The sequence below is a fragment of the Oncorhynchus masou genome, unplaced genomic scaffold (genome assembly GCF_036934945.1).
Source record: "Oncorhynchus masou masou isolate Uvic2021 unplaced genomic scaffold, UVic_Omas_1.1 unplaced_scaffold_1353, whole genome shotgun sequence".
Lineage (NCBI taxonomy): Eukaryota > Metazoa > Chordata > Actinopteri > Salmoniformes > Salmonidae > Oncorhynchus > Oncorhynchus masou.
Genome location: NW_027003422.1, coordinates 105107 through 166198, shown reverse-complemented (window position 1 = coordinate 166198; position 61092 = coordinate 105107). Strand labels below are relative to the sequence as shown.

Below are 61092 nucleotides of genomic sequence, written 5' to 3'. Positions count from 1 at the left end.
CCGTTTCAACGGATGTGTTGACTTGTCCAACGGATGTGCTGACTTGTCCCGGTTTGTTTTTGACTCTCTCTCTCAATCTATGAATGCTCTGCTATAAAAAGCCAACTGACATTTGCTCCTGAGGCGTTGAACTGCTGCACCTCTATAGTTATTATTTTGATGTAAAATACATTTGATTGGTTGTGTGCTGTGCTGGATGCTGTGTATTCACTAACAGTCTGAGTGATGGGACAGTTGTATAGTATCTGTAGCATATTTTGGTATGTTTTTAATCTGCATCTTTAAATCTCTTAAAGTGTCTATCAGTAGTAGAAACAATACAGTGTCACCTTGTTTCTCTTTCGATAAAAAGCTGAGGGCTGGAGAAATACAATCACTCTCAAATTCATAGACAGAGCTATAGAGGCAAGTGTAACGGATGTGAAACGGCTAGCTTAGTTTGCGGTGTGCGCTAAATAGTGTTTCAATCGGTGACGTCACTTGCTCTGAGACCTTGAAGTAGTGGTTCCCCTTGCTCTGCATGGGCCGTGGCGTTTGTGGAGCGATGGTAACGACGCTTCGAAGGTGACTGTTGTTGATGTGCAGAAGGTCGTGCCCGGGTATGGGCGAGGGGACGGTTTAAAATTATACTGTTACACAAGGACTGACCAATAGAGGCAAGAACTGACCAATAGAGGCAAGGACTGACCAATAGAGGCAAGGACTGACCAATAGAGGCAAGGACTGACCAATAGAGGCAAGGACTGACCAATAGAGGCAAGGACTGACCAATAGAGGCAAGGACTGACCAATAGAGGCAAGGACTGACCAATAGAGGCAAGGACTGACCAATAGAGGCAAGGACTGACCAATAAGAGGCAAGGACTGACCAATAAGAGGCAAGGACTGACCAATAGAGGCAAGAACTGACCAATAAGAGGCAAGGACTGACCAATAAGAGGCAAGGACTGATCATCCATGAGATCAACATTCTAATCCTGTTTCTAGGAGGATCTGTTTCCACAACCATGTAGCCAGTTCGCTTTGGATAAAAGGCATCTGCTCAATGGCATATATTATTAAAAGCCGACTTTGACAACGAGCTGTCCAGTGTAGGTACCATTCATTTCCACTAGATGGCAGCCAAAGTTAGTTGAAGTCACTACTCTAAGCGACAGAGACACGGGATTAGTGCGCGTTGAAAGTAGTTTGGTCTCCAAAGCTTGAACCTGTTGTTATAGTAGACAAGCTAACTAATACTATTTTTTACATAAGGCGCAGGCATTAGGTCTATGTCTTGAAAAAAATACAGCAGGCTAGATTTACTAAATTAACTGTTTTTTATTCAAACTCAAACCCACTATGTTAAAAATTCCTTTGATTATGGGTATTGAGATGAGACGATACGCAGGGATGACGCGCCGTATACCCCTTCTCGGATAAACTGCCAGCCGGTACGCTCTGCAAACAAAATCACAACACAAAAGTTAGTCTGATACCGAAACTAAATCACATTGTATTTATAATGAGCACGTCCCATTATTTGGTTAGAATGAGATTTTATTAATCTTGATGCTGTCTGCGATTCCAACTCCCGGTCGTCGAATCAAAAAGACTGACTGTGTTACCAGGACGACAATCAGCACTGGTGACAATGTTTTTGCGGTTGTAGTGAAATACTTGTGAAAAACAACTTCCTATTTCTGTATTAAAATATGTAGCCCTTTGGAACCAGAGGACGATGCCCATCCATCAACGTAGAAATAGAAACAGAACAGATTTACCTCTTTTTAGACTAGCTTTCAATGAGAATGACATATATATAACACATATTTCTATGTGAATTTAGTTGTTGCGACCAAAAAAAAGTGCCATTCCAGCTTTGTCTTTCCTAAACTGCGTTTTCCCCACTCCAGTCAGCAGCAGAGATAGCGGATGTGCGTCTGTGACGTATAATCTAGTGGACGAGGTGTTTCTCCGCCGTCATCAACAACAGCCAGTCAGACACCTCGGGAGTTTTCTTGCCGAAACAGAACCGAAACATTAGAGCTCTTGAGACGCTTTCAGTGTATATTATTCACTGTGTTTCAAAACAAATTTCGGTCGTATAGATAGTTACCCCCCCTCCATTTAATTTAATATGTACGATACTAATCAGCAAGCTGAATAGCTAAAATAGCCTAGCACTAGGCTAGTCGCACATGTTAACTCGCTATTTTATTTATTTCACCAGGTAGTTAGCTAACATCCCCGAACATGAGCTCACTAAACTTCTCTCCTCCTGTTAAAGACGAGGAGGATGTCTGCTGGACGGAGAAAGAGGGTCTGTGGCTGAACCATGTCGTGAAAGAGGAGGAGGAAGAGGAGGCTGTTACAATACAAAAACAGGTAGAGGGTGAGACTGTTGCCGTGAAAGAGGAAGAGAAAGACGTTTCAGTTAAAGAAGAGGAATACGAGTTCAGTGTGGAGAGGAGCATGTTGCGGTAAAAGAAGAGGAGATGGAAGTTACAGTGAAAGAAGAGGAAGACGAGTTCAGAGTGATAAAGGAGGAGGAGGAGGATGTTACTGAGGAGGAAGAGGAAGTGGAGTTCAGAGTGACAGAGGAGGAGGAGGATGTTACTGAAGAGGAAGAGGAGTTCAGAGTGACAGAGGAGGAGGAGGTTACTGAGGAGGAAGAGGAAGTGGATGCACCATTGAGAGCATCCTGTCCAGCTGTATCACAGCTTGGTACGGCAACGGCACCGCCCACAACTGCCAGAGGGTGGCGCGGTCTGCCCAACGCTTCACCGGGGGCAAACTACCTGCCCTCCAGGACACCTACACCACCCGATGTCACAGGAAGGCCAAAAATATCACCAAGGACAACAGCCACCCGAGACACTGTCTGTTCACCCCGCTATCATCCAGAACGCGAGGTCAGTACATGTGCATCAAAGCTGGGAGACTGAAATACAGCTTCTATCTCAAGGCCATTGGACTGTTCAATAGCCATCACTAGCACATTAGAGGCTGCTGCCCTATAGGCATAGACTAGGAATCACTGGCCACTTTAAGGAATGGATCACTAGTCACTTTAATAATGTCTACACATCTGGCATTACTCATCTCATATGTATATACTGTATTCTATCCTATTCTACTGTATCTCAGTCTATGCTGCTCTGACATCACCCGTCCAAATATTTATATATTCTTAATTCCATTCCTTTAGATTGTGTGTATTGTTAGATATTACTTGTTAGATATTACTGCACTGTCAGAGCTAGAAACACAAGCATTTCACTACACCCGCAATAACATCTGCTGAACACGTGTACACCCGCAATAACATTTTTTTTATTTTTTTTACCTTTATTTAACCAGGCAAGTCAGTTAAGAACAAATTCTTATTTTCAATGACGGCCTGGGAACAGTGGGTTAACTGCCTGTTCAGGGGCAGAACGACAGATTTGTACCTTGTCAGCTCGGGGGTTTGAACTTGCAACCTTCCGGTTATGAGTCCAACGCTCTAACCACTAGGCTACCCTGCCGCCCCAACATCTGCTGAACACGTGAATGTGACCAATAACATCTGCTGAACACCTGTATGTGACCAATAACATGTGATTTGATTTATAGGATGCAGTGTTTGGAGTGAAGGAGGAGGAGGGAGAGATAACTGGTACGTTGGTGTAAGAGGAGCAGACCTGAGTAACTCCAGTATGTTTTAAAACAGTTCTGGAACTAGAATAGATTCAACTCCAGGCTGACAACAGAGGAGTAGTGTTTTAAAACAGTTCTGGAACTAGAATAGATTCAACTCCAGGCTGACAACAGAGGAGGAGTGTTTTAAAACAGTTCTGGAACTAGAATAGATTCAACTCCAGGCTGACAACAGAGGAGGAGTGTTTTAATGGAGAGGAGGAGTGTTTTAGTGGGAGGAGGAGTGTTTTAGTGGGAGGAGGAGTGTTTTAGTGGGAGGAGGAGTGTTTTAGTGGGGAGGAGTGTTTTAGTGGGAGGAGGAGTGTTTTTGTTGGGGCATAGGAGTGTTTTTAGTGGGAGGAGGAGTGTTTTAGTGAGAGGAGGAGTGTTTTAGTGGAGAGGAGGAGTGTTTTAGTGGGAGGAGGAGTGTTTTAGTGGGAGGAGGAGTGTTTTTGTTGGGGCATAGGAGTGTTTTAGTGAGAGGAGTGTTTTTAGTGGGAGGAGGAGTGTTTTAGTGGAGAGGAGGAGTGTTTTAGTGGAGAGGAGGAGTGTTTTAGTGGAGAGGAGGAGTGTTTTAGTGGGAAGGAGGAGTGTTTTAGTGGGGAGGAGGAGTGTTTTAGTGGGAGGAGGAGTGTTTTAGTGGGGGGAGGAGTGTTTTAGTGGAGAGGAGGAGTGTTTTAGTGGAGAGGAGGAGTGTTTTAGTGGGGGAGGAGGAGTGTTTTAGTGGAGAGGAGGAGTGTTTTAGTGGGGAGGAGGAGTGTTTTAGTGGAGAGGAGGAGTGTTTTAGTGGAGAGGAGGAGTGTTTTAGTGGAGAGGAGGAGTGTTTTTAGTGGGAGGAGGAGTGTTTTAGTGGGGAGGAGGAGTGTTTTAGTGGAGAGGAGGAGTGTTTTAGTGGCCGGAGTGGAATGCGGGGTTAAAGATGTTCTTGAGTGAGAAGGTGTGGTCTCAGGTGTTGTTTCTAAGCAACAACTATTCAGCCTGGAGCATTCTACTTGTTGGATCACTGATTGTGTGGTGTTTTTTAAATTTTTTAAATGTTCTTTTGACTTTTTTTTTTCATACTAGAGAGAACTCCGGTGCGCTCTGCAATGCGTTCCTGTCCGCTTTGCCCTAAGGTTGTGGTCGGCTTCAGTCAGCACCTGAGGCACACGCACAATGTGAGGAACACGGAGGAGAGGATCCTCCTTTGTAATTGGCAGTCGGGCCGTGTCAATATCAGGCAGGAGCCGTGCCCAGTGACAGGATGCTCCACCCATGCCAGCCGGCTGGACCGGCACATGGACTCACACACGGAGCTCAACAGAGCATAGAGGAGACAGGCTTTAGATGCAGTTAGGAGACGGCTGACGATGGAGCGGTTGGTGACGTTGAGGGCTTCCAACCCTGTCGTCCCGCTCGCCACCCATTTGGATATTGTGGAGTGGGAAACAAAGCAGGAAGAGGAGGACGGCTCTTTAGATTCACTGCTGTCTCCTTTGGAAGAGAAGGAGAAGGACGTGAGCTGCGGAGATTATTCCTGCCACTGCCAAGCGCCCATCCTGAGGCTACGGAAAGCTTTGCAAGAGCGCGATGAGGCCCTGACCAAGAGATGTGCGGCCATCCAATCCGTTAGAGAGGACAACCTGAAGCTGACCTCAGAACTGAATAGAGCGAGGAAGATGTTTCAGCTACTGAAAAGGCAGAAGAAGACGCAGTGTCAGGACGAGGTCGGGGAAGGCGAGGTCGGGGAAGGCGAGGTCAGCGAAGAGGTCCAGGTTTCAGACCGAGCCGTCTCGTCCTGCGTCAGACACAGAACAAGAGGAGATACAGCAGGACCAAGTCGTGGGTTCAGGAGCCCAGACAGAGGAGGCCACGGCGCCCGGATCTAGCAGCCAAACTCCCTTCCCGGGCTCTGCTCTGAGTAAGTACTGGCTTTAAATAGTATTTTGTATTTGAATAGCCTAAAGGCTTTTGTTTTGCCTCACTGGTTTTTGTGTTCACGTTGTATAAAAGGGTCCAGCTAATCACAGTTATGGAGTACATTACCAGTACATTATCCACAGAGCCTTCAGAAAGTCACGTTGTAGAAAAGGGTCCAGCTAATCACAGTTATGGTGCCTTCAGAAAGTATTCAGACCCCAAAACTGTCAACTTGGCTGCTCAGGAACATTCACTGTCTTCTTGTTAAGCGACTCCAGTGTAGATTTGTCCTTGTGTTTTAGGTTATTGTCCTGCTGAAAGGTGAATTCATCTCCCAGTGTCTGGTGGAAAGCAAACTGAACCAGGTTTTCCTCTAGGATTTTGCCTGTGCTTAGTTCCATTCTATTTATTTTTATCCTGAAAATCTCTCGAGTCCTTAACAATGACAAGCATACCCATAACATGACTTAGCCACCACTCTGCTTGAAAACATGGAGGAGTGGTACTCACATTTTTTTTTTACCCATCTACCAATAGGTGCCCTTCTTTACGAGGCATTGGAAAAACCTCCCTGGTCTTTGTGGTTGAATATGTGTTTGAAATGCACTGCTCGACTGAGGGACATTACAGATGATTGTATGTGTGAGGTACAGAGATGAGGTAGTCATTCAAAAATAATTTTAAACACTATTATTAAACACACAGTGAGTCCATGCTACTTATCTTATACCTGGTAAAAGAAGGGTTAAATAAACGTAAGTGCATTTTTATTCCTCGGCGTAGCATAACATAAGGGTTTGAAAACTTATTGACTCATCACATTTCAGCTTTTCATTTTTAATTCATTTGTAAAAACAATATATGAAAAACGTAATTCCAAGTTGACATTATGGGGTATCGTGTGAAGGCCAGTGACAAACAGGTTTAATTCTTGTTTAATTCAAGCTGTGACGCGACAATAAGTGGAAAAAAATTAAGCGGTGTGAAGGTCCTGTAACTTTAGGGTCACTTGTGTAGGGCCCGTCCTCCGCTGTGTCTGGCCTGCTTCCCAAACCCCACCCGTCCATCGCTGTGTCTGGCCTGCTTCACTCTGCCCCAGACCCCACCCGTCCTCCAATGTGTCTGGCCTGCTTCACTCTGCCCCAGACCCCACCAGTCCTCCGCTGTGTCTGGCCTGCTTCCCAGACCCCACCCGTCCATCGCTGTGTCTGGCCTGCTTCACTCTGCCCCAGACCCCACCTGTCCTCCGCTGTGTCTGGCCTGCTTCACTCTGCCCCAGACCCCACCCTGAGTTCACTTTGAGTCCACTGGCCTGTCCTCCGCTGTGTCTGGCCTGCTTCACTCTGCCCCAGACCCCACCCTGAGTTCACATTGAGTCCACTGGCCTGTCCTCCGCTGTGTCTGGCCTTCTTCACTCTGCCCCAGACCCCACCCTGAGTTCACATTGAGTCCACTGGCCTGTCCTCCGCTGTGTCTGGCCTGCTTCACTCTGCCCCAGACCCCACCCTGAGTTCACTTTGAGTCCACTGGCCTGTCCTCCGCTGCGTCTGGCCTGCTTCACTCTGCCCCAGACCCCACCCTGAGTTCACATTGAGTCCACTGGCCTGTCCTCCGCTGTGTCTGGCCTGCTTCACTCTGCCCCAGACCCCACCCTGAGTTCACATTGAGTCCACTGGCCTGTCCTCCGCTGTGTCTGGCCTGCTTCACTCTGCCCCAGACCCCACCCTGAGTTCACATTGAGTCCACTGGCCTGTCCTCCGCTGTGTCTGGCCTGCTTCACTCTGCCCCAGACCCCACCCTGAGTTCACATTGAGTCCACGGCCCCGTCCTCCGCTGTGTCTGGCCTGCTTCACTCTGCCCCAGACCCCACCCTGAGTTCACTTTGAGTCCACTGGCCTGTCCTCCGCTGTGTCTGGCCTGCTTCACTCTGCCCCAGACCCCACCCTGAGTTCACATTGAGTCCACTAGCCTGTCCTCCGCTGTGTCTGGCCTGCTTCACTCTGCCCCAGACCCCACCCTGAGTTCACTTTGAGTCCACTGGCCTGTCCTCCGCTGTGTCTGGCCTGCTTCACTCTGCCCCAGACCCCACCCTGAGTTCACTTTGAGTCCACTGGCCTGTCCTCCGCTGTGTCTGGCCTGCTTCACTCTGCCCCAGACCCCACCCTGAGTTCACATTGAGTCCACTGGCATGTCCTCCGCTGTGTCTGGCCTGCTTCACTCTGCCCCAGACCCCACCCTGAGTTCACATTGAGTCCACTGGCCTGTCCTCCGCTGTGTCTGGCCTGCTTCACTCTGCCCCAGACCCCACCCTGAGTTCACTTTGAGTCCACTGGCCTGTCCTCCGCTGTGTCTGGCCTGCTTCACTCTGCCCCAGACCCCACCCTGAGTTCACATTGAGTCCACTGGCCTGTCCTCCGCTGTGTCTGGCCTGCTTCACTCTGCCCCAGACCCCACCCTGAGTTCACATTGAGTCCACTGGCCTGTCCTCCGCTGTGTCTGGCCTGCTTCACTCTGCCCCAGACCCCACCCTGAGTTCACATTGAGTCCACTGGCCTGTCCTCCGCTGTGTCTGGCCTGCTTCCCTCTGCCCCAGACCCCACCCTGAGTTCACATTGAGTCCACGGCCCCGTCCTCCGCTGTGTCTGGCCTGCTTCACTCTGCCCCAGACCCCACCCTGAGTTCACTTTGAGTCCACTGGCCTGTCCTCCGCTGTGTCTGGCCTGCTTCACTCTGCCCCAGACCCCACCCTGAGTTCACATTGAGTCCACTAGCCTGTCCTCCGCTGTGTCTGGCCTGCTTCACTCCGCCCCAGAACCCACCCTGAGTTCACTTTGAGTCCACTGGCCTGTCCTCCGCTGTGTCTGGCCTGCTTCACTCTGCCCCAGACCCCACCCTGAGTTCACTTTGAGTCCACTGGCCTGTCCTCCGCTGTGTCTGGCCTGCTCCACTCTGCCCCAGACCCCACCCGTCCTCCGCTGTGTCTGGCCTGCTTCACTCTGCCCCAGACCCCACCTGTCCTCCGCTGTGTCTGGCCTGCTTCCCAGACCCCATCCGTCCATCGCTGTGTCTGGCCTGCTTCACTCTGCCCCAGACCCCACCCTGAGTTCACATTGAGTCCACGGCCCCGTCCTCCGCTGTGTCTGGCCTGCTTCACTCCGCCCCAGACCCCACCCTGAGTTCACATTGAGTCCACTGCCCCGTCCTCCGCTGTGTCTGGCCTGCTTCACTCTGCCCCAGACCCCACCCTGAGTTCACATTGAGTCCACTGGCCTGTCCTCCGCTGTGTCTGGCCTGCTTCACTCCGCCCCAGACCCCACCCTGAGTTCACATTGAGTCCACTGGCCTGTCCTCCGCTGTGTCTGGCCTGCTTCACTCCGCCCCAGACCCCACCCTGAGTTCACATTGAGTCCACGGCCCCGTCCTCCGCTGTGTCTGGCCTGCTTCACTCTGCCCCAGACCCCACCCATCCTCCGCTGTGTCTGGCCTGCTTCACTCTGCCCCAGACCCCACCCGTCCTCCGCTGTGTCTGGCCTGCTTCACTCTGCCCCAGACCCCACCCTGAGTTCACATTGAGTCCACTGGCCTGTCCTCCGCTGTGTCTGGCCTGCTTCACTCTGCCCCAGACCCCACCCTGAGTCCACATTGAGTCCACGGCCCCGTCCTATTTGTCTGGCCTGCTTCACTCTGCCCCAGACCCCACCCTGAGTTCACATTGAGTCCACTGGCCTGTCCTATTTGTCTGGCCTGCTTCACTCTGCCCCAGACCCCACCCTGAGTCCACATTGAGTCCACGGCCCCGTCCTATTTGTCTGGCCTGCTTCACTCTGCCCCAGACCCCACCCTGAGACCACATTGAGTCCACGGCCCCGTCCTATTTGTCTGGCCTGCTTCACTCTGCCCCAGACCCCACCCTGAGTTCACATTGAGTCCACGGCCCCGTCCTATTTGTCTGTCCTGACTGTGCAGGTGACTATTCAAGTCTGATTTGATTCATCTGAGGGAATAGAATCAAATGCTTCTTTGTCTTCAAATGATTTGTGTTTGAAACATATTAGAAAAACTGCCTGTCTGAATTATGTTGTGAGATCTGTCTTAAGTCCTAAATGTTGTGTCTTTGATTAGGTGTGTTTATAGAGGGGTTCAGGAAGACCTGTGAAGGCCCCAGTCCTAAATGTTATGTGTCTTTGATTAGGTGTGTTTATAGAGGGGTTCAGGAAGATCTGTGAAGGCCCCAGTCCTAAATGTTATGTGTCTTTGATTAGGTGTGTTTATAGAGGGGTTCAGGAAGATATGTGAAGGCCCCAGTCCTAAATGTTATGTGTCTTTGATTAGGTGTGTTTATAGAGGGGTTCAGGAAGACCTGTGAAGGCCCCAGTCCTAAATGTTGTGTCTTTGATTAGGTGTGTTTATAGAGGGGTTCAGGAAGACCTGTGAAGGCCCCAGTCTAAAATGTTATGTGTCTTTGATTAGGTGTGTTTATAGAGGGGTTCAGGAAGATCTGTGAAGGCCCCAGTCCTAAATGTTATGTGTCTTTGATTAGGTGTGTTTATAGAGGGGTTCAGGAAGACCTGTGAAGGCCCCAGTCTAAAATGTTATGTGTCTTTGATTAGGTGTGTTTATAGAGGGGTTCAGGAAGACCTGTGAAGGCCCCAGTCCTAAATGTTATGTGTCTTTGATTAGGTGTGTTTATAGAGGGGTTCAGGAAGACCTGTGAAGGCCCCAGTCTAAAATGTTATGTGTCTTTGATTAGGTGTGTTTATAGAGGGGTTCAGGAAGATCTGTGAAGGCCCCAGTCCAAACAGTAAGCTGAAGCAAAATTGTGCCACGAAGCTCAAGAGGGTGCAGCAATTTTTGAAGTTCATGGCGAAGGATGAGAAATATCCATCCACTCTCACTTTCCTGGCAGACCTGGACAACATGAGGAGGTGAGCAGAGATCTGTCTTTCTCTTTAGTCTCATCAGCGGTCATTAACAACACACTAATGGATGTTGTGTGTGTGTGTCTGTGTGTGTGTGTGTGTGTGTGTTTTAGATGGTTTCAGACCCTTCAGCAGAACAAGGCCGTCGCCACGGTCAACCACTACACCTCGACTATTGGTGCATTTCTCCAATACTCCGAGGAGACCCCTCCGCCTGGCTGCCGGCTGACCAAGAACCACTGGAAGGAGATCAACCGGGCAATGAAGGAGATCAACAAGTCCGTGAAAGGAGCCACCTCCAACAAGGAAGGCAAGGGGGTGTCTACAAAGAGCCTGCTGGAGTGCCAGTCTCTTGCCAAGGACAAGATCCCCCAAGTGCTGAGTAAGTTTTCCTCAATCTGGGATGTCACTGTTACTCCACTCTTCTAGACATCAGAGATGTTCACAGGACATTATGGAAGCTGTCTGTTATTATTATAGATGTTTACAGGACATTATGGAAGCTGTCTGTTATTATTATAGATGTTCACAGGACATTATGGAAGCTGTCTGTTATTATTATAGATGTTTACAGGACATTATGGAAGCTGTCTGTTATTATTATAGATGTTCACAGGACATTGTGGAAGCTGTCTGTTATTATTATAGATGTTTACAGGACATTATGGAAGCTGTCTGTTATTATTATAGATGTTCACAGGACATTATGGAAGCTGACTGTTATTATTATAGATGTCCACAGGACATTATGGGAAGCTGTCTGTTATTATTATAGATGTTTACAGGACATTATGGAAGCTGTCTGTTATTATTATAGATGTTTACAGGACATTATGGAAGCTGTCTGTTATTATTATAGATGTTCACAGGACATTATGGAAGCTGTCTGTTATTATTATAGATGTCCACAGGACATTATGGAAGCTGTCTGTTATTATTATAGATGTCAGAGATGTTCACAGGACATTATGGGAAGCTGTCTGTTATTATTATAGATGTTCACAGGACATTATGGAAGCTGTCTGTTATTATTATAGATGTTCACAGGACATTATGGAAGCTGTCTGTTATTATTATAGATGTTCACAGGACATTATGGAAGCTGTCTGTTATTATTATAGATGTTCACAGGACATTATGGAAGCTGTCTGTTATTATTATAGATGTCAGAGATGTTCACAGGACATTATGGAAGCTGTCTGTTATTATTATAGATGTTCACAGGACATTATGGAAGCTGACTGTTATTATTATAGATGTCCACAGGACATTATGGGAAGCTGTCTGTTATTATTATAGATGTTTACAGGACATTATGGAAGCTGTCTGTTATTATTATAGACGTCAGAGATGTCCACAGGACATTATGGAAGCTGTCTGTTATTATTATAGATGTTCACAGGACATTATGGAAGCTGTCTGTTATTATTATAGATGTTCACAGGACATTATGGAAGCTGACTGTTATTATTATAGATGTTCACAGGACATTATGGAAGCTGTCTGTTATTATTATAGATGTCCACAGGACATTATGGAAGCTGTCTGTTATTATTATAGATGTTCACAGGACATTATGGGAAGCTGTCTGTTATTATTATAGATGTTTACAGGACATTATGGGAAGCTGTCTGTTATTATTATAGATGTCCACAGGACATTATGGAAGCTGTCTGTTATTATTATAGATGTCAGAGATGTTCAGAGGACATTATGGGAAGCTGTCTGTTATTATTATAGATGTTCACAGGACATTATGGAAGCTGTCTGTTATTATTATAGATGTTCACAGGACATTATGGAAGCTGACTGTTATTATTATAGATGTCCACAGGACATTATGGGAAGCTGTCTGTTATTATTATAGATGTTTACAGGACATTATGGAAGCTGTCTGTTATTATTATAGATGTTCACAGGACATTATGGGAAGCTGTCTGTTATTATTATAGATGTTTACAGGACATTATGGAAGCTGTCTGTTATTATTATAGATGTTCACAGGACATTATGGAAGCTGTCTGTTATTATTATAGATGTTCACAGGACATTATGGAAGCTGTCTGTTATTATTATAGATGTCCACAGGACATTATGGGAAGCTGTCTGTTATTATTATAGATGTTCACAGGACATTATGGGAAGCTGTCTGTTATTATTATAGATGTTCACAGGACATTATGGAAGCTGTCTGTTATTATTATAGATGTCAGAGATGTTCAGAGGACATTATGGAAGCTGTCTGTTATTATTATAGATGTCAGAGATGTTCAGAGGACATTATGGAAGCTGTCTGTTATTATTATAGATGTCAGAGATGTTCACAGGACATTATGGAAGCTGTCTGTTATTATTATAGATGTTCACAGAACATTATGGAAGCTGTCTGTTATTATTATAGATGTCAGAGATGTTCACAGGACATTATGGAAGCTGTCTGTTATTATTATAGATGTCAGAGATGTTCAGAGGACATTATGGAAGCTGTCTGTTATTATTATAGATGTCAGAGATGTTCAGAGGACATTATGGAAGCTGTCTGTTATTATTATAGATATCAGAGATGTTCAGAGGACATTATGGAAGCTGTCTGTTATTATTATAGATGTCAGAGATGTTTACAGGACATTATGGAAGCTGTCTGTTATTATTATAGATGTTCACAGAACATTATGGAAGCTGTCTTTTATTATTATAGATGTTTACAGGACATTATGGAAGCTGTCTGTTATTATTATAGATGTCAGAGATGTTTACAGGACATAATGGGAAGCTGTCTGTTATTATTATAGATGTTCACAGGACATTATGGAAGCTGTCTGTTATTATTATAGATGTTCACAGGACATTATGGAAGCTGTCTGTTATTATTATAGATGTTCACAGGACATTATGGAAGCTGTCTGTTATTATTATAGATGTTCACAGGACATTATGGAAGCTGTCTGTTATTATTATAGATGTCAGAGATGTTTACAGGACATTATGGAAGCTGTCTGTTATTATTATAGATGTTTACAGGACATTATGGAAGCTGTCTGTTATTATTATAGATGTTTACAGGACATTATGGAAGCTGTCTGTTATTATTATAGATGTTCACAGGACATTATGGAAGCTGTCTGTTATTATTATAGATGTTTACAGGACATTATGGAAGCTGTCTGTTATTATTATAGATGTTCACAGAACATTATGGAAGCTGTCTGTTATTATTATAGATGTTTACAGGACATTATGGAAGCTGTCTGTTATTATTATAGATGTTCACAGGACATTATGGAAGCTGTCTGTTATTATTATAGATGTTTACAGGACATTATGGAAGCTGTCTGTTATTATTATAGATGTTCACAGGACATTATGGAAGCTGTCTGTTATTATTATAGATGTTTACAGGACATTATGGAAGCTGTCTGTTATTATTATAGATGTTCACAGGACATTATGGAAGCTGTCTGTTATTATTATAGATGTTCACAGGACATTATGGAAGCTGTCTGTTATTATTATAGATGTTTACAGGACATTATGGAAGCTGTCTGTTATTATTATAGATGTTCACAGAACATTATGGAAGCTGTCTGTTATTATTATAGATGTCAGAGATGTTCACAGGACATTATGGAAGCTGTCTGTTATTATTATAGATGTTTACAGGACATTATGGAAGTTATCCTGTTTTTATTCTCATGTTCCCACAGAAACCTTGGAAGAAACAATGACACAGAGGAACCAGAACCGGTTTTACGGATTCCTGTGTGCCTATTTCACCTCCATGTACGGCCACAGCCCGGGCCTTTATAGAAACATGATGGTGAAGGAGGTAGAGGAGGTCCAGCGTGGCCTGTCTGGGACCTGTCTGATCAACGTAAGTCTCTAACCAACCGTACCCCTGAACGGGGCCTGTCTGGGACCTGTCTGATCAACGTAAGTCTATAACCAACCGTACCCCTGAACGGGGCCTGTCTGGGACCTGTCTGATCAACGTAAGTCTCTAACCAACCGTACCCCTGAACGGGGCCTGTCTGGGACCTGTCTGATCAACGTAAGTCTATAACCAACCGTACCCCTGAACGGGGCCTGTCTGATCAACGTAAGTCTCTAACCGTACCCCTGAACGTGGCCTGTCTGGGACCTGTCTGATCAACGTAAGTCTCTAACCAACCGTACCCCTGAACGTGGCCTGTCTGGGACCTGTCTGATCAACGTAAGTCTCTAACCAACCGTACCCCTGAACGTGGCCTGTCTGGGACCTGTCTGATCAACGTAAGTCTATAACCAACCGTACCCCTGAACGTGGCCTGTCTGGAACCTGTCTGATCAACGTAAGTCTATAACCAACCGTACCCTGAACGTGGCCCAGGGTGGCCTGTCTGATCAACGTAAGTCTATAACCAACCGTACCCCTGAACGGGGCCTGTCTGGGACCTGTCTGATCAACGTAAGTCTCTAACCAACCGTACCCCTGAACGTGGCCTGTCTGGGACCTGTCTGATCAACGTAAGTCTATAACCAACCGTACCCCTGAACGTGGCCCAGGGTGGCCTGTCTGGGACCTGTCTGATCAACGTAAGTCTCTAACCAACCGTACCCCTGAACGTGGCCTGTCTGGGACCTGTCTGATCAACGTAAGTCTATAACCAACCGTACCCCTGAACGGGGCCTGTCTGGGACCTGTCTGGTACCTGTCTGATCAACGTAAGTCTATAACCAACCGTACCCCTGAACGTGGCCTGTCTGGGACCTGTCTGATCAACGTAAGTCTCTAACCAACCGTACCCCTGAACGGGGCCTGTCTGGGACCTGTCTGATCAACGTAAGTCTATAACCAACCGTACCCCTGAACGTGGCCTGTCTGGGACCTGTCTGATCAACGTAAGTCTATAACCAACCGTACCCCTGAACGGGGCCTGTCTGGGACCTGTCTGATCAACGTAAGTCTATAACCAACCGTACCCCTGAACGGGGCCTGTCTGGGACCTGTCTGATCAACGTAAGTCTATAACCAACCGTACCCCTGAACGGGGCCTGTCTGGGACCTGTCTGATCAACGTAAGTCTATAACCAACCGTACCCCTGAACGTGGCCTGTCTGGGACCTGTCTGATCAACGTAAGTCTATAACCAACCGTACCCCTGAACGTGGCCTGTCTGGGACCTGTCTGATCAACGTAAGTCTATAACCAACCGTACCCCTGAACGGGGCCTGTCTGGGACCTGTCTGATCAACGTAAGTCTATAACCAACCGTACCCCTGAACGTGGCCTGTCTGGGACCTGTCTGATCAACGTAAGTCTCTAACCAACCGTACCCCTGAACGTGGCCTGTCTGGGACCTGTCTGATCAACGTAAGTCTCTAACCAACCGTACCCCTGAACGAGGCCTGTCTGATCAACGTAAGTCTATAACAGTACCCCTGAACGTGGCCTCTCTGGGACCTGTCTGATCAACGTAAGTCTATAACCAACCGTACCCCTGAACGGGGCCTGTCTGGGACCTGTCTGATCAACGTAAGTCTCTAACCAACCGTACCCCTGAACGTGGCCTGTCTGGGACCTGTCTGATCAACGTAAGTCTCTAACCAACCGTACCCCTGAACGTGGCCTCTCTGGGACCTGTCTGATCAACGTAAGTCTATAACCAACCGTACCCCTGAACGTGGCCTGTCTGGGACCTGTCTGATCAACGTAAGTCTATAACCAACCGTACCCTGAACGGGCCTGTCTGGGACCTGTCTGATCAACGTAAGTCTATAACCAACCGTACCCTGAACGGGGCCTGTCTGGGACCTGTCTGATCAACGTAAGTCTATAACCAACCGTACCCCTGAACGGGGCCTGTCTGGGACCTGTCTGATCAACGTAAGTCTATAACCAACCGTACCCCTGAACCGGGCCTGTCTGGGACCTGTCTGATCAACGTAAGTCTCTAACCAACCGTACCCCTGAACATGGTTGGTTGGTTTTGGAAATGACTGCAGGCACCACAGCGTTAATGCCTGTTTTTTTGTCCATTTTCTAATAGGTGGGAAACGCAAAACAAATGCAAACCAGGATCCAGATGTCGCTGACCAAAGAGGAGTACTCTTGGTTTTCAGACTTCCTGAAATTCAAGCACTGCCTGCCAGGGGGAAAGAAAGCCCAGTACTTCTTTTTCAATTCCACCAACACTGAGATCAAGAACCTTCCCGTCTACCTGAGGGAGGCGTGGAAGGAGATGGGCCTGCCTGGAAGCCCTTCCTTCACTGACCTGCGGACTTCCATCTTCAGTCATGTCAGTCAGATGGGGGGGGGATATAAATGAAAAGATCCTACTCCAACGACTGACCCGAAAACCATCAATGACTAAAATATCATCTTTTATCGTTGTGTCTTGTTTGTGTTCTTCCAGGTTAAAAACGTCCTCCCGAATGCCGACGGGGAAACGTTGTCCGACCTCATGTGCCGCGGCAGCCGGATGGAAGCCAAACGTTACGCGATGAATGCTTCCCAAGCCGGTGAAACCAGCGCCTTCCTTGAGGCGGCGTTGAAGAGAGAAGATACCGCACCACGGGCGCGGCAGAGAACCAGCCATCCACCTCCAGAAAGAGGAAGACGAGAGAGCACGTCTCCGAGCGGAGCACCACCCCTGAAGAGACCGAGGTACAGTACAAGGAGTCTGGCACGTCCCCGGGGAGGAGGAGCAGGAACGGACGGCCAGACAGACTCTAGGAACATAAGATATTCAGAGACAACGCATTAGGTTACACTTGTACACCGTTTAACACTCAGGAACAAACAGATACTCGGGCATGGTGGTCTCCTCCAACTGATTGTCGCTGCTCGCCTCCCACTGTGTCAGGTCATGAAGCAGCTGAGGTCCATATAAAGCCCCAAACAGACTCCAGGAGAAAGAAGGATGAGGGGGTTGACCTCTGACAGTCAGGTGGAAGAGGGGGTTGACCTCTGACAGTCAGGTGGAAGAGGGGGTTGACCTCTGACAGTCAGGTGGAAGAGGGGGGTTGACCTCTGACAGTCAGGTGGAAGAGGGGGTTGACCTCTGACAGTCAGGTGGAAGGGGGAGCTGTCTTCTGACAGTCAGGTGGAAGGGGGTTGACCTCTGACAGTCAGGTGGAAGGGGGGAGCTGTTTTCTGACAGGTGGAAGAGGGGGAGCTGTTTTCTGACAGGTGGAAGAGGGGAGCTGTCTTCTGACAGTCAGGTGGAAGAGGGGGAGCTGTCTTCTGACAGTCAGGTGGAAGAGGGGGAGCTGTCTTCTGACAGTCAGGTGGAAGAGGGGGAGCTGTTTTCTGACAGGTGGAAGAGGGGAGCTGTCTTCTGACAGTCAGGTGGAAGAGGGGGAGCTGTCTTCTGACAGTCAGGTGGAAGAGGGGGAGCTGTCTTCTGACAGTCAGGTGGAAGAGGGGAGCTGTCTTCTGACAGTCAGGTGGAAGGGGGAGCTGTCTTCTGACAGTCAGGTGGAAGAGGGGGAGCTGTCTTCTGAGGAATGTTCGACTTTCTCACATGTAGACACCACACTCAGACACCACACTCAGACACCACACTCAGACACCACACTCAGACACACCACATTCAGACACACACATTATTAAGTCATTTAATGTCATTTCATTTGATTTCTTGTTTTGATTCAATAAAATATTGTTACTAGTTCTACACTGTGTTGTTTTCATTTCAGAGGTTGAATGTCAAACAGGAAGGGAGATTTAAAACAGGAAGGGAGATTTAAAACAGGGAGGGAGATTTAAAACAGGGAGGGAGATTTAAAACAGGGAGGGAGATTTAAAACAGGGAGGGAGATTTAAAACAGGATGGAGTGAAGTAACAGGATCATGTCTCAGGGAATGTCAAACAGGAAGGGAGATTTAAAACAGGAAGGTAGATTTAAAACAGGGAGGGAGATTTAAAACAGGGAGGGAGATTTAAAACAGGGAGGGAGATTTAAAACAGGAAGGGAGATTTAAAACAGGGAGGGAGATTTTAAAACAGGAAGGGAGATTTAAAACAGGAAGGGAGATTTAAAACTGGTTTGAGTGAAGTAACAGCAAATACGTTGAATGAACAACTTCTGAGCATGTAGATCCTCACAAGGTTGAGCTCATATCTTTCCGTCTAATACTTCTATTTACTGCTGTTGCTCATTAGAGGCTGTAAGTAGTTAGGCCTAACTGTACTCTCCAAGTTTAGCTGGAATTTAGCCCGGCTATTTACTGTTGTTGCTCATTAGAGGCTGTAAGTAGTTAGGCCAAACTGTCCTCTCCAAGTTTAGCTGGAATTTAGCCCGGCTATTTACTGCTGTTGCTCATTAGAGGCTGTAAGTAGTTAGGCCAAACTGTACTCTCCAAGTTTAGCTGGAATTTAGCCCGGCTATTTACTGCGGTTGCTCATTAGAGGCTGTAAGTAGTTAGGCCAAACTGTCCTCTCCAAGTTTAGCTGGAATTTAGCCCCAAAGGATTTAAGAGGATTGGTTGACTACAGGCCTAACTGTCCTCTCCAAGTTTAGCTGGAATTTAGCCCCAAAGAATTTAAGAGGATTGGTTGACTACAGGCCTAACTGTCCTCTCCAAGTTTTGTCACAAAAATATAAACACAACAATGTTGGTCCCATGTTTCATGAGCTGAAATAAAAGATCACCACATTTTTTTCATACACACAATTTTTTTTTCTCTCTCAAATTTTGTTCAGCATTTCTCATTTGTCAAGATATTTCAACCACCTGACAGGTGTGGTATATCAAGAAGCTGATTAAACAGCATGATCATTACACAGGTGCACCTTGTGCTGGGGACAATAAAAAGCCACACTAAAATGTGCAGTTTTGTGTGGCGACACAATGCCACAGGTGTCTTAAGTTTAGAGGGAGCGTACAATTGGCATGCTGACTGCAGGAATGTCAAAAGGAGCTGTTGAATGTTAATTTCTCTACCATAAGCCTCCCCCAATGTCTTTTTGAGAATTTGGCAGTATGTCCAACCGGCCTTACAACCGCAGACCATGTGTAAACACATCCAGCTTCTTCACCTGTGAGAGGGGGAGATTCTGAGGAGTATTTCTGTATGTAATAAAGCTATTTTGTGGGGGGAAAACAATTTCTGATTGGCTGGGCCTGGCTCACTAGTGGATGGGCCTATACCCTCCCAGCCCCACCCATGCCTGTGCCTCTGCCCAGTCATGTGAAATCCATAGATTAGGGCTTAATTCATTTGTTTCAATTGGTTGATTTTCTTCTATGAATTGTAACTCTGTAAAATCTTTGCAATTGTGTTGCGTTTATATTTTCGGTCAGTATAGTTAGGCTTAACTGTCGTCTCGAATTTTAGCTGGAATTTAGCGCCGAAAGGATTTAAGAAATGTGATTGGTTGACGATAGGCCTATGACTGATTTAGAGATGTTGGGTTCAATGTGGAAGACACATTTTGGTTGAATGCATTCAGTTATGCAACTGAGTATCTCCCCCTTTGCCCTACTTCACGTTGTGCACTTTGAGCTACTCCAGGAAGTGATGTTACAGACTAGCTCAGTGCTGCCCTCTCATTGAGGAACTCAAATTGAAGGCCGACCGGGGTACTGCTTGTATTCGAGACTAAATTATCATTAGAACTTCTGTGTCCGGTTTTAAAATAATCGGTTCAAGGACATACATCTGGTGTATTAAAAGCAATTATTAGTAAAATAATTGTTTTTCGAAATTATTTTATTTACACGAAGAATGCATTTTTTCCCTTCCCATTTACTATAATTGGCTTTCTGCCTGTTGAACCGGAGTCGGCTTAGAACTTCCGTAGTTCAATAGAAGGCGCGTCGTTTCCCCTCGATTCATATTTACAGTCATTGGTTGGAATTGGCGGTTTGCGTTACAAAATAAAAGTCCCTCACTGAAAGGGATGTATACGGAGACAAATTGTGAAATCATGCCATATTTGGACTAGATCAAGCTAAACAAGTTTGGAATGTTGTTATATAAATTCAACAAAATACAATAATTAGTTCATTTGACCTTATATTGTATTTTTTAAATCAGTTGAAAACGCATTGTGGATGTATTAGACTACAGATTTGAAGTGACGGCATACTTCTATGTCACAGCCCTACCAACAGTATGGGTTGTATCAGTCCACTCCGTGACAACAACTGTGAAGAGGTTTTTGTTTTGACCCATCCCAGTCTATTGTGTGTATTGGACATTACCAACAGTATGGGCTGTATCAGTCCACTCAGTGACAACAACGGTGAAGAGGTTTTTGTTTTGACCCATCCCAGTCTATTGTGTGTATTGGACATTCATATTGCCCTGTACAGCCTTATTCACTTAGTACAGGGGCGGATCAGCTTTAATACTGCAGATAGATTGTAGCTTCCATTCATGTCATTGTCTGCATCATTTCCAATCCCACAAATATATATATATAAATATAAATAAATATATATATATATAAATAAATATATATATATATATATAAATATATATAAATATATATATATATATATAAATATATATATATATATATAAATATATATATATATATATAAATAAATAAATATAAATATGAATATATAAATATATATATATATATATTGTAAACATATACAGTACCAGTCAAAAGTTTGGACACACCTACTCATTCCAGGGTTTTTACTTTATTTTTTATTTTGTTTACTATTTTCTACGTTGTAGAATAATAGTGAATACATCAAAAATATTAAATAACACATATGGAATCATGTAGTAACCACAAATTGTTAAACAATATTATTATTGCTTTGATTACAGCTTTGCACACTCTTGGCATTCTCTCAACCAGCGTCATAAGGTATTCACCTGGAATGCATGTCAAAGAACAGGTGTGCCTTGTTAAAAGATCATTGATTTGAATTGATTTCCTTCTTAATTAGTTTGAGCCAATCAGTTGTGTTGTGACCAGGTAGGGGTGGTGTACAGAAGATACTCCTATTTGATTCCATATGTGTTATTTCACAGTTTTGATCTCTTAACTATAATTTGAAAATGTAGAAAATAGTAGAAATAAACAACGCTGTTGATTGGCTTACAGAGATACGGTATTGATGTTCAGTTTTGTTGGATTTCCGGGCTCTAACAGGAGTTAATGGACATTATATTGTAGAGATAAGTAGCGATCAAGAGCAGTGGACAATAATGCGGCAGGATACACAGGTGGAGTTGTGTTCAGAGAGGAAATTAAAACCTTATGAAAAATAGGTTAGATCATTGGCAGAGATAATGGGATGAAAGTAGTAAGAGCAAAAAAATATATTTTATAGTACATTATTACATTTGAGGCCTTTAATAAAGCAGACAGAGCGACCAACCGTAGTGAGTGCTTTCGCTTTCCCCGCCTGTTATGGTTGTAAAATGGCACAATGATGCCATCTGTTGGTAAATGTTCATTACTGCAACTCGTGGGCTTTACCGGTGTGCTTGAGATACCCGGTTGGGTTGTGATGTCCTGAACAAGACTGGATACTCGCATCAATGCCTCTGTCTCGTCATTTAACATTCACCCCCCCCCCCAGAAGGGATGGAGTTATGTGATCTAGGAATAAAATGAGGGCATACGGAATTTAATTCCTCTTTGGAATTGATAGAGGAACAAGGGCTCTGGAATGTTTAATGGGGCTGTATGGTAGAGGGAATGGATTGGGGAAATGTAACGATGTAGACAGGGAGAGGTTGTATGACAGGGTCAGAGACGTTTGGACTGGGAATAGGATTGGGTGGTGGTGATGGGAGTACCCTAGTTTGTAAGGAAATTATTTTATTTAGTTAGATGTGCAGGGTTCGATAAGAGAAGATTATAGCGGTAGTGATAGGTCGTAACCGGACTCACACGCCAGTACAGTAGGGGGCGGTGTTTGCACCGCTCGGTCGGTTAAATAAAAACTAAAAGAAGAAAGACAACAACAGCTGGTCAGCCATCTCCGTAGCTTGCTAACCAACATAGCGGAACCGTCCCATCTCTTTAGACGCTTTCGGGTATATGAGCCACTCTGTTTTGAACACATTTCTGTCGTTTAGCTAATTATCCCATTTAATTTCCTATTTACCTCGTTATTAGTCAGCTAGCTGGCTTGTTAAGTTAGCATTAGCATAGTTAGCTAACTGTTAGCTAACATCCCCGACCATGAGTTCACCAAGCTACCTGCCTCCTGATGAAGAGGAGGTCTGCTGGACGGAGAAAGAGGGTCTGTGGCTGAATGTTGTCGTGAAAGAGGAGAATCAAGAGGAGGATGTTACAGTAAAACAAGAAGGAGAGGAAGAGGAGGTTGTTACAATACAAAAACAAGTAGAGGGTGAGACTGTTACAGTGAAAGAAGAAGAGAAAGACGTTTCAGTGAAAGAAGAGGAAGACCCGATCAGAGTGAAAGAGGAAGAGGAGGATGTGACTGTAAAAGAAGAGGAGGTTGCAGTTTTTGGAGTGAAGGAGGAGGAAGAGGGACAGATAACTGTCATATTGGAAGAGGGGTCAGGAGATCTGATTAGCACCGGTAAGTACTGTCTTAAGGAAGACGAGAGTTCTAGAATCTAGTGAGTTTTAGGAAGACGAGAGTTCTAGAATCTAGTGAGTTTTAGGAAGACAAGAGTTCTAGAAGCTAGTGAGTTTTCGTATTCTAAAATAAATCAAATTAAAATGAACAAAAGATGAAGGATCTCAGATTGTTATAATGGGGATAAAGTACAGTACCTCCTAGAGGACAATTGACCAATAGACAAACATTATTCCCCATTTGTCTCACTCAATACATTTGGAAAACACAAAACCTAACCCGAGAGGAAACTAAATTATATTACAGAACAAACAAATGGCTCATCTTTCTGGGCCAGACTCCCCTGGACCCAGACAGTTTACTTAATGAACTAAATTATATTACAGAACAAACAAATGGCTCATCTTTCTGGGCCAAACTCCCCTGGACCCAGACAGTTTACTTAATGAACTAAATTATATTACAGAGCAAACAAATGGCTCATCTTTCTGGGCCAGACTCCCCTGGACCCAGTCAGTTTACTTAATGAACTAAGTTATATTACAGAACAAACAAATGGCTCATCTGTCTGGGCCAGATTCCCCTAGACCCAGACAGTTTACTTAATGAACTAAATTATATTACAGATCAAACAAATGGCTCATCTTTCAAGACCCAGACAGTTTTACTTGTTACCTAAAATCCACAAAGCCTCGGATACTTGGACTGTCCCTTTTCGGTGTTCCATACCGACATCCGATAGTGGGTGATTGTGGCTCATAGCAGAGAGTATATAGACTCTTATATTAAACCCTCTATCTCAGAAACATTCTAGTTATGTTCAAGATACTTACGAATTCCTCAACAAATGGAAGGACATGAAAATATCCAAGAATACATTTTCTCTCGTCTATTGATATCGTTTCTCTTTACACTAACATAGAGACTAGACTAGGATTACAAGCAGTTTACACTAACATAGAGACTAGGATTACAAGCAGTTTACACTAACATAGTTTACACTAATATAGAGACCAGGATTACAAGCAGTTTACACTAACATAGAGACTAGACAAGGATTACAAGCAGTTTACACTAACATAGAGACTAGATGAGGATTACAAGCAGTTTACACTAACATAGAGACTAGACTAGGATTACAAGCAGTTTACACTAACATAGAGACTAGACTAGGATTACAAGCAGTTTACACTAACAGAGAGACTAGGATTACAAGCAGTTTACACTAACATAGAGACTAGACTAGGATTACAAGCAGTTTACATTAATATAGAGACCAGGATTACAAGCAGTTTACACTAACATAGAGACTAGACTAGGATTACAAGCAGTTTACACTAACATAGAGACTAGACTAGGATTACAAGCAGTTTACACTAACATAGAGACTAGACTAGGATTACAAGCAGTTTACACTAACATATAGAGACTAGGATTACAAGCAGTTTACACTCATATAGAGACTTTGATTACAGGCAGTTTACACTAATATAGAGACCAGGATTACAAGCAGTTAACACTAATATAGAGACTAGACGAGGATTACAAGCAGTTTACACTAACATAGAGACTAGACGAGGATTACAAGCAGTTTACACTAATATAGAGCCTAGGATTACAAGCAGTTTACACTCATATAGAGACTTGGATTACAGGCAGTTTACACCAATATAGAGACCAGGATTACAAGCAGTTTACACTAACATAGAGACTAGACGAGGATTACAAGCAGTTTACACTAACATAGAGACTAGACTAGGATTACAAGCAGTTTACACTAACATAGAGACTAGACTAGGATTACAAGCAGTTTACACTAACATAGAGACTAGGATTACAAGCAGTTTACACTAACATAGAGACTAGACTAGGATTACAAGCAGTTGACACTAATATAGAGACTAGATTTACAAGCAGTTTACACTCATATAGAGACTTGGATTACAGGCAGTTTACACTAATATAGAGACCAGGATTACAAGCAGTTTACACTAACATAGAGACTAGACGAGGATTACAAGCAGTTTACACTAACATAGAGACTAGACGAGGATTACAAGCAGTTTACACTAACATAGAGACTAGACGAGGATTACAAGCAGCTTACACTAACATAGAGACTAGACGAGGATTACAAGCAGTTTACACTAACATAGAGACTAGACTAGGATTACAAGCAGTTTACACTAACATAGAGACTAGACTAGGATTACAAGCAGTTTACACTAACATAGAGACTAGACTAGGATTACAAGCAGTTTACACTAATATAGAGACTAGGATTACAAGCAGTTTGCACTCATATAGAGACTTGGATTACAGGCAGTTTACACTAATATAGAGACAAGGATTACAAGCAGTTTACACTAACATAGAGACTAGACGAGGATTACAAGCAGTTTACACTAATATAGAGCCTAGGATTACAAGCAGTTTACACTCATATAGAGACTTGGATACAGGCAGTTTACACTAATATAGAGACCAGGATTACAAGCAGTTTACACTAACATAGAGACTAGACTAGGATTACAAGCAGTTTACACTAACATAGAGACTAGACTAGGATTACAAGCAGTTTACACTAATATAGAGAATAGGATTACAAGCAGTTTACACTAACATAGAGACTAGGATTACAAGCAGTTTACACTAATATAGAGCCTAGGATTACAAGCAGTTTACACTAATATAGAGACCAGGATTACAAGCAGTTTACACTAATATAGAGACTAGACTAGGATTACAAGCAGTTTACAGTAATATAGAGCCTAGGATACAAGCAGTTTACACTAATATAGAGACCAGGATTACAAGCAGTTTACACTAATATAGAGCCTAGGATTACAAGCAGTTTACACTCACATAGACTAGACTAGGATTACAAGCAGTTTACACTAACATAGAGACTAGACTAGGATTACAAGCAGTTGACACTAATATAGAGCCTAGGATTACAAGCAGTTTACACGAATATAGAGACCAGGATTACAAGCAGTTTACACGAATATAGAGACCAGACTAGGATTACAAGCAGTTTACACTAACCTAGAGACCAGACTAGGATTACAAGCAGTTTACACTAACCTAGAGACCAGACTAGGATTACAAGCAGTTTACACTAATATAGAGACCAGGATTACAAGCAGTTTACACTAATATAGAGACCAGGATTACAAGCAGTTTACACTAACAAAGGGACTAGACTAGGATTACAAACAGTTTACACTAACATAGAGACTAGGCTACGATTACAAGCAGTTTACACTAACATAGAGACTAGACTAGGATTACAAGCAGTTTACACTAATATAGAGAATAGGATTACAAGCAGTTTACACTAACATAGAGACTAGACTAGGATTACAAGCAGTTTACACTAATATAGAGATTAGACTAGGATTACAAGCAGTTTACACTAATATAGAGATTAGACTAGGATTACAAGCAGTTTACACTAACATAGAGATTAGACTAGGATTACAAGCAGTTTACACTAACATAGAGACTAGGATTACAAGCAGTTTACACTAACATAGAGACTAGGATTACAAGCAGTTTACACTAACATAGAGACTAGACTAGGATTACAAGCAGTTTACACCAACATAGAGACTAGGATTACAAGCAGTTTACACTAACATAAGAGACTAGACTAGGATTACAAGCAGTTTACACTAACATAGAGACTAGGATTACAAGCAGTTTACACTAACATAGAGACTAGGATTACAAGCAGTTTACACTAACATAGAGACTAGGATTACAAGCAGTTTACACTAACATAGAGACTAGGATTACAAGCAGTTTACACTAACATAGAGACTAGACTAGGATTACAAGCAGTTTACACTAACATAGAGACTAGGATTACAAGCAGTTTACACTAACATAGAGACTAGACTAGGATTACAAGCAGTTTACACTAACATAGAGACTAGGATTACAAGCAGTTTACACTAACATAGAGACTAGACTAGGATTACAAGCAGTTTACACTAACATAGAGACTAGGATTACAAGCAGTTTACACTAACATAGAGACTAGACTAGGATTACAAGCAGTTTACACTAATATAGAGACCAGGATTACAAGCAGTTTACACTAATATAGAGACTAGACTAGGATTACAAACAGTTTACACTAACATGGAGACTAGACTAGGATTACAAGCAGTTTACACTAATATATAGACTTGGATTACAAGCAGTTTACACTAATATAGAGACCAGGATTACAAGCAGTTTACACTAACAAATGGACTAGACTAGGATTACAAGCAGTTTACACTAACATAGAGACTAGGCTAGGATTACAAGCAGTTTACACTAATATAGAGAATAGGATTACAAGCAGTTTATACTAACATAGAGACTAGGGTTACAAGCAGTTTACACTAACACAGAGACTAGACTAGGATTACAAGCAGTTTACACTAACATAGAGACTAGACTAGGATTACAAGCAGTTTACACTAACATAGAGACTAGGATTACAAGCAGTTTACACTAACATAGAGACTAGACTAGGTTCACAAGCAGTTTACACTAACATAGAGACTAGGATTACAAGCAGTTTACACTAACATAGAGACTCGACTAGGATTACAAGCAGTTTACACTAACATAGAGACTAGACTAGGATTACAAGCAGTTTACACTAACATAGAGACTAGGATTACAAGCAGTTTACACTAACATAGACTAGACTAGGATTAGTGCCAGGTTAATATTCCCCCTAACCTTAACCTAGCCTGTGCCATGATTGTTCTATAAAGCTATAGGGAACAGCCCCTTTGGGCATAATTTGTTTGACCAATCAGCAGCAGCTACAGGTTGGGTGGAACAGCCCCTTTGGGCATAATTTGTTTGACCAATCAGCAGCAGCTACAGGTTGGGTGGAACAGCCCCTTTGGGCATAATTTGTTTGACCAATCAGCAGCAGCTACAGGTTGGGTGGAACAGCCCCTTTGGACATAATTTGTTTGACCAATCAGCAGCAGCTACAGGTTGGGTGGAACAGCCCCTTTGGGCATAAATTGTTTGACCAATCAGCAGCAGCTACAGGTTGGGTGGAACAGCCCCTTTGGGCATAATTTGTTTGACCAATCAGCAGCAGCTACAGGTTGGGTGGAACAGCCCCTTTTACTCCTTTTGAAGTTCCTATTTGTTCATTGTCTAGTTATCTTCTGATGAAGCCGAAGGGGTGAAACTTCAGACGCGCTGTTTTTTTTGTCTGTTAAGACAGCTTTTAAATGATTACCTTCAGGACAACAAAGTCAAAGTATTGGTGTGGCCATCACAAAGCCCTGACCTCAATCATACAGAAAATGGTTGGGCAGAACTGAAGAAGCATGTGCGAGCAAGGAGGCCTATAAACCTGACCCATTCCTCCAGTTCTGTCAGGAGGAATGGGCCAAAATTCAGTTAAACAATTTAAAGGCAATGCTACCAAATATGAATTGTGTATGAGAAACTTCTGACCCACTGGGAATCTGATGAAAGAAATAAAAGCTGAAATAAATAATTCTCTACTATTATTCTGACATTTTATATTCTTAAAATAAAGTGGTGATCCTAACTGTCCGACAGCAGGGAATTTTTTACTAGGATTAAATGTGAGGACTTGTGAAAAACTGAGTTTAAAAGTATTTGGCTAAGGTGTATGTAAACTTCCGACTTCAAATGTAGTTTGTGTTTATAAATAGTTTGTGAAAATGGTGAGTTTCTATGTTTGTAGTAAAAAAAGACAGCGGAAGATTAAGGTGTTTCCAATGACATCCTCAACCAATTAGTATGCAAAACTAGGAGCCTCTTTGGCTTCCCAATACCCTGGGTCCAGATGTAAACAGCTGCCAACAACGTCTCTCTTCTTAGAACCAGCGGGGCAACTGAGAGACCTTGTTGGCAGCTGTTTACATAGACCCTGTAATAGGGTGTTGGGAAGCCATACCATTACCAGAGAGGCTCCTGGACTGGTCTAGACCCTGGAATATAGTGTTGGGAAGCCATACCATTACCAGAGAGGCTCCTGGACTGGTCTAGACCCTGGAATAGGGTGTTGGGAAGCCATACCATTGCCAGAGAGGCTCCTGGACTGGTCTAGACCCTGAAATATGGTGTTGGGAAGCCATACCATTACCAGAGAGGCTCCTGGACTGGTCTAGACCCTGGAATATAGTGTTGGGAAGCCATACCATTACCAGAGAGGCTCCTGGACTGGTCTCGACCCTGTAATATGGTGTTGGGAAGCCATACCATTGCCAGAGAGGCTCCTGGACTGGTCTAGACCCTGAAATATGGTGTTGGGAAGCCATACCATTACCAGAGAGGCTCCTGGACTGGTCTAGACCCTGGAATAGGGTGTTGGGAAGCCACAACATTACCAGAGAGGCTCCTGGACTGGTCTAGACCCCGGAATAGGGTGTTGAGAAGCCATACCATTACCAGAGAGGCTCCTGGACTGGTCTAGACCCTGAAATAGGGTGTTGGGGGGCCATACCATTACCAGAGAGGCTCCTGGACTGGTCTAGACCCCGAAATAGGGTGTTGGGGGCCATACCATTACCAGAGAGGCTCCTGGACTGGTCTAGACCCCGGAATAGGGTGTTGAGAAGCCATACCATTACCAGAGAGGCTCCTGGACTGGTCTAGACCCTGAAATAGGGTGTTGGGGGGCCATACCATTGCCAGAGAGGCTCCTGGACTGGTCTAGACCCTGAAATATGGTGTTGGGAAGCCATACCATTGCCAGAGAGGCTCCTGGACCATGAAATAGGGTGTTGGGGGCCATACCATTACCAGAGAGGCTCCTGGACTGGTCTAGACCCTGGAATAGGGTGTTGGGAAGCCATACCGTTACCAGAGAGGCTCCTGGACTGGTCTAGACCCTGAAATAGGGTGTTGGGGGGCCATACCATTACCAGAGAGGCTCCTGGACTGGTCTAGACCCTGAAATAGGGTGTTGGGGGGCCATACCATTACCAGAGAGGCTCCTGGACTGGTCTAGACCCTGGAATAGGGTGTTGGGAAGCCACAACATTACCAGAGAGGCTCCTGGAGCAGTAGAACTTTGGTAATGGTATGAGATTCACTGCTGTCTGAATGGAAAATAGATAGACTGGTCTCCCATTAGAGTTGTAAGGCTCTGGACTGGTCTCCCATTAGAGTTGTAAGGCTCTGGACTGGTCTCCCATTAGAGTTGTAAAGGCTCTGGACTGGTCTCCCATTAGAGTTGTAAGGCTCTGGACTGGTCTCCCATTAGAGTTGTAAGGCTCTGTACTGGTCACCCATTAGAGTTGTAGATGGTAAGGCTCTGGACTGGTCACCCATTAGAATTGTAGATGGTAAGGCTCTGGACTGGTCACCTATTAGAGTAGTAGATGGTAAGGCTCTGGACTGGTCACCTATTAGAATTGTAGATGGTAAGGCTCTGGACTGGTCACCTATTAGAGTTGTAAGGCTCTGAACTATTCACCTATTAGAGGTGTAAGGCTCTGGACTGGTCACCCATTAGAGTTGTAGATGGTAAGGCTCTGGACTGGTCACTATTTGGATTTTTCATCTTGCTGTTGTGATTGCCTTTGAGCCTGTGGATTACTGAACAAAACGCGTGAACAAAACGGAGGTTTTTGGATATAAAGAGAGACTTTATCGAACAAAACTAACATTTATTGAGTAAATGGGAGTCTTGTGAGTGCAACCATATGAAGATCATCAAAGGTAAGTGATTCATTTTATTGCTATTTCTGACTTGTGTAACACCTCTACTTGGCTGATAACTGTTTGTAATGATTTGTCTGCTGGGTGCTGTTCTCAGATAATCGCATGGTGTGCTTTCACCGTAAAGCCTTTTTGAAATCTGACACCGTGGTTGGATGAACAAGAAGTTAATCTTTAAACCTATGTATAACACATGTATGTTTTATGAATTTTTATAATGAGTATTTCTGTTTTTGAATTTGGCACTCTGTAATTTCACTGGATGTTAGTCGCGTCCCACCCTAGTGAGGTTAAACATTCTTTAAAGACGTACATTACTGTACAACTTCATGGGTATGCTCAAAGCATCACCTTTTACCCCAAATAATCAGTGGATTTCTGCTGCCGTGGGCCTTTAACCGTCTGACTTTGTTGTTCACACAGGAGAGAGACAGGACTACCGTGGATCCTCTGGGGGCCTCAACAACATCATGATGCTGATGAGGCAGAGAAGAGTCTCTCCACATCAGAACACCTCAATAAACACCCGCAGAGACCCACAGGGAAGAAACCTCACCGCTGCTCTGACTGTGGGAAGAGTTTCACCTCTTCTTCAGATCTTAAAATACACCAGAGAATCCATACAGGAGAGAAACCTTACAGCTGCTCTGACTGTGCAAGGAGTTTTACTACACGTAGCCAGATGATATCTCATCGGAGAACACACACAGGAGAAAAGCCTTTCAGCTGTGATCGATGTGGGAAGAGTTTTGCTCAGTCAGGCAACCTGACAATTCACCAGAGAACACACACAGGTGAGAAACCTTACCACTGCTCTGACTGTGGAATGAGTTTTACTACCTCAGGTGGACTGATATCACACCAGAGAACACATACAGGAGATCAGTGTGGGAAGAGTTTTCCTGCCGCAAGGAACCTGAATCTAGTTCACCAGAGAGAACACACAGCTGATCTGACTGTACACCAGAGAAGCTACACTGTCGAGAAACCATTCCACTGCTCAGGCTGTGGGATGAGTTTTACTACATCAAGTGGACTGATATCACACCAGAGAATCCACACTGGAGAGAAACTATACCACTGCTCAGATTGTGGGATCAGTTTTGCTGGATTAGACAAACTGACAATACACCAGCGATTACACACAGAGAGGACTTTTAGTTGTGATCAATGTGGGAAGAGCTTTGCTGCAGCAACAAACCTGATAGTTCACCAGAGAACACACACGGAGAGAGGCCTTATAGATGTGATGAATGTGGGAAGAGATTCACTCAGTCAGCACACCTGACTGTACACCAGAGAACCCACACGGGAGAGCAGCCTTATAGCTGCGATCAATGTGGGAAACATTTTGCTTTGCCAGGAAACCTGACTGTACACAAGAGAACACACACCGGAGAGAAACCGTACAGCTGTGATGTATGTGAGGATAGTTTTGCCACCTGGACTGCCCTAGCTACACACAAACGAATCCACACAGGTGAGAAACCGTACCACTGCTCCGACTGTGGAATGAGCTTTACTTCCTCAAGCGACTTGAGAAGACACCAGAGAAAACACACAGGAGAGAAACCGTATAGCTGTGATCAGTGTGGGAAGAGCTTTATTCGATCAGACTCCCTGGCAAAACACAAGAAAATACATGCAGGAGAGCCACAAAGTGTAGAATGATCTCCAACACCAGACCTGGGTAGTAGAACACAGAGTAATGATCTATTTGTAATCTAACTATTGATGTCGTAGTGTTTGTGTTCCACTTTTCATAATATAGTTTATAATATTGTAAAATCCTACAACTTTTGACAGCTCTAATGTCAAATGATTTTTAATTTTGTAAATGGAACATTTATAGAAAATGTTATAGATGGAGGAACAGGACAATAAATGTGATGTTTTGATGTAGTTGCTCTCCAAAAGCCTGAGGAAGTTCATGTTGGAAAAGTAGGTATGAGACCTATCATGTAGCCTCGGCTCCAGGTTTCATTATTGTAATCTGTTTTCTCAGCTACTATAAAAATCTAGAATAAACTAAGTACTCTTTCCAAACATCCCTATGACCACAAGACGTTGACAATACGTCTTATTAACGTATTGTGCTCCCTGGGATGTACAGTGTTCTACATGTCATATTGTTGTCATGTTATGATCTCTTATCTTTTTGTCTGTTTGTTTTATAAAAATGAACACCATAGGGTCAGAGACGGGGGAGAGAGCGAGGGTCAGAGACGGGGGAGAGAGCGAGGGTCAGAGACGGGGGAGAGAGCTAGGGTCAGGGGTGGGGGGTCAGGGTGGGCGAGGGTCAGAGACAAAGCGAGGGTCGGAGAGAGAGGGTCAGAGAGAAAGCGAGGGTCAGAGGGAGAGAAAGGGAGAGAAAGGGAGAGAGGGTCAGAAAGAAAGCGAGGGTCGGAGAGAGAGGGTCAGAAAGAAAGCGAGGGTCAGAGAGAGAGCGACGGTCAGAGAGAGAGAGCGAGGGTCAGAGAGAGAGGGGGTCAGAGACGGGGGAGTCAGGGGTGGGGGGTCAGGGTGGGCGAGGGTCAGAGACAAAGTGAGGGTCGGAGAGAGAGGGTCAGAGACGGGGGAGTCAGGGGTGGGGGGTCAGGGTGGGCGAGGGTCAGAGACAAAGCGAGGGTCGGAGAGAGAGAGGGTCAGAGAGAAAGCGAGGGTAAGAGAGAGAGAGCGTGTTTTTGGTTGAATATACTTTCTGCCACTAAATTCATATTGTTGTCATGTGTTATGATCTCTTATCTTTTTTCTGTTTTAAAAAAAAATAAAAATGAACACCATAGGGTCAGAGAGAGGGGGGTAGCGAGGGTCAGAGAGGGAGAGCGAGGGTCAGAGAGGGAGCGAGGGTCAGAGAGAGGGGGTAGCGAGGGTCAGAGAGGGAGAGCGAGGGTCAGAGAGGGAGAGCGAGGGTCAGAGAGGGAGAGCGAGGGTCAGAGGGAGGGCGAGGGTCAGAGAGAGAGAGGGAAAGTATTGTCATGTTTTGTTGATTTTCTGAATGCTTTTGATCCATGATGGATTATATTTTTAAAACTCCAATGTGGCATTGGGGGTAAAGTATCATCAAATATATTTACTCAAACAACAGCAATACTATTATTTCTTTTGTATTTATATCGGATAAACGCTCCAAACATCCCTATGAGCACAAGTGATTTTGGTTGAAAATACGTGTTTTTTTGGTTGAATACTTTCTGCCACTAAATGTCATATTGTTGTCATGTTATGATCTCTTGCCTTTTTGTCTCATGTTTGAAATTGACACCATATATACATGTTATGATCTGTCTTATTGTCTCATGTTTTAAATTAACACCATTTATACATCATGGATCAATTGATTATTATTCATTTTATATAATTGATCGTTGTGACAAATAGTTTGTTTTTTAAGCGTACAGTATGTTAAAGGACCTCTATGAGAGAGAGGGTCAGAGTATAAGGGGTCAGCTGGTGCGCGATGTCTAATATTAAAGAAGTCTCAAGGTATTGCACGCCTGAGGTAGAGTACCTCATGATAAGCTGTAGACCACACTATCTACCTCGAGAGTTTAATCTGTATTATTCGTAGCCGTCTATTTACCACCACAGACCGATGCACAAAGACCGCATTCAACCAACTCTATGAGGCCATAAGCAAACAGGAAAACCCTCCTCCAGAGGCGGCGCTCCTAGTGGCCGGGGACTTTAATGCAGGCAAACTGACATCTGTTTTACCTCATTTCTACCAGCATGTTAAATGTGCAACCAGAGGGGAAAACTCTCTCCATACAGAAATGGTTTGTTGAGATCGGTGTGGAAAAACTTGACTGGCCTGCACAGAGCCCTGACCTCAAACCCATCGAACTCCTTTGTGGTGAATTGGAAGGCCCGACTGCGAGCCAGGCTTAATCGCCCAACATCAGTGGCCCGATGTTTGCCGAGCAGGTGTCCACATACTTTTGGTCACATTAGTATTCGTAATGTAGTTATATGGGGTCATTAATAGTAGTAGTAGTTCGTATTCCCCTGAGTCCATAGAGAGACCTAAGACAACAACATGGCAAGGCAGAAACACAACATGGTAGCAACACACCATGACAACAACAGCATGGCAGCAACACAGCATGGTAGCAACATGGAAGAAACACAACATGACAACAACACACCATGACAACAACATGGTAGTAACACAGCATGACAACATGGTAGCAACACACCATGACAAAAACATAGCATGGCAGCAACACAGCATGGTAGCAACATGGTAGCAACACAACATGACAACAACATGGTAGCAACACAGCATGACAACATGGTACCAACACACCATGACAAAAACATAGCATGGCAGCAACACAGCATGGTAGCAACATGGTAGCAACACAACATGACAACAACATGGTAGCAACACAGCATGACAACATGGTAGCAACACAGCATGGTAGCAACACACCATGACAACAACATGGTAGCAACACAGCATGACAACATGGTAGCAACACAGCATGGTAGCAACACACCATGACAACAACATAGCAAGGCAGCAACACAACATGGTAGCAACACACCATGACAACAACATGGTAGCAACACCATGACAACAACATAGCAATGCAGCAACACAACATGGTAGTAACACAGCATGGTAGCAACATGGAAGAAATGCAACATGACAACAACATGGCACTAACACACCATGACAACAACATGGCACTAACACACCATGACAACAACATGGTACTAACACACCATGACAACAACATGGTAGCAACACAGCATGACAACAACATGGTACTAACACACCATGTGGAAGAAACACAACATGACCACAACATGACAATAACAAAGCAAGGTAGCAACCCTTCATGGTAGCAACACAACATAGCGGCAACACAACATAGCAAGTCAACAACACAACATAGCAGCAACACAACAAAGCAAGTCAACAACACAACATAGCAGCAACACAACATGGCAACAACACAGCATAGCAAGTGCAGCAACACAACATAGCAAGTCAACAACACAACAAGGTAGCAACACAACATAGCAAGGCAGCAACACAACATAGCAAGGCAGCAACACAGCATGGTAGCAACACAACATAGCAAGGCAGCAACACAACATAGCAAGGCAGCAACACAACATAGCAAGGCAGCAACACAGCATGGTAGCAACACAACATAGCAAGGCAGCAACACAACAAGGTAGCAACACAACATAGCAAGGCAGCAACACAACATGGTAGCAGAACAAATCACGGTACACACATTATTGGTCACAGACAACATCAAAAAAGGGCAAGAAGGTAGAGACACAAATTCATCACACAAAGCAGCCACAACTGTCAGTCTGTGTGTGGTAGTCTCAGGGTTGTCTGGGATAGCTCTGTGTGTGGTAGTCTCAGGGTTGTCTGGGATAGCTCTGTGTGTGGTAGTCTCAGGGTTGTCTGGGATAGCTCTGTGTGTGGAATCCCTGTCATTTTATCAGCAGAGTCTCTAAACATATTCCAATCAGCGATAGCAAAGCAGTCCTATAGCATAGTCTGTGAATCTGGTCACCATTTCTAAGCATAATCGAGGGAAATTGGTTGGGGGGTTCATGGGGAGGGGGGCTGTATGTTATACATTAGTAGGGATTTATTTGTTTATTTAATTTGACAAAAAAATGGTACAGAATGAAGCAAACCATGATTTGATCGTATCCTCCAGCAGGTGGCAGTATGCCCTTAAAACGTTTGTTTGCTGAGCTCTATTATGCTGCAGAAGAAGAAGAAGTTAGCCAGTCGGCCACCTCGGTAGCTTTCCAGACAATATAACCGAACCAGTATAGCTCTTTAGACGTTTTAATGTATATTAGCCACTGTGTTTTTAACACACTTCTGTCAATCTAGCTAATTATATAATTTCATTGCATATTTACGTTGTTATTGTTATTAGTTAGCTAACGGTAGCTGGCTGGTTAAGTTAGCATTAGCATAGTTAGCTAACTGTTAGCTAACATCCCCGACCATGAGTTCACCAAGCTACTCTCCTCCTGATGAAGAGGAGGAGGTCTGCTGGACGGAGAAAGAGGGTCTGTGGCTGAACGTTGTCGTGAAAGAGGAAGAGGAGGATGTTACAGTAACAAACGTAGAGGAAGAGGAGGATGTTACAGTAAAACAAGAAGTAAGAGAGGAGGATGAGGATTTTACAGTGAAAGAAGAGAAGGAAGATGTTACAGTGAAAGAGGAAGCCGTTTCTGCAGAGGAGGGGGAGGTAACTGTCACATCGAAAAAAGAGCCGGAGGAGACGGGAGGTAAAAGATTAACACACCAGTAAATACTAATCTTACAAAACAGGGGGCACAACTGCAGTTGTTGAACTGATGTGGGGGGTTTAAAGGGGCGATCTGCAGTTGTTGAACTGATGTGGGGGGTTTTAAAGGGCGATCTGTAGTTGTTGAACTGATGTGGGGGGTTTAAAGGGGCGATCTGTAGTTGTTGAACTGATGTGGGGGGTTTAAAGGGCGATCTGTAGTTGTTGAACTGATGTGGGGGGTTTAAAGGGTTGATCTGTAGTTGTTGAACTGATGTGGGGGGTTTAAAGGGTTGATCTGTAGTTGTTGAACTGATGTGGGGGGTTTAAAGGGGCGATCTGCAGTTGTTGAACTGATGTGGGGGGTTTAAAGGGCGATCTGTAGTTGTTGAACTGATGTGGGGGTTTTAAAGGGTTGATCTGTAGTTGTTGAACTGATGTGGGTGGGGGGTTTTAAAGGGGCGATCTGTAGTTGTTGAACTGATGGGGGGTTTAAAGGGTTGATCTGTAGTTGTTGAACTGATGTGGGGGTTTAAAGGGGCGATCTGTAGTTGTTGAACTGATGTGGGGGGTTTTAAAGGGCGATCTGTAGTTGTTGAACTGATGGGGATTTAAAGGGCGATCTGTAGTTGTTGAACTGATGTGGGGGGGTTTAAAGGGGCGATCTGTAGTTGTTGAACTGATGTGGGGGGTTTAAAGGGGCGATCTGTAGTTGTTGAACTGATGTGGGGGTTTTAAAGGGCGATCTGTAGTTGTTGAACTGATGTGGGGGTTTTAAAGGGGCGATCTGTAGTTGTTGAACTGATGTGGGGGTTTTAAAGGGGCGATCTGTAGTTGTTGAACTGATGTGGGGGTTTTAAAGGGGCGATCTGTAGTTGTTGAACTGATGTGGGTTTAAAGGGGCGATCTGTAGTTGTTGAACTAATGTGGGGGTTTAAGGGGGTGATCTGTATCCATATTTGGACTCATATAGCCATTGATACTTGAAGAATAAAACACATGCCTTGGTTCAACTTTCATATCCCAAACACTGTATAGCCTCAACATGGGAAACACTATAAGGTCTGATGTCATGGATGGTCAGTCCTTTGGTCTGTGAATTGGAGTGGATGCAGTTCTCCAGGCACATCTGTCAGGTTTTAAGAATGGGCAATTCCATGGTAAAGTACCCCCCCCCCTCCCCTTCTCCCCAATGTAACTACTTAAAGGACTAGTTGTTACGAACGGGCAATTCCATGGTAAAGTACCCCCCTCCCCTTCTCCCCAATGTAACTACTTAAAGGACTAGTTGTTATGAAAGGGCAATTCCATGGTAAAGTCCCCCCCCCCCCCCCCCCTTCTCCCCAATGTAACTACTTAAAGGACTAGTTGTTACGAACGGGCAATTCCATGGTAAAGTACCCCCCTTCTCCCCAATGTAACTACTTAAAGGACTAGTTGTTATGAACGGGCAATTCCATGGTAAAGTACCCCCCCTCCCCTTCTCCCCAATGTAACTACTTAAAGGACTAGTTGTTATGAACGGGCAATTCCATGGTAAAGTACCCCCCCCCCTTCTCCCCAATGTAACTACTTAAAGGACTAGTTGTTACGAACGGGCAATTCCATGGTAAAGTACCCCCCTTCTCCCCAATGTAACTACTTAAAAGACTACATTTTACAGTAGACTACCACAGTCTCAGTGTAAATCAATGGTCTGTATTTGGTTATACATTTTACAGTAGAAATCAGTCTCAGTGTAAATCAATCATATACACTGAGTCCATGCTAGGTAAAGCTCCGCCTTATCTCAGTTCACTGGTCACGATGGCAACACCCACCCGTAGCACATGCTCCAGCAGGTGTATCTCACTGGTCATCCCTAAAGCCAACACCTCATTTGGCCGCCTTTCGTTCCAGTTCTCTGCTGCCTGTGACTGGAACGAATTGCAAAAATTGCTGAAGTTGGAGACTTTTATCTCCTTCACCAACTTCAAACATCTGCTATCTGAGCAGCTAACCGATCACTACAGCTGTACATGGTCTATCGGTAAATAGCCCACCCAACTTTACCTACCTCATCCCCATACTGTTTATATTTATTTACTTTTCTGTTCTTTTGCACACCAATATCTCTACCTGTACATGACCATCTGATCATTTATCACTCCAGTGTTAATCTGCAAAATTGTACTTATTCGCCTACCTCCTCATGCCTTTTGCGCACATTGTATATAGACTCCCTTTTTTTCTACTGTGTTATTGACTTGTTAATTGTTTACTCCATGTGTAACTCTGTGTTGTCTGTTCACACTGCTATGCTTTATCTTGGCCAGGTCGCAGTTGCAAATGAGAACTTGTTCTCAACTAGCCTACCTGGTTAAATAAAGGTGAAATAAAAATAAATAAATAAATAAATAAAAATAGTTTTTGTTATACATTTTACAGTAGGTAACCACAGTCTCAAATCAAATCACATTTTATTTGTCACATACACATGGTTAGCAGATGTTAATGCGAGTGTAGCGAAATGCTTGTGCTTCCAGTTCCGACAATGCAGTAGCCTAGTGGTTAGAGCGTTGGACTAGTAACCGGAAGGTTGCGAGTTCAAACCCCGAGCTGACAAGGTACAAATCTGTCGTTCTGCCCCCTGAACAGGCAGTTAACCCACTGTTCCCAGGCCGTCATTGAAAATAAGAATTTGTTCCTAACTGACTTGCCTGGTTAAATAAAGGTAAAATAAAATACAAATAAAATAACCAACAAGTAATTTAACTAACAATTCCAAAACTAATTTCTTATACACAGTGTAAGGGGATAAAGAATATGTACATAAAGATATGAATGAGTGATGGTGCAGAGCAGCATAGGCAAGATACAGTAGATGTATCGAGTACAGTATATACATATGAGATGAGTATGTAAACAAAGTGGCATAGTTAAAGTGGCTAGTGATACATGTATTACATTAGGATGCAGTAGATGATAGAGTACAGTATATACGTATACATATGAGATGAATAATGTAGGGTATGTAAACATTATATTAGGTAGCATTGTTTAAAGTGGCTAGTGATATATTTTACATCCTTTCCCATCAATTCCCATTATTGAAGTGGCTGGAGTTGAGTCAGTGTGTTGGCAGCAGCCACTCAATGTTAGTGGTTGCTGTTTAACAGTCTGATGGCCTTGAGATAGAAGCTGTTTTTCAGTCTCTCGGTCCCAGCTTTGATGCACCTGTACTGACCTCGCCTTCTGGATGATAGCGGGGTGAACAGGCAGTGGCTCGGGTGGGTGTTGTCCTTGATGATCTTTATGGCCTTCCTGTAACATCGGGTGGTGTAGGTGTCCTGGAGGGAAGGTAGTTTGCCCCGGTGATACGTTGTGCAGACCTCACTACCCTCTGGAGAGCCTTACGGTTGTGGGCAGAGCAGTTGCCGTACCAGGCGGTGATACAGCCCGCCAGGATGCTCTCGATTGTGCATCTGTAGAAGTTTGTGAGTGCTTTTGGTGACAAGCCGAATTTCTTCAGCCTCCTGAGGTTGAAGAGGCGCTGCTGTGCCTTCTTCACAATGCTGTCTGTGTGAGTGGACCAATTCAGTTTGTCTGTGATGTGTATGCCGAGGAACTTAAAACTTACTACCCTCCACTACTGTTCCATCGATGTGGATAGGGGGTGTTCCCTCTGCTGTTTCCTGAAGTCCACAATCATCTCCTTAGTTTTGTTGACGCTGAGTGTGAGGTTATTGTCCTGACACCACACTCCGAGGCCCTCACCTCCTCCCTGTAGGCCGTCTCGTCGTTGTTGGTAATCAAGCCTACCACTGTTGTGTCGTCCGCAAACTTGATGATTGAGTTTGAGGTGTGCGTTGCCCGCGCAGTCGTGGGTGAACAGGGAGTACAGGAGAGGGCTCAGAACGCACCCTTGTGGGGCCCCAGTGTTGAGGATCAGCGGGGTGGAGATGTTGTTGCCTACCCTCACCACCTGGGGGCGGCCCGTCAGGAAGTCCAGTACCCAGTTGCACAGGGCGGGGTTGAGACCCAGGGACTCGAGCTTGATGACGAGCTTGGAGGGTACTATGGTGTTGAATGCCAGGCTGTAGTCGATGAACAGCATTCTCACATAGGTATTCCTCTTGTCCAGATGGGTTAGGGCAGTGTGCAGTGTGGTTGAGATTGCATCGTCTGTGGACCTATTTGGGCGGTAAGCAAATTGGAGTGGGTCTTGGGTGTCCGGTCGGGTGGAGGTGATATGGTCCTTGACTAGTCTCTCAAAGCACTTCATGATGACGGAAGTGAGTGCTACGGGCGGGTAGTCGTTTAGCTCAGTTACCTTAGCTTTCTTGGGAACAGGATCAATGGTGGCCCTCTTGAAGCATGGGAACAGCAGACTGGTATAGGGATTGATTGAATATGTCCATAAACACACCAGCCAGCTGGTCTGCGCATGCTCTGAGGGCGCGGCTGGGGATGCCGTCTGGGCCTGCTGCCTTGCGAGGGTTAACACGTTTAAATGTTTTACTCACCTTGGCTGCAGTGAAGGAGAGACCGCATGTTTCCATTGCAGGCCATGTCAGTGGCACTGTATTGTCCTCAAAGCGGGCAAAAAAGTTATTTAGTCTGCCTGGGAGCAAGACATCCTGGTCCATGACTGGGCTGGATTTCTTCTTGTAGTCCGTGATTGACTGTAGACCCTGCCACATACCTCTTGTGTCTGAGCCGTTGAATTGAGATTCTACTTTGTCTCTATACTGACGCTTAGCTTGTTTGATAGCCTTACGGAGGGAATAGCTGCACTGTTTGTATTGTCATATTACCAGACACCTTGCCCTGATTAAAAGCAGTGGTTCGCGCTTTCAGTTTCACGCGAATGCTGCCATCAATCCACGGTTTCTGGTTAGGGAATGTTTTAATCGTTGCTATGGGAACGACATCTTCAACGCACGTTCTAATGAACTCGCACACCGAATCAGCGTATTCGTCAATGTTGTTGCCTGACGAATACGAAACATGTCCCAGTCCACGTGATGGAAGCAGTCTTGGAGTGTGGAATCAGCTTGGTCGGACCAGCGTTGGACAGACCTCAGCGTGGGAGCTTCTTGTTTCAGTTTCTGTCTGTAGGCAGGGATCAGCAAAATGGAGTCGTGGTCAGCTTTTCCGAAAGGGGGCGGGGCAGGGCCTTATATGCGTCGCGGAAGTTAGAATAACAGTCTTCCAAGGTTTTGCCCGCCCTGGTAGCCCAATCGATATGCTGATACATTTTAGGGAGTCTTGTTTTCAGATTAGCCTTGTTAAAATCCCCAGCTACAATGAATGCAGCCTCAGGATGTATGGATTCCAGTTTGCAAAGAGTCAAATAAAGTTCGTTCAGAGCCATCAATGTGTCTGCTTGGGGGGAATATATACGGCTGTGATTATAATCGAAGATAATTCTCTTGGTAGATAATGCGGTCTGCATTTGATTGTGAGGAATTCTAAATCAGGTGAACAGAAGGATTTGAGGTCCTGTATGTTTCTGTGATCACACCACGTCTCGTTAGCCATAAGGCATACGCCCCGCCCCTCTTCTTACCAGAAAGGTGTTTGTTTCTGTCGGCGCGATGCGTGGAGAAACCCGCTGGCTGCACCGCCACCGAGAGCGTCTCTCCAGTGAGCCATGTTTCCGTCAAGCAAAGAACGTTACAGTCACTGATGCCCTCTGGAATGCTACCCTTGCTCGGATTTCATCAACCTTGGTGTCAAGAGACTGGACATTGGCGCGAAGAATGCTAGGAAGTGGGGCACGATGTGCCCGTCTCCGTAGTCTGACCAGAAGACCGCCTCGTTTCCCTCTTTTACGAAGTCGTTTTTTTGGGTCTCCGGCTGGGATCCATTCCGTTGTCCTGGTTGAAAGGCAGAACACAGGATCCGCTTCGCGAAAGTCATATTCTTGGTCGTACTGATGTTGAGTTGATGCTGATCTTATATTCAGTAGTTCTTCTCGACTGTATGTAATGAAACCTAAGATGACCTGGGGTACTAATGTAAGAAATAACACGTAAAAAAACAAAAAACTGCATAGTTTCCTAGGAACGCGAAGCGAGGCGGCCATCTCTGTCGGCTCCGGAACCCTCAGTCTCAGTGTAAATCAATGGTTTGTGTTTGATTATATATTTTACAGTAGACTACCACAGTCTCAGTGTAAATCCATTGCCCCACTACAGTGGCAGGTTGACAGCTTTACTGTTTCAACTGCAGATTGATTGATTGATGTGGCATTTTTTAAAGGGGCAACCGAGGATTAGAACAGAAACAAAATGGCCACCCTGTTTACATGTTTTGGTAAACAACTTAGGGTTGTGGTGGCTGGAGAAATCTAACCACTCTCGACAACTTCATAGAGAAAGCTATTGTAGCAACCTTAACCCAACACCTAGTGACCTTGTCAAGAATGACAGAACTCTTGGAGTAACAGTTAGTGATCAAATTCTATTGGTCACTCAGAACTCCGCCACATTCCAGAACCAAAGGTCCTTGTGTGACCAGTTGAGAACCTGGTAATAGACGTAGGGAGGATTGATGGCATAGACGAATAAGAGGGACTATGTATTGTCTGTGAGTTAGAGGAGGTAGAGAATGCATTTTACATCTGATTGTACTTTTATTTAACTAGGCAAGTCAGTCAAGAACAAATTCTTTTTTTTCAATGCCTTGTTCAGGGGCAGAACGTCAGATTTGTACCTTGTCGGCTCTGGGATTCGAACTTGCAACCTTTTGGTTACTAGCCCAACGCTCTAACCACTAGGCTACCCTGCTGCCCCTTATATGATTATTTGAGAGCTATAATGTTTGATCAAATGTTTGTAAAGAAATCAGGGAGTATTCTGGATTTAGAGATGAAGAAAATGGTGAATGTCTATTTAGGAAAGAAGTATTCCCTGTGTTCAGTTGATCTCTGAAGCTTGGAGGATGAGACGAGATCAGTTGATCTCTGAAGCTTGGAGGATGAGACGAGATCAGTTGATCTCTGAAGCTTGGAGGATGAGACGAGATCAGTTGATCTCTAAAGCTTGGAGGATGAGACGAGATCAGTTGATCTCTGAAGCTTGGAGGATGAGACGAGATCAGTTGATCTCTGAAGCTTGGAGGATGAGACGAGATCAGTTGATCTCTGAAGCTTGGAGGATGAGACGAGATCAGTTGATCTCTGAAGCTTGGAGGATGAGACGAGATCAGTTGATCTCTGAAGCTTGGAGGATGACGAGATCAGTTGATCTCTGAAGCTTGGAGGATGAGACGAGATCAGTTGATCTCTGAAGCTTGGAGGATGAGACGAGATCAGTTGATCTCTGAAGCTTGGAGGATGAGACGAGATCAGTCGATCTCTGAAGCTTGGAGGATGAGACGAGATCAGTCGATCTCTGAAGCTTGGAGGATGAGACGAGATCAGTTGATCTCTGAAGCTTGGAGGATGAGACGAGATCAGTTGATCTCTGAAGCTTGGAGGATGAGACGAGATCAGTTGATCTCTGAAGCTTGGAGGATGAGACGAGATCAGTTGTCATCAGTTTTAAAGTTTTTTTTTTTTTGTGTTTTCTCATGAGTTTTTTCTCTGCCGTGTAATAAATAAGGGTGTTTTCATCATATAGGCTGTATTATAGGCTATATATTATAGGCTATATATTATAGGCTATATATTAGGCATTGAGGTATTTATTGTATGTTGACTGATGAGGGAAAAATGATTTAATACATCTCAGAATGAGGCTGTAACATAACGAAATGTGGAAAGAGTCTCGGGGTCTGAATACTTTCTGAATGCACTATGGATGGATGGATGGATGGATGGATGGATGGATGTGTGTACAGTGCATTCGGAAAGTATTCAGACCCCTTGACTTTTTCCACATTTTGTTACGTTACAGCCTTATTTTATAAATGGATGACATTGTGTGTTTTCCCCCGCTCATCAGTCTCGCCAGAAGGGAATAGTGAAGAAGACAGAAACGTGGACGTTAATGAATATTACTATAATATTATAATTCATATAGCCTATATATATATATTAGGCTATATATATTAGGCTATATATTATAGGATATATATTATAGACTATATATTATAGACTATATATTAGATTATATATTATAGGCTATATATATTAGGCTATATATTATTGGCTATATTATAGGCTATATATTATAGACTATATATTAGATTATATATTATAGGCTATATAATATAGGCTATATATTATAAGCTATTATAAGCTATACAGTGGGGCAAAAACAGTATTTAGTCAGCCACCAATTGTGCATGTTATGCCACTTAAAAAGATGAGAGAGGCCTGTAATTTTCATCATAGGTACACTTCAACTATGACAGACAAAATGAGAAAAACAATCCAGAAAATCACATTGTAGGATTTTTAATGAATTTATTTGTAAATAATGGTGGAAAATAAGTATTTGGTCACCAACAAACAAGCAAGATTTCTGGCTCACAGACCTGTAACTTCTTCTTGAAGAGGCTCCTCTGTCCTCCACTTTCGTTACCTGTATTAATGGCACCTGTTTGAACTTGTTATCAGTGTAAAAGGCTATATATTAGGCTATATATATATATATATATATATATATATATAAGGCTATATATTATATTAGGCTATATATTATAGGCTATATATTAGGCTATATATTAGGCTATATATATTATAGGCTATATATTAGGCTATATATATTATAGGCTATATATTAGGCTATATATCATAGGCTATATATCATAGGCTATATATTAGGCTATATATCATAGGCTATATATTCTAGGCTATATTATATTAGGCTATATATTCTAGGCTATATTATATTAGGCTATATATTATATTAGGCTATATATTATAGGCTATATATTAGGCTATATATTATAGGCTATATATTATAGGTCTGCTAAAGTGAATTTAGGCCTAGACCACCTGTGCTGTAGACAACCTGTTCAGTAATTTTGTAATCAATGTTCATAAATTCCAATGATCTTTATCAGTCTGAGACCCAGAGGTTGTAAATTTCTGGTCTTAAATAAAACAGACAGAATTTCCAGTTCACAGTTGATCAGATCCAAGTTTATTTGCGAGAGCTCTGCCGTGCAAATACACAAATACGTTCCTTTGTAACATTCTAACACGTTGTAGAAAAGGCCCACAGAGTTGGTGGAATAATCCTTTAATTCATTGCCATTTACTCAGCTGGGCCAGGGGCGCTTTAATTAGGTCAGGTGGAAATGTCCGACAGATCTCAACTCCATAAAAGGAGGAAATGGCCATCGCCTGATCTCGCTGCTTTCTCTTCCTTAACTCCGTCTGATCCAGAAGTTCTGTGCGTCCATGAATCCACACTACTCAGTAAATATACCACTTTATGGTTAAAGGAATTCCTGCCTCAGTCTCATCATTTGAATACGAGACGAATATTTAGATAATAACTTGAATATTAATAATGAAATGCTGCTGATGATTATATATATATACATATATATATATATAAATGCTGATGATTATATATATATATATATATGCTGATGATTATATATATATATATAAATGCTAATGATGATATATATATATATATATATATATAAATGCTAATGATTATATATATATATAAATGCTGATGATTTTATATATAAAAATGCTGACGATTATATATATATATATATATATATCTGCTGCTGATATATATATATATATATATATATATATATATATATATATATATATATATATATATATATATGCTGATGATTATATATTTAAAAAAATATATATATATATTTATATATATATATAAATGCTGATGATTATATATATATATTTATATATATATATATATATATATTTATATATATATATATATATATAAATATATATATAAATATATATAAATGCTGATGATTATATAATACAGTCCCCTCTATATAATAATACAGTCCCCTCCCTCTATTTAATAATACAGTCCCCTCTCTCCTCTATATAATAATACAGTCCCCTCTCTATATATATTTAATAATACAATCCCTTCTATATAATAATACAGTCCCCTCTATATAATAATACAGTCCCCTCCCTCCCTCTATATAATAATACAATCCCCTCACTCCATCTATATAATAAAACAGTCCCCTCTATATAATAATACAGTCCCCTCTCTCCCTCTGTATAGTAATACAGTCCCCTCTCTCCCGCTATATAATAAAACAGTCCCCTCTCGCCCTCTATATAATAATACAGTCCCCTCTATATAATAATACAGTCCCCTCTCTCCCTCTATATAATAATACTGTCCCCTCTCTCCCTCTATATAATAATACAGTCCCCTCTATATAATAATACAGTCCCCTCTCTCCTCTATATAATAATACAGTCCCCTCTCTCCCTCTATATAATAATACAGTCCCCTCTCTCCTCTATATAATAATACAGTCCTCTCTATATAATAATACAGTCCCCCTCTCTATATATATAATAATACAGTCCCCTCTATATAATAATACAGTCCCCTCTCTCCCTCTATATAATAATACAGTCCCCTCTATATAATAATACAGTCCCCTCTCTCCCTCTATATAATAATACAGTCCCCTCTCTCCCTCTATATAATAATACAGTCCCCTCTCTCCCTCTATATAATAATACAGTCCCCTCTATATAATAATACAGTCCCCTCTCTCCCTCTATATAATTATACAGTCCCCTCTCTCCTCTATATAATAATACAGTCCCCTCTCTCCCTCTATATAATAATACAGTCCCCTCTCTCCCTCTATATAATAATACAGTCCCCTCTATATAATAATACAGTCCCCTCTCTCCCTCTATATAATTATACAGTCCCCTCTCTCCCTCTATATAATAATACAGTCCCCTCTCCCTCTATATAATAATACAGTCCCCTCTATATAATAACAGTCCCCTCTCTCCCTCTATATAATTATACAGTCCCTCTCTCCCTCTATATAATAATACAGTCCCCCTCTCTCCCTCTATACTATAATAACCATCATAATATTGGTGACCTAAGTCTTCTGGATCACTGCCTAATGATTCAGCAACTGTAATAACTTATTGGAAGAATAAAATAATTGACTAATGTGTGAAAAATGAAGACAGTAATGACTGTTGTTCACTTGACTGTCTTATTAATGGGAGAAGAAAATTGTCAAAGTTTGTGAAAACATTTAAACATTCACGACAATGACAAATTACAGTGACTGTCTGACTTTGTTGTTCACACAGGAGAGAGACGTGACTATCGTGGATCCTCTGGGGAGCCTCAACAACATCATGATGCTGAAGAGGCAGAGAAGAGTCTCTCCACATCAGAACTCCTCAAGAAACCCCGCAGAGACCCACAGGGAAGAATCCTCACTGCTGCTCTGACTGTGGGAAGCGTTGCAAATCTTTATCAGAACTTAAAATACACCAGAGAACACACACGGGAGAGAAACCTTATCGCTGTGATCAATGTGGGAGGAGTTTTACTATATCAAGCCATCTGACTTCACATCAGAGAACACACACAGGAGAGAAACCTTATAGCTGTGATCAATGTGGGAAGTGTTTTACTATATCAAGCCATCTGACTTCACACCAGAGAACACACACAGGAGAGAAACCTTATAGCTGTGATCAATGTGGGATGAGTTTTGCTGCGTCAAGCAATCTGACTTCACACCAGAGAACACACACAGGAAATAAACCTTATAGCTGTGATCAATGTGGGATGAGTTTTGCTGCATCAAGCAATCTGACAAGACACCAGAGAATACACACAGGAGAGAAACCTTATAGCTGTGATCAATGTGGGAAGTGTTTTACTATATTACGCTCTCTGACTTCACACCAGAGAACACACACAGGAGAGAAACCTTATAGCTGTGATCAATGTGGGAAGAGTTTTACTATATCAAGCTCTCTGACTTCACACCAGAGAATACACACAGGAGAGAAACCTTATAGCTGTGATCAATGTGGGAAGTGTTTTACTATATCAAGCTCTCTGACTTCACACCAGAGAACACACACAGGAGAGAAACCTTATAGCTGTGATCAATGTGGGAAGTGTTTTACTATATCAAGCCATCTGACTTCACATCAGAGAACACACACAGGAGAGAAATCTTATAGCTGTGATCAATGTGGGAAGAGTTACTCTGATAAAAGATCTCTGATTAAACATCAGAAAATACATACACAAAGGATTTGTTTCATGATATCAATGAAATAATGTCACAATGTAGAATGTTTTAACATTGTAGTAGAAGTATTTTAATGATGTCACAATGTAGAATGTTTTAACAGTGTAGTAGGAGTATTTTAATGATGTCACAATGTAGAATGCTTTAACATTGTAGTAGGAGTATTTTAATGATGTCACAATGTAGAATGTTTTAACATTGTAGTAGGAGTATTTTAATGATGTCACAATGTAGAATGTTTTAACATTGTAGAAGGTTAAATCCAGGCTATGAATTGAAATATTATTTAACAAAAAGTGACTAATAAAAAAAGAGCTGTGTTCCACTTACTGCGTTGGTGACCCACTTTAATCAAAACGCAGCACTTCAAAATGTAGCCAGCTGTTTTCTACAAGCTGAAAAAGCTGCTTGTTTAAAAAAATACATGTAATATGATAATTGTTGCAGATGTTTGTGTAATAAATATTATAATAAATCTACTGGGGGATGGTTGTCACTACCAACTCCATTATAATAAATCTACTGGTGGAGGGGGATGGTTGTCACTACCAACTCCATTATAATAAATCTACTGGGGGATGGTTGTCACTATCAACACCATTATAATAAATCTACAGGTGGATGGTTGTCACTATCAACACCATTATAATAAATCTACTGGGGGATGGTTGTCACTATCAACTCCATTATAATAAATCTACTGGTGGATGGTTGTCACTATCAACTCCATTATAATAAATCTACTGGTGGATGGTTGTCACTATCAACTCCATTATAATAAATCTCTTGGTGGATGGTTGTCACTATCAACTCCATTATAATAAATCTACTGGGGGAGGGGGATGGTTGTCACTATCAACTCCATTATATTAAATCTACTGGGGGATGGTTGTCACTATCAACCCCATTATAATACATCTACTGGTGGATGGTTGTCACTATCTACTCCATTTTAATACATCTACTGGGGGATGGTTGTCACTATCAAATCCATTATAATAAATCTACTGGGGGAGGGGGATGGTTGTCACTATCAACTCCATTATAATAAATCTACTGGTGGATGGTTGTCACTATCAACTCCATTATAATACATCTACTGGGGGAGGGGGATGGTTGTCACTATCAACCCCATTATAATAAATCTACTGGGGGATGGTTGTCACTATCAACTCCATTATAATAAATCTACTGGGGGAGGGGGATGGTTGTCACTATCAACTCCATTATAATAAATCTACTGGGGGATGGTTGTCACTATCAACTCCATTATAATAAATCTACTGGGGGAGGGGGATGGCTGTCACTATCAAACCCATTATAATAAATCTACTGGTGGATGGTTGTCACTATCAACTCCATTATAATAAATCTACTGGTGGATGGTTGTCACTATCAACTCCATTATAATAAATCTACTGGGGGAAGGGGATGGTTGTCACTATCAACTCCATTATAATAAATCTACTGGGGGAAGGGGATGGTTGTCACTATCAACTCCATTATAATAAATCTACTGGTGGATGGTTGTCACTATCAACTCCATTATAATAAATCTACTGGTGGATGGTTGTCACTATCAACTCCATTATAATAAATCTACTGGTGGAGGGGGATGGTTGTCACTACCAACTCCATTATAATAAATCTACTGGGGGATGGTTGTCACTATCAACACCATTATAATAAATCTACAGGTGGATGGTTGTCACTATCAACACCATTATAATAAATCTACTGGGGGATGGTTGTCACTATCAACTCCATTATAATAAATCTACTGGTGGATGGTTGTCACTATCAACTCCATTATAATAAATCTACTGGTGGATGGTTGTCACTATCAACTCCATTATAATAAATCTCTTGGTGGATGGTTGTCACTATCAACTCCATTATAATAAATCTACTGGGGGAGGGGGATGGTTGTCACTATCAACTCCATTATATTAAATCTACTGGGGGATGGTTGTCACTATCAACCCCATTATAATACATCTACTGGTGGATGGTTGTCACTATCTACTCCATTTTAATACATCTACTGGGGGATGGTTGTCACTATCAAATCCATTATAATAAATCTACTGGGGGAGGGGGATGGTTGTCACTATCAACTCCATTATAATAAATCTACTGGTGGATGGTTGTCACTATCAACTCCATTATAATACATCTACTGGGGGAGGGGGATGGTTGTCACTATCAACCCCATTATAATAAATCTACTGGGGGATGGTTGTCACTATCAACTCCATTATAATAAATCTACTGGGGGAGGGGGATGGTTGTCACTATCAACTCCATTATAATAAATCTACTGGGGGATGGTTGTCACTATCAACTCCATTATAATAAATCTACTGGGGGAGGGGGATGGCTGTCACTATCAAACCCATTATAATCAATCTACTGGTGGATGGTTGTCACTATCAACTCCATTATAATAAATCTACTGGTGGATGGTTGTCACTATCAACTCCATTATAATAAATCTACTGGGGGAAGGGGATGGTTGTCACTATCAACTCCATTATAATAAATCTACTGGGGGAAGGGGATGGTTGTCACTATCAACTCCATTATAATAAATCTACTGGTGGATGGTTGTCACTATCAACTCCATTATAATAAATCTACTGGTGGATGGTTGTCACTATCAACTCCATTATAATAAATCTACTGGGGGAGGGGGATGGTTGTCACTATCAACTCCATTATAATCAATCTACTGGTGGATGGTTGTCACTATCAACTCCATTATAATAAATCTACTGGGGGATGGTTGTCACTATCAACTCCATTATAATAAATCTACTTGTGGATGGTTGTCACTATCAACCCCATTATAATAAATCTACTGGTGGATGGTTGTCACTATCAACTCCATTATAATAAATCTACTGGGGGATGGTTGTCACTATCAACTCCATTATAATAAATCTACTGGGGGAGGGGGATGGTTGTCACTATCAACTCCATTATAATAAATCTACTGGGGGAGGGGGATGGTTGTCACTATCAACTCCATTATAATAAATCTACTGGTGGATGGTTGTCACTATCAACTCCATTATAATAAATCTATTGGGGGATGGTTGTCACTATCAACTCCATTATAATAAATCTATTGGGGGATGGTTGTCACTATCAACTCCATTATAATAAATCTACTGGTGGATGGTTGTCACTATCAACTCCATTATAATAAATCTACTGGTGGATGGTTGTCACTCCATTATATCATCATCATATATCATCATATAACATTCTGTAATATTATTTTGGAAATAAAATTCAAACAATCGTTTGAATGTCCAACTTTATGTCTGAAAGAAAGAATCCTCAACTGTTTTTACCCACTGCAGTCAGCAGATGGCGACGTGAGTCTTTCAGGCAAATCTGCCAGAGTGTGACGTGTTATTTAGTGGACGGGTTCTTTTCACCAACAGCTCGATGTTTGTTACCACAGTCGTCACAAAGTCATAGTTATTACTAAAACCTTGCCTATTTCTTCAACTTCTCTTCTTAAAATCTGCTAACGTCATTCCTAACCCTGACCTTTAAGTTAAAAGGCTGAAAAGCAAATGTTTGTTTTCATCCATTTTTACCATAGCCAATGTTTACTTTGTGGCTGTTGTAACTAATGACAACCCAGGTCGGCAGCGACGTTGTTTTATAGTTCAATGAAAGATGGTCAACCACCTCGGTAGCTTGCTCGCCTAAACATTGACTCATTCGTGTATAATAGCCACTGTATTTTAAACACACGTCTGTCGTCCAGCTTGTTATCCCATTTAATTTAATATTTACATTGTTAGTTAGCTGACATCCCGGAATATGAGTTCACTATGCTGTTCACCTCCTGCTAAAGAATCTCTGTGGCTGAATGTTGTCGTGAAAGATGAGAAGGAAGAGGAGGCTGTTACAGTGAAACAAGGAGTAGAGGGTGAGGCTGTTACAGTGAGACAAGAAGTAGAGGGTGAGTCTGTTACAGTGAAACAAGAAGTAGAGGGCGAGTCTGTTACAGTGAAACAAGGAGTAGAGGGTGAGTCTGTTACAGTGAAACAAGGAGTAGAGGGTGAGTCTGTTACAGTGAAACAAGGAGTAGAGGGTGAGTCTGTTACAGTGAAACAAGAAGTAGAGGGCGAGTCTGTTACAGTGAAACAAGGAGTAGAGGGTGAGTCTGTTACAGTGAAACAAGGAGTAGAGGGTGAGTCTGTTACAGTGAAACAAGGAGTAGAGGGTGAGTCTGTTACAGTGAAACAAGAAGTAGAGGGTGAGTCTGTTACAGTGAAACAAGGAGTAGAGGGTGAGTCTGTTACAGTGAAACAAGGAGTAGAGGGTGAGTCTGTTACAGTGAAACAAGGAGTAGAGGGTGAGTCTGTTACAGTGAAACAAGAAGTAGAGGGTGAGTCTGTTACAGTGAAACAAGGAGTAGAGGGTGAAGCTGTTACAGTGAAACAAGGAGTAGAGGGTGAGTCTGTTACAGTGAGACAAGAAGTAGAGGGTGAAGCTGTTACAGTGAGACAAGAAGTAGAGGGTGAAGCTGTTACAGTGAAACAAGGAGTAGAGGGTGAGTCTGTTACAGTGAGACAAGAAGTAGAGGGTGAAGCTGTTACAGTGAGACAAGAAGTAGAGGGTGAAGCTGTTACAGTGAAACAAGGAGTAGAGGGTGAGTCTGTTACAGTGAAACAAGAAGTAGAGGGTGAGTCTGTTACAGTGAAACAAGAAGTAGAGGGTGAGTCTGTTACAGTGAGACAAGGAGTAGAGGGTGAGTCTGTTACAGTGAAACAAGAAGTAGAGGGTGAGTCTGTTACAGTGAAACAAGGAGTAGAGGGTGAGTCTGTTACAGTGAAACAAGAAGTAGAGGGTGAGTCTTACAGTGAAACAAGAAGTAGAGGGCGAGTCTGTTACAGTGAAACAAGAAGGAGAGGAAGAGGAGGCTGTTACAGTGAAACAAGAAGGAGAGGAAGAGGAGGCTGTTACAGTGAAACAAGAAGTAGAGGGTGAGTCTGTTACAGTGAAACAAGAAGTAGAGGGTGAGTCCGTTACAGTGAAAGAAGAAGTAGAGGGTGAGTCTGTTACAGTGAAACAAGGAGTAGAGGGTGAGGCTGTTACAGTGAAACAAGAAGTAGAGGGTGAGTCTGTTACAGTGAAACAAGGAGTAGAGGGTGAGGCTGTTACAGTGAAAGAAGAAGTAGAGGGTGAGTCTGTTACAGTGAAACAAGGAGTAGAGGGTGAGTCTGTTACAGTGAAAGAAGAAGTAGAGGGTGAGTCTGTTACAGTGAAACAAGAAGTAGAGGGTGAGTCCGTTACAGTGAAAGAAGAAGTAGAGGGTGAGTCTGTTACAGTGAAACAAGAAGTAGAGGGTGAGTCTGTTACAGTGAAACAAGGAGTAGAGGGTGAGGCTGTTACAGTGAAACAAGAAGTAGAGGGTGAGTCTGTTACAGTGAAACAAGGTGTAGAGGGTGAGTCTGTTACAGTGAAACAAGAAGTAGAGGGTGAGTCTGTTACAGTGAAACAAGAAGTAGAGGGTGAGTCTGTTACAGTGAAACAAGAAGAAGACGCTTTCAGACTGAAAGAGAAAGAGGAGGATGAAGTTTTCGCAGTGAAAGAGGAGGAAGAAGAGATGGCTGTCACATCGAAAGAAGAACAAGAAGAGGAGAAGATAAGAGATCTGATGAACACCAGTAAGTACTGAGTGGTTGCTCATGTAGTATTTTACTCAGTAACTTTTACTTTTACTAGAGTAACTCTCTACGGTATCTATACTCATACTAGAGTAACTATCTGTTAAGGTATCTATACTCACACTAGAGTAACTCTCTAAGGTATCTATAATTTTACTAGAGTAATTATCTATTAAGGTATCTATACTTTTACTAGAGTAACTCTCTAAGGTATCTATACTCATACTAGAGTAACTATCTGTTAAGGTATCTATACTCACACTAGAGTAACTCTCTAAGGTATCTATACTTTTACTAGAGTAACTATCTATTAAGGTATCTATACTTTTACGAGAGTAACTCTCTAAGGTGTCTATACTCATACTAGAGTAACTCTCTATTAATTAAGGTATCTATACTTTTACTCGTGTATGACATTTGGGTACTTTTTCCACCACTGATCACGAGTCTAATCTGGTGTCCTTCAACATGGTTGATTAACTGATGAATTGCACTATAACGGTGACAAACTGTTAGGGCCGCTACATCAAGCTGTCCGAACAGCAGAGTCCCAACAGCTTACCACCGCTACACCTGACTATCAGTGAAGCCTTGTCTGGCAGCAAAACAGTTCATTCAGCCTCATTTACTGACTTTAAATAAAACATAGCTGATGTTGGCTGACCTGCTTAACTTAATATGGAATAAAGGGACGACGAGCAGATAAGAGGCAATCCGTCATTTAGATTAAGACATTAATGAGCGAGCGGAGGACGGATGTAGCCTAGTGGTTAGAGCGTTGGACTTGTAACCTGAAAGGTTGCTCGATCGAATCCCAGAGCTGACATGGTACAACATCTGTCGTGCTGCCCACTGAACAAGGCAGTTAACCCACTGTTCCTAGGCCGTCATTGAAAATAAGAATTTGTTCTTAACTGACTTGCCTAGTTAAATAAAGGTAAAATAAATAAAAAAAATATAACTATTTGTTCAGCACTTTTAAAATGTACAGTGACAGAATTCAGAACATGGGCCGTTCTTACAATGTTTTCCCTGCACACCAAGTCAGAACTGTAGGATAAATAAAGGGGGCATATAAATAAACAGACAATGAAAGCTCATCCAATATTCGTTGATGACATTTCTCTAAAACAGGCTAAGTTTTGAGAGAGAGAAAAGGGACCACATTATTAGGGTGAGAAACATGGGCTACAAACAGCATACACTCAGTATTACTTTCTCAGCTCCAGTATACATATCTCATATCTCCCTGGCATATTCCATCATTTATACAGCAGCATACAAGACATTTTTGGACTCACCTTGTTGTGCTCACTTGAACAGGAAAGTGAGTCCTTCTTGTGGGCTTTTGAAAGAGACCTGAATTCCCGACTTGAAATTCAGAGTTGGATGCCCGTTAAATGATTTTCCATATTTACCCAGTCGGAGTTTTATCCAAGTTCACAGTTGTCTTGAACTCACTGAAGTCTGAGATTTCCTACTTCAGAGTTTCTAGTTGTTTTGAACGCAGCAGAAGTCATGCTGGATTGACAGGACAATGTATTCAAACTTTTCTGGACGTTACCCCTTCTCGTACTATCCAAATGGTTGTTACGATCTTGTCTCATCGCTGCAATTCCCCTACGGACTCAGCGAAGGTCAAGAGCCAAGCCGCACTGCTTCTTGACACACAGATGTCAGGTGATTTGTGGAGGGCATGTCATCTGACAGGCAGGTCATCTCCATCACTCTCCTTCTCTGTGAAATAGCCCTTACACAGCCTAGAGGTGTGTTGGATCATGGTCCTGTTGAAAAACAAATGATAGTCCCACTAAGCGCAAACTAGATGAGATGTCATATCGCTGCAGAATGCTGTGGTAGCCATGCTGGTTAAGTATAACTTGAATTCTAAATAATTCACAGACAATGTCACCAGTAAAGCAGCCCCACGCCATCACACCTCCTCCTCCATGCTTCACGGTGGGAACCACACATGCTGAGATCATCCGTAAACCTACTCTGCATCTCACAAAGACACGGCAGTTGGAACCAAAAATCTCAAATTTGGACACATCCGACAAAAAGGACCACCGGTTTAATGTCCATTGTTCGTGTTTCTTGGCCCAAGCAAGTCTCTTCTTCCTATTGGTGTCCTTTAGTAGTGGTTTCATTGCAGCAATTCAACCGTGAAGGCCTGATTCCTGCAGTCTCTGTACAGTTGATGTTGAGATTTGTCTCTTATTTGAACTCTGTGTAAAGCATTTATTTGGGCTGCAATCTGAGGTTGGTAACTGTAATGAACTTATCCTCTGCAGCAGAGGTAACTCTGGGTCTTCCTTTGCTATGGCGGTCCTCATGACAATTTTCTTGACATTTTCCAGATTGACTCACCTTCATGTCTAAACTTAATGATGGACTGTTGATTCTCTTTGCTTATTTGAGTTGTTCTTGCCATAATATTGCTATCTTCAGTATTCTACCCCTGTATACCCTCTGTATACCACCCCTACCTTGTCACAACACAACTGATTGACTCAAACACATTAAGAAGGAAAGAAATTCCAGAAATGAGCTTTTAACAAGGCACACCTGTTAATTGAAATATATTCTAGGTGACTACCTCATGAAGCTGGTTGAGAGAATGCCAAGAGTGTACAAAGCTGTCACCAAGGCAAATGGTGGCTACTTTGAAGAATCTAAAATATATTTAGATTTGTTTAACACTTTTTTTGGTTACTACATGATTCCATATGTGTTATTTCATACTTTGAATGTCTTCACTATTATTTTACAATATAGAAAATAGTAAAAAAATAAAGAAAAACTCTTGAATGTGTAGGTGTCCAAACTTTTGACTGGTACTGTGTTTTTAAAAATAAATATATCAAATGTTCACCCTCCCAGAGTCCCCAGGTCGTACCTCTTCTGGTATCACCTTATTGCTGGGTCCGAAGGGGGTGTCTGTGAGGCTGGTGAACTGCAGGAAAACACTGAGGCGGAGTGGAACTACAAGAGGAAGACAAGAGGAGGAAGAGGGAGATTTGACACATCAAAGTAAGTTCTGTAGTTTAGTTTGAACAAATGATATATATCTGCCCCCTGGTGTCTGTTTCCAGGACAACCTGCAGAGTCCTGTTAGATAGACTGATGTCTGTTTCCAGTAGAGGTCGACCGATTATGAAGTGATGTGAAAACGACACGTTATAATATTAATCAACAATGTCTCTGGTTGGATTTAGGACGGACTAGAAGAAGGTCAAAGTTAACCATCCGTCTGACTTTGTTGTTCACACAGGAGAGAGACGTGACTATCGTGGATACTCTGGAGAGCCTCAACAACCTCATGATGCTGATGAGGCAGAGAAGAGTCTTTCCAGAGAAAGAATCCACACAGGAGAAAAGCCATACTGCTCTCAGTGTGGAATGACCTTCTCTGAATCATATTCATTGAAATCACACCTTAGAATTCACACAGGAAATAAATCTTATGGCTGTGATCAATTTGGGAAGAGATTTACTAAGCCAAGCAACATGAAATCACACCAACAGACACACACTGGAGAGAAACCTTACCACTGTTCAGATTGTGGGAAAAGCTTTTCAACGTCAAAGTATTTGAAGCTGCACCAGCGGGTACACACAGGACTGAAGCCTTACAGCTGTGATCTATGTGGGAAGAGATTCCTTCGGTTAGCCCACCTGAATGTACACAAGAGAATACACACGGGGAAAAACCATACCACTACCCCGACTGTGGGAGTAATTTTGTTCATTCAGGTAGTCTGAAAACACACCAGCTGGCACACAAAGGACTGAAGCCAAAACCTTACCACTGCTCCGACTGTGAGAAGAGCTTTTCAACATCACATTATTTAAAGCGGCACCAGAGAACACATACTGGAGAGAAGCCGTATGGTTGTGATTGGTGTGAGAAGAGATATGCTTTCACAAGTAGCCTGAGTTATCATAAACAAACCCACACTGGAGAGAAACCGTATCACTGCTCTGACTATGGCATGAGTTTTACTACCTCACACAACCTGGCCGTACACCAAAGAACACACCCTGGATAGAAACCGTACCACTGCTCTGAATGTTATTCAAGTTCTCTGATTTACATTTTTAAAAGATACACACAGGAGATCTACATGACCTCCAACACCAGACCTGGGTAGTAGAACACAGAGTGTGGAATGACCTCCAACACCAGATCTGGGTAGTAGAACACAGAGTGTGGAATGACCTCCAACACCAGACCTGGGTAGTAGAACACAGAGTGGAATGGCGCCGGAGAAGAAGGCCCCCAACCGATTGTGTTTTTTTAATTGTTTATTTGCATTGTTTGTAACTCTTTAATGTTGCCGCTACCGTCTCTTATGACCGAAAATAACTACTAGACATCAAAACTGCAATTACTCACGGACTAGCAGAAACATTTTTCTTCTTTAACGACTCTGACGACTCTGATAAACAGCTCCCTCGGGAACAGGCCCAGAGCCTCGCGTGTCTGTTTCCAGGACAACCTGCCATCTGTGTGAAGAGGAGGTGGAGAAAAAAAGAGACCGGAGGGCGGGCTGCCTTCTGGGAATTCGTAGGCGATCGAATAACCTCCCACTTCTTTCCATTTCGCTAGCAAATGTGCAATCTTTTGGACAATAAAATCGATGACCTACGCAGAAGATTAAACTACCAACGGGACATTCAAAACTGTAATATCTTATGCTTCACTGAGTCGTGGCTGAATGACGACACTATCAACATACAGCTGGTTATACGCTGCTCCGTTAGGATAGAACAGCGGCCTGGTAAGACGGACTTTGTATTTTTGTAAACAACAGCTGGTGCACGATATCTTAGGAAGTCTCGAGCTATTGCTGGTCTGAGGTAGAGTTTCTCATGATAAACTGTAGACAACACCATCTACCTAGAGAGTTTTCAACTGTATTCTTTGACTGTGGTATGTAAACAGCTAGAGGATGGCACTAAGACAGCATTGAATGAACTGTGTTCCGCCATAAGCAAACAAGAAAATGTTCATCCAGAGGCGGCGCTCCTAGTGGCCGGGGGACTTTAATGCAGGAAATTTAAATCAGTTTTACCAAATCTCTATCAACATGTTAAATGAGCAACAGGAGAAAACTCTATACACACGTACAAAGCTCTCCCTCCGCTTCCATTTGGCAAATCTGACCATCGTTCTATCCTCCTGATTCCTGCTTACAAGGAAAAAATTAAAGCAGGAAGCACCAGTGACTCTATCAATAAAAAGGTGGTCAGAGGGAGCAGATGCTAAACTACAGGACTGTTTTGCTATCACAGACTAGAATATGTTCCGGGATTCCTCCGCATTGCATTGAGGAGTACCACATATCAGTCATTGGCTTCATCAATAAGTGCATCGAGGACGTCGTCCCAATATTGACCGTACGTACATACCCCAACCAGAAGCCATGAATTACAGGTAACATCCGCACTGAGCTAAAGGCTAGAGCTGCAACTTTCAAGAGCGGGACTCTAACCCGGAAGCTAAAAGGAAATCCCGCTATGCCCTCCAACGAACCATCAAACAGGCAAAGCGTCAATACAGGACTAAGATCGGTTAGATGGGTTTTAATCGTACTTCTGACGCTCTTCAGACATGGCTTGTAAACCATTACGGACTCCCAAAGGAAGCACAGCCATGAGCTGCCCAGTGACATGAGCCTACCAGACCAGCTAAACTACTTCTATGCTCGCTTCGAGGCAAATAACACTGAAACATGCATGAGAGCACCAGCCAGTGCCCAAGAACACTAAGGTAACCTGCCTAAATGACTACCGACCCGTAGCACTCACGTCTGTAGCCATGAAGTGCTATGAAAGGCTGGTCATAGCTCACATCAACAGCATCATCACAGAAACCCTGACCCACTCCAAATTGCATACAGCCCCAACAGATACCGATACAATCTCTATTGCACTCCACACTGCCCTTTCCCACCTGGACAAAAGGATCACCTATGTGAGAATGCTATTCATTGACGACAGCTCAGCGTTCAACACCATAGTGCCCTCAAAGCTCATCAATAAGCTAAGGACTCTGGGACAAAACACCTCCCTCTGCAACTGGATCCTGGACTTCCTGACGTGCCGCCCCCAGGTGGTGAGGGTCGGTAACAACACATCTGCCACGCTGATCCTCAACACTGGGGCCCCTCAGGGGTGTGTGCTTAGTCCCCTCCTGTACTCAC

The 61092-nt window shown here is 43.1% G+C and overlaps 2 protein-coding genes and 1 long non-coding RNA gene across 3 annotated transcripts; all 3 read left to right on the top strand.

The window, feature by feature from the left end:
- The first annotated feature begins 2475 nt into the window (after window positions 1-2475).
- On the top strand, window positions 2476-4970 carry LOC135530486 (proline-, glutamic acid- and leucine-rich protein 1-like). Its single transcript, XM_064958803.1, has 3 exons — window positions 2476-2894; window positions 3598-3640; window positions 4726-4970. The coding sequence occupies exons 1-3, from the start codon at window positions 2478-2480 to the stop codon at window positions 4968-4970; spliced, it is 705 nt and encodes a 234-aa protein (XP_064814875.1). The 5' UTR covers window positions 2476-2477.
- A 39-nt stretch (window positions 4971-5009) lies between these two features.
- Window positions 5010-17221, top strand: LOC135530484 (uncharacterized). The gene is made up of 7 exons (XM_064958802.1): window positions 5010-5250; window positions 5339-5560; window positions 10310-10484; window positions 10592-10860; window positions 14183-14349; window positions 16505-16753; window positions 16871-17221. Exons 1-7 carry the CDS (start codon window positions 5010-5012, stop codon window positions 17219-17221), a joined length of 1674 nt encoding a protein of 557 aa, XP_064814874.1.
- Window positions 17222-17658: 437 nt separating this feature from the next.
- On the top strand, window positions 17659-18133 carry LOC135530487 (uncharacterized). Its single transcript, XR_010453855.1, has 2 exons — window positions 17659-17871; window positions 17935-18133. It is a non-coding gene; the product is annotated as an uncharacterized LOC135530487 (long non-coding RNA).
- Window positions 18134-61092: the final 42959 nt, after the last annotated feature.

Excerpts from the sequence above, each read along its gene's own strand:
- LOC135530486 (XM_064958803.1), top strand. The coding sequence starts at position 2,478 with ATGGAAGTTACAGTGAAAGAAGAGGAAGACGAGTTCAGAGTGATAAAG. Across the intron at positions 2,895-3,597 it reads GCTATCATCCAGAACGCGAG|GATGCAGTGTTTGGAGTGAA; the intron begins GTCAGTACATGT and ends TTTGATTTATAG. Across the intron at positions 3,641-4,725 it reads GGAGGAGGGAGAGATAACTG|AGAGAACTCCGGTGCGCTCT; the intron begins GTACGTTGGTGT and ends TTTTCATACTAG.
- LOC135530484 (XM_064958802.1), top strand. The coding sequence starts at position 5,010 with ATGGAGCGGTTGGTGACGTTGAGGGCTTCCAACCCTGTCGTCCCGCTC. Across the intron at positions 5,251-5,338 it reads TGAGGCCCTGACCAAGAGAT|GCAGAAGAAGACGCAGTGTC; the intron begins GTGCGGCCATCC and ends GCTACTGAAAAG. Across the intron at positions 14,350-16,504 it reads CTGGGACCTGTCTGATCAAC|GTGGGAAACGCAAAACAAAT; the intron begins GTAAGTCTCTAA and ends ATTTTCTAATAG.